Source organism: Sinohyriopsis cumingii, unplaced genomic scaffold, assembly GCF_028554795.1.
Source record: "Sinohyriopsis cumingii isolate HCF-2022 unplaced genomic scaffold, ASM2855479v2 utg000309l, whole genome shotgun sequence".
Classification (NCBI taxonomy): domain Eukaryota; kingdom Metazoa; phylum Mollusca; class Bivalvia; order Unionida; family Unionidae; genus Sinohyriopsis; species Sinohyriopsis cumingii.
The window spans coordinates 522,950-576,931 of record NW_028315887.1 but is presented as its reverse complement, the minus strand read 5'-3'; the positions used below and the strand labels follow the sequence as shown (position 1 = coordinate 576,931).

At 35.9% G+C, this 53,982-nt stretch overlaps 1 protein-coding gene across 2 annotated transcripts; it reads right to left on the bottom strand.

The window, feature by feature from the left end:
• Window positions 1-11,033: 11,033 nt before the first annotated feature.
• Window positions 11,034-49,392, bottom strand: LOC149774361 (uncharacterized). Of its 2 annotated transcripts, XM_089945371.1 has the most exons (11): window positions 49,077-49,214; window positions 48,771-48,876; window positions 39,134-39,229; window positions 37,541-37,771; window positions 33,822-33,844; window positions 33,260-33,401; window positions 32,277-32,335; window positions 26,052-26,117; window positions 22,612-22,683; window positions 21,271-21,402; window positions 11,034-17,723 (listed from the first exon to the last, which is right to left on the bottom strand). In XM_089945371.1, exons 4-11 carry the CDS (start codon window positions 37,700-37,702, stop codon window positions 17,519-17,521), a joined length of 861 nt encoding a protein of 286 aa, XP_089801497.1. In that variant the 5' UTR covers window positions 37,703-37,771; window positions 39,134-39,229; window positions 48,771-48,876; window positions 49,077-49,214; the 3' UTR covers window positions 11,034-17,518. The 2 variants fall into 2 exon arrangements, with proteins under 2 accessions (XP_089801497.1, XP_089801496.1); XM_089945370.1 differs by lacking the exon at window positions 48,771-48,876 and having other exon boundaries at window positions 49,077-49,392.
• Window positions 49,393-53,982: the final 4,590 nt, after the last annotated feature.

Sequence of the window (53,982 nt, the reverse complement as noted above, 5' to 3'; positions counted from 1 at the left end):
TCTCATTATGAAATATGTAATAAAAAAAGGATTATTTGAAAAACTAATTTATTTATCACGCCAATCATCATCAGTAGTATAGAGGAACCATTTTCTGTGCCACTTGGAGTCGACTTTGTCTATTTCATGAAATCAGTCAAAAGAAGGGCGTTTTAGAAAGCCCTTTTCTTAACATCTCTCACTCTACCTTTAAAAAAGATATGGGCTGATAATGTTTTGTTGTTTCAATTTGTTTAGTACAACGACAAGATTTGTACATTTAGTGCAGTGATAGGTACCAAAAATTACTATTGCAGAATCTGGTCAGGCAACAAAACCGCTACTCACTGTATATTTTTTTTATAACCTCAGACAAAGATACTGGAAGAATTAGCTTCATCAGCTCGTCGAAAGTTAGTCTTGTGTGGTGGTCCAAGTTTGAAATCAATAAATTTGAAAAACAACAAACCGTATTACATTAGGAAAATGATGATAAAACATAGGCAGGAGTAGCCTATATACGATTTGTAAGTAAAGAGATATGATTCTAAATTTAAAGAACAGTAGTACAATGTTAATTAGAAAGGAAAGACAGGGACTGGCCCATCGTTGCTGTCAATCAGCTTTAAATTATAACCAAATCATTCTTTTTGGTTGTGTTCGTCCCATGAAATCATTTTATAGCATCGGAGTAATCGCTCTATGTATCAAAGAGATGTATGTTTAATTGATTTGAAAAAAATGAATGTGTGTAAATTGCTCTTGATATCGTCCCTTATGTCAATGAAATGCATATTTTCCTCGACGTCATCACAAAATTTGTGTCTACATGTGTACAAGGAATTCGCATCAGTTGACCTCAGCTTTATCTTTTGACCATATCTTTTTTTTTCCTCAGCTTCTTCTAATGGAACTTGTACAATAACTATTTGCTTATCTCTAGTACTCGAAATCTGTCTATTAGTTTGGTGAATATTTTATTGTTTAATTTTGTTGTTTACAAGTACTGATTTATCCTCTATGATCGTTCTGTTTGCAAATGAAAGATCATTATAAATTCAACATATTTCTTTTCATTTGTACTTATATTTTACTAATGTTCTCCTCCTGAAGCTTGACATCTGTTTTCTGAATGATACATTACACGTCAATATATTGTTAATTTTTGTTGGTTTAAACGGCACTTTTTGCAAACTTTTGCCTACATCATTCTGAGGAAACAGAAGCGAAGTGCCTTTCCCTAGAACACATATAAGCATCCGGTCCAGAGTGGTTTGAGCGGGTATCAAATGCTCGACGCATGGATTACGTGTCCGACGCTCTACCGACTGAGCTATCAAGTCTCCTTCATCAATTTAAATAAATCCTTCACGAAATACTTAGTTTACCTTTTGCCTAACTTTATATAATAGGACTTCACCTTATGTTGTTGTTTAAACAAGAAAACCATATGGACTGTAGATTTGTATAAAGTACCACATATTTTTTTTCCTCAATGTACACAACAACTTTGACAAGCTTATTTAGCTGCTTGTATTCGCTTTAATGAATTTATTTTGCATATCTGGTAACTTTTGTTGGGAACACGTTTCTCATGGGCATGTGAATGTCTTTGAAATAATCATGGAGTTACTTCGGAATCTCCAAGCCTCCTTCTTGTAAGTACCTAGCATCTTGGGTTGAATATTTATAGCAGATTTTTAAAAATTCTCCCGGATCCAATTTCACTTTTATTTCACCATTATAAGTCTGTTAGATGAAAACGTTGGCCCATGACCTAAGTATACAAGGTATTTATATAGAGTTATATTATAATTGATGTTTGGTTTTGCTTCATCATACTTACCAATATATTTAATCTCAGCATATTTAACACAGACGTTAGTAATAAGTTTATGTACATCTGCTAGGGACCATGGCAATGTCTCCACGAATTCCACTCTCAACTATCACGTACGCTTCAGAATCAGTAATTCAATGTCTACGACATACATCATAAAGCTTAACACGTTTTGGATAAGAATATTTGGTGTCTTTTGTTTATTGTCTTAACTCGATACAAGCCTAGGTAAGCCTTTAATTACTTAGGTGAGGATTTATCTACCCTGTTTAAGATCATGAATATATCAGCTTGCTAATCGATTTCCTGTTACTTACTCCAAGTGGTTTATATGAATTTGTCTTCAATAATTTTATAGACCATACAATATATGTTGAATTGTTCGTTGAATGGATCGATGTAATCTATTTTTATTGGACATCAGTCACCACCATATACATTTTTGTTTGTACATGTAGTAAGAAGGCTATTGGGCTATTTTAAACGGAGCGTTTACAACAGATTTAATGGTATTAAACAAAACAAAACAAAAGCGTCGTCTTTTGTCACTGTTTCTAACGTTGATGCAATCGTTATTGCATGTAATCTAGTCAGTTAACTCTATGTATGGGCTACCTTCCAATGGATCAGACTTGTTGAAATTCAATTTTAATCGATGGATTCTATCAACACCCACTTAGTACTATTTACTATCTTCTTTTGATTATAATTGAGTAATGTAATCATCAAATAAAGCATTCAATACCATACCTATTTGCAGGAATCAGAAGTTACGATTATGGAACAAATTATTTCTTACAGTTAATGCCATTAAGAAGAAATAAATTAACACAAGTGAAAAGGTTATTCCACTTTTTTACTTTTCATATCAATTAATATATCTCGGTACTTTTTAGCACTACCTGAATAATAATGCCCAAATCGTATCCATAGTTTCGTAGGATGGGGTTGATAATTGGATGTTAAATTTAGTGCCATGACAAATTGGAGAACGTAATTTATTAAGAGTGGTGAAGCCTCTACCAGTAATATAACCTCAGTTTAGGAGAATCAGCAAGAACAGACCCAGTAGATTGAAATTAGTAATGTAAATGAAGAACGTGTTGCACAATCGAATAAAAAAGATAAATAGCTTAGGCGCATAATTTTATTCGAGTGAGCCAACTGTTTTGAATGGTTAATTTAAAGTCCAGCATCAAATAATTGGCGATACAGAAAAAAACTTGAATAGGCTAGCTGTAGTGGACTAGACGAAGGATGCTAAGTTAAAAGAGGATGTTGAATAGTGCGGGTGGTTAATTGGACAATATAATGCTATAAGAATCCAAGACGGTTTAAACATCTTTATTAACATTTAACAGCACATTCTTCATGTATTTTGTCCCAAGTGAAAAATACATCCCCTGTGTGAAAATGTGAAGAATTTCAGGACAGCGATTTCTTTTGAATGGATAGCCAAAACAATGTGCTTTCAGGTCTCTTTGTTTTTGCAAGGTGTAATTGTTTCTTTTATAAAGCAATGCTGAGCAACACATAAATAGCTGACCTGTTGGTCAGTTTAAAACTAATCATATGGCTGTATCTCCTGAACGGACGGTCGTATGGACATAGCCCTTTTCATTCATACAAGGTAGAAATATGTATGTTGTCATGCATGAAAATGGTGTTCCTCTGACCTCCAAATCTGATGAACGAATAACGGTTTTCCCAGAAACAACTTTTTATTAGATGTAACTGGTTCTTAACGAAAATATAAGGATAGCAACTTTTTCATTTATGAATTTAACACAACTATGTTGTCATTCATTGATCGACTTTTTCTTTACCCCAAGTTTAATTTACTGTTACAGTGTGTATCGTACTATTAAGGCAAATAGGCCTTAGTTCAGAACATAGTTAAAATTCTTTGTTTTTAAAGCGGAATTTTGATGTGCTGAAATTAAGACCTCTTACTGACAGGATAACTTTGCTACAAAACGTATTCAATGTCAATCAGCTTCCCTGACTGTTTGCTTGGGAAATATGTTGACATAAAAGATTTCGATGCCGTGCATTGTACATTTTGGATAGAATCGTGTGGCGCAGAGAGAGAGAGAGAGAGAGAGAGAGAGAGAGAGAGAATCAAGTTGATTGATATATCCAGTCATTTTTAGGGATGACAATGCTTGTTTATCCAGACTATTAGCGAAATTGAACTTTGACAATTCTATAAAGGACAACCTAGCATCATTTTCACTAAATATCTTTAGGTTTTACATCAAACTTCGATCTGACATCATCTTCCTGATAACAATTATTAGAATGTCGGGTGTTTTTGAGAGGTACTATATATACGTTTATAATGCAAGGGTTGAAAAGAATTTTGTCTTAAATTGTACACCAATTGTTATTGTAGGCTTTACAGAAGGATTGTATTGTGACGGTTATCGCACGTACAATTTCTTCTGGAATCTGATTGTAAGACCAAAAATGTCACACGCTGATGAAAAAATGGCCCTTACACTGTTGCATATTAAACTCAGATTTTTGACTTAGGGAAAAGTGATCAACAAACAGTAGATCCTGAATAGTTCCTTCCCGTAATTTCGTCTTCGCTCGTAGTCTCCTCAGATTGAAGAGTTTGCCATCAGTTTGGTAACTAATGTTGATTCTAATATCACAGTGACGGAATGCACACGTAAGCATGGCGGAGACCATCATACTGAAAAAGCTTGTTGCCAACATCCTTGCTCGACTCAATTGATGATTGGGAATGGTTCAGATGACACTGTCGTACACGACGAGAGCGAGTATGATATTATGATATTGACGAACTATTGATAAGAATTTCCCAGGCAACCAAGTTTTGAGATCTTCTAGAGGACCCCACGACTGACTGTACCAAAGGATTCTGTTAGGTCAATGAAAGTCGAACACAAGCTGGAGTTCTGTCCCTGGCATTTCTCCCTGAGTAGACAAGCTGCAAACACCATGTATATGTTCTCTAGTCCTTTTTGAAGCCAAACAAGCCCTCAAGCGGGAGCTCATAATTGATAAGATGCCTAATGCGATTATAAAACAGAATTCTGGATAGGAATTTACCTGCAATTGACATCAAACAGATGAACTGAGGGCTGTCGCAGAATTGTATGTTGCTTTCCGCTTGTACAAGTTGACAATAGATACATCCTCGTACTCCTGTGTATAGTTCCTTTAGTCCACATTGAAGTTCCTCATGTCGTTCATGTTTGCGTAGGACCGATTCTCATCTGCCTTGTTGTTTACTCACGGGGCTTGCAACCATCTGCATTTGTATTCGACAGTCCTCTTGATGTTATTGAAGTCTGCCGTCTTAGATAATGAAGGACTCTTCGAGGCAGGCCTTTTGAAGCCCATGTTCATTAGAGCTAGTGTGTCAGCTTCGCTTTCATCAAACCAATCATGTCGTTTGCGTGTGGTGAGTTGAGGGTTTTGGATGCAGTCAAATACATATAATCTACGCAGGATGCTTAGTTTTCCTCAACGTTCTTAGAATTCGAATCAGTTGATACTAGTTTGTTGCACAGTTCTTCAGCAAACTCCCAATTCACATTCTCCTGTTTCAGTTTGGAATTTTTAAGATTGGTGTGAAGGTATTATACATTACGTAACTTTCTATGGAAGCGAATGGTGGCGAGTCAAATATATTCGGCACAAATAAGTTCCATGATTGAAAAGTAATGCAGCTGCCATTTATTGCTCTGAATCACAAAATACTCGTTTTTATTGCTGCAAGTATAACATCTGTACGCACAGGCAACCATGAGTCCCATTTGACGAAGGGAAATCTTATAGCTTCACACGTGAAAACAAAGGAGGAAAAATATATAAAATATCTTCAGCCAATACTTTTCTTCGATTCAGACTTAAGTAAGTATAAATTAATATTATCGCAGTAGAGTGACTACTCGTCTCTGGTCATTGTGGAAGAACTGTTGTGATTGGTTTAACTGACTGAAGTGTTACCGGACTCTGGTGAACACGATAGTTACTGTTCATGTGTAAGTTTGTACACTGTTCATGACTATGTTTGTACACAGTTCAAGACTAAGTTTTGTACATAGTTCATGTATAAGTTTGTACACAGTTCATGCCTAATTTTTGTACACAGTTCATGACTAAGTTTGTACACAGTTCATGACTATGTTTGTACACAGTTCATGACTAAGTTTGTACACAGTTCATGACTAAGTTTGTACACAGTTCATGACTATGTTTGTACACAGTTCATGACTAAGTTTGTACACAGTTCATGACTAAGTTTGTACACAGTTCATGACTATGTTTGTACACAGTTCATGTCTACGTTATGTACACAGTTCATGTCTAAGTTTGTACACAGTTCATGACTAAGTTTGTACACAGTTCATGACTAAGTTTGTACACAGTTCATGACTAAGTTTGTACACAGTTCATGACTAAGTTTATACACAGTTCATGTCTACGTTATGTACACAGTTCATGACTAAGTTTGTACACAGTTGATGACTAAGTTTATACACTGTTCTTGTGTAAGTTTGTACACAGCTCATGACTAAGTTTGTACACAGTTCATGACTAAGTTTGTACACAGTTCATGACTATGTTTGTACACAGTTCATGTCTACGTTATGTACACAGTTCATGTCTAAGTTTGTACACAGTTGATGACTAAGTTTATACACTGTTCTTGTGTAAGTTTGTACACAGCTCATGACTAAGTTTGTACACAGTTCATGTCTAAGTTTGTACACAGTTGATGACTAAGTTTATACACTGTTCTTGTGTAAGTTTGTACACAGTTCATGACTAAGTTTGTACACAGTTCTTGTCTAATTTTGTACACAGTTCCTGTCTAAGTTTAGTACACTGTTTATGTTAATATAGGAAAAGTCAGTCCATAAAAGAGAAAATAGAACCCATCGCTATAAGTATTAAAAGCCATGCCCACGACATAACGTTTGACAGCTATTGACACTTGCACAACTTGAATATCATATCCTGAATAATGTAGACTCTGTGATAAACAAGATATGTTTATCTTCATTTAAAATTAAGGAACTAAAATGAATTAAATTTACGATGAGGATATATTCCTAAGTTTATGTAGTTGGATTTCAAGTCATTTGTGTAGAAGTAGTTCCCGCGTTGACACAATTTTGCGAATTATTACATCCTTTGTTTGAAGATCAATGAAAACATTTAGTCAGATGTTTAAGTTGAGACTTCCTTATATTCAATTTAGATGATAACAATTATCTCTGACTTTTCTTAAAAATGTTGTAGTTTTAACGCTAAGAAAGTAGCTTTAAAATGCATCTCTAATAAGCCTAGGTTACTATGAGATTTATTTTCTGTATTATCCGCCCCTCAAGATCATTCATAATTTGTTTTCAACTATTGTTCTTTCTGTTAATCCCATTGATAATGACTTCGTGCTATTCTCGACACACACACACAAACACACACACACACACACAGAGTCGCCCATACCATTTTAATAATAAAGCAAAGTTGAAATAAAGCAGAGCTGTTCTCACTAGTATTATATTCCTAATCATGTCATAAGTTTAACACTTCCTTTCTATAAAGATAAAAGAGAATCTGTTTCATAAGTATATACAAAGATGAGCAATGCATCCGGTACGTGTTTAAAACGTCGAAAGTGTATATGAGAGATAAATCGGTAACTTTATAATGGTACAAAGTCGACGCGTAATCTAAATGAAGGTTCTTTTTACCCCCTTTACCCTTTATTTATAATAGATAACGTAGACATATATAATGGATGTTAAGTTTATGCTAGAATCGTGACTCACTCCAGTACATTTAAACTTCATTTCCTCTACGAAACAGTAATCTCTTAGGTTTTGTAAGTAATATTATTCTAGAACGGAAGGGTCAAATTGAATATTTGATTTTGATTGATACTTTATATTAGACATAAAGGAACACTAAAATCTTACTAACTTAAACTCCTCAAAAGGTGTTTAATTTTTTATCGTCCAGAAAACAGTTTCATGAATCTCATTTGAAAAAATAGACTTCCTTTCGATAATCATTTATTATATAAAATATATGTTGGATGTATAAATTAATCTGACATAGGAAAAGCACAATAAAAATATATACTTATGTACCTTTTACCTTCAGATAATACTTTACAAACACATTGTGAGGAAATCCCAATTTAACCTTTTCACCTATTTGGTGCACGTTCTGCTGTATTTTTTTTAAATGAAATGCCTAGATGTAATATACTGAATGACATAATTTCTCTCACACCATAAACACCTATTCATGACATCCCGTAATTTAGCAAACAACATAAATAATTTGGAATTAAACATGGCTTTAATCTCAACGGCACTGCAACCCAACCTACCTCATAGCATCCATGACAAAAGAGGTAGTTACAAAAAAGTCATTACAACCCTTCTGCTTATTTTATAATCAGTTTCTGCAATGTTTGGAAATACTAGTCAATAGGTGTCACACCCATGCGATGTTTAGAAATACCAGTCAATAGGTGTCACACTCATGCAATGTTTGGAAATACCAGTCAGTAGGCGTCACACCCATGCAATGTTTGGAAATACCAGTCAGTAGGCGTCACACCCATGCAATGTTTGGAAATACCAGTCAATAGGTGTCACACCCATGTAATGTTTAGAAATACCAGTCAATAGGTGCCACACTCATGCAATGTTTGGAAATACCAGTCAGTAGGCGTCACACCCATGCAATGTTTGGAAATACCAGTCAATAGGTGTCACACCCATGCGATGTTTAGAAATACCAGTCAATAGGTGTCACACCAATGCACTGTTTGGAAATATCAGTCAATAGACATCACACGCAAGCCGTTTTTGGAAATATAAGTCAATAGGTGTCATACCCATGCAATGTTTGGAAATACCAGTAAATAGACATCATATGCAAGCCGTTTTTGGAAATACCAATCAATAGGCGTCACACGCAAGCCGTTTTTGGAAATACCAATCAATAGGCGTCACACGCAAGCCGTTTTTGGAAATACCAGTCAATAGGCGTCACACGCAAGCCGTTTTTGGAAATACAGTCATTAAGTGTCACACGTATGCAATGTTTGGAAATACCAGTCAATAGGCGTCACACACATACGTTTTACTACACTTCGTTTTATTCGACCAACTAAATTTTAATGTATATGTTACTGCACTTGGATCTATCTAGCAGCAAATATTTTCCCTTCGTGATAGGACTTTGCCCTTAATTCAGACATCCTGTATTGCTAACTTCACGTGAAACTTATTGAAGGCTCTTCATAGGATCAGGAACTGGCTGACCTGGCTGCTTCAGTGGTATGCACAGTGGCTCATTAAACTTGATTAATTTAATTATTTCCCATTGTTTCCTAATGCTTACAATTAAAACAAAATCACCTCATACCCTAGCGTGATGATGAAAACAAGGTTGCTTTAAAGGGTTTAAGTAACTACTTGTATTTTATATATTTTGCTTCGAAATTAAAGCAGTCACGAAGTGTTTATGATTTATGGCAAGCTTTATATACGTGATTGAGCTCCGATCTTCAAGGATTCCAACCGTCATGCAAACTGTATTTGTCCTGAAGACACAGGCATTCCAATAAGATTATTTATATATTGGTTAAAAAAGCATACCACCTGTTGTCCGTCCTACCTCTTTCTCTAATAATAATCACTTCCAGTATAGTGAGGTTATTGTTACGTTCCTCGATAGCACACTGGATCAGACTACACAATTATCAGTAAATAACTTCAAAAGAGTATTCCATTTTTTCTTCAGGAAACTGCGCCATTGTTAAAGTCTGGTTTCGTAAGGAGCGGTTGACTATCATAGTAAATGTTAGTCTTTTGGTTAGATATATGTTTTGGAATCTCTCCATCCGGTTGAAATTCCCATAAAGGACTACACCAACCCATAATTTTACATTCATACAGAACGCATTCGTAATGTTAAATTCATATATAGGGTTATAGTGGCCCATAATGTTAAATTCTCATTGCGCTTTATACCAGACCCAATGTTAAATGTTTAAATTTGTATATACTACTTTCGCCATACAGACTCCCAGATACTAGTATATTAAAGGAACCCAAATTTTTCCTCAAACCCACTGTCATCTGGCTGAACACAATTTTTACATGCCTGTTAAACAACGCAAGTGTCATTGTTGCAAATTTTTCCTGGGACATGTTTGCCGAGGTTTTTTAAGGGATAGTGGTTTGAATATTCCAAATTGACTGTCACTAATAGGACACTCCCATCATAGCTTACCAAATATCATCCGTTCCATATGGTTCTGAAAATTAGGTTCATCGTACACTGTAGGATCATCAGGTGGATTTGTTGCAGAGTCCAGAATATTTTGTTCATGTTGTAATTATATCTTGTAAACCACACTGGTCAGTAAAAATAAAATCAATGTATCCTTTTATTTGCAAAACATGAGAGGTAGATAAACAGGGCACCAAGGAGAAACAAAAGAGTCAAAGGTCCAGATCATAAATTGAAACTTAAAGCCAGGGAAATAAAAGACAGGGAATAATGGAAGGAAATGAAAGACTGGTAATCACATCACAAGATAACTGTGTAACTGAATCATAACAACACATAACTGCTGTTGGATTTGTGGAGAATGATAACACCAAAACAGCTTGGTATTTAACAGGAGAATATATGGAAGAATAAATATTGATAATCTGGTGTTTTTTGGCTAGGTGAAAAATTTATTAATAATAACAATCAAGAACTACTTATACAAATATATTAACAACAAACACCCCCGATCCCCCTCAAACTCTCCAAAAACTTATGCACAGGTCAAATTGTTCTATTTTAATACTGCAGCATGCAGAAAATTCTAATCCTGCAGGTCTCCATTTATTTACCTGTTTTGAAAAAGCTCTTGTTAGTCTTGACTATTTCTTTTTGTGAGGTAGTTAAACAGGGCACCAAGAAGAAACAAAAGAGTCAAAGGTCCAGATCATAGTTTGAAAGTTAAAGCCAGTGAAATATAAGACAACAAATAATGGAAGGAAATGAAAGACTGGTAATCATATCACAAGATAACTGTGTAACTGAATCATAACAACACATAACTGCTGTTGGATTTGTAGAGAATGATAACACCAAAAACAGCTTGGTATTTAACAGGAGAATATATGGAAGAATAAATATTGATAATCTGGTGTTTTGTGTTGAAAAATTTATTAATAATAACAATCAAGAACTACTTATACAAATATATAAACAACAAACACACCTGAAACCCCCTCAAACACTCCAAAATCTAACTTACATACAGGTCAAAATGTTCTATTGGATATTACTGAACATGCAGAAAATTCCAATCCTGCAGGTCTCCATCTTTTTTTACCGGTTTTCAAAAAGCTCTTGCTAGTTATGATTATTTCTTTTTGTGCTACACTTTGGATTTTCTTATATTTGACACTTTGGATTTCCTTTTATTTGACACTTTGGATTTTCTTTTATTTGACACAAGTTTCGTTAACTGATACGCCTGTTTTACACCAGTGTGAAAATTTATATATCCATTAATGGTCAATGCAAATAGTTTCCAGTATCAGCAACAAGCTGAAGTACACTAGTTGAAACATAATAAAAGTAAAAGGTTGAATTCCTGTAGAAACAGCCATGTAAAGTTTCGCAAACATAACCGCTCATAATCAAACTCATCAGAACTCCTAATGATATAAGCTTACATACCAAATCTGATAAAAATCTGAGCAAAATTATGGCATAAGCTCAAACAATCATATTCAGGATCACCTCAATACCCACGGATGTCGCTCATACTCACACTCATACTCACACGCCTCTAAGAGCTTGATTATACATGGCTAAATAACATATATTATCAGAAATGTGGTCTTAGAGTGTACATAGGCTCTGGTTATCGGTTGTACGGTTATCTCATACTCCAGATCACTACCATATACACTTCTTTTGCCAGAATGTGGCCTCTAGAGTGATGACTTGCTTGGTCAGTCAGATGAAAGATCACCTTAAAATATGTGTGGAAGTCGCTCATGATCAAACTCGTATGAGGTCTTCATAATATAAGCTTACAAGCCTAATCTAATCAGAAATAGTGCCTGTACATTGTTTACAAAGCAGCCAATCAGATAAAATATCACCTTCTTAATATTCATGGCAGTTGCTCTGAAATTGTCATAAGAACTTCATGATATAAGCTTACATTCCAAATCTTATAAGAAATATGGCTTCTCGAGTGTTTTCACGCCATGTTGCAGGATCACCTTGCATGATCACCTTGTTAATATCCATGGGTGCTGCTTTGAAATGTTGATATGCAGATACGGCTCATAATCATACGCATTCGTGATCTTTATCATATAAGATGAAATACCAAATCAATCAAAATCTGATCAGAAATACGGATTCTTCGTTGTCCACAAACTCAGCCAATCAGACCGAAGATCAGATCATTAATATGCAGCTATGTTGCTCATTATTGTACTCATCTGAAATGTTGATATAAACTTACAGACCAAATCTGATCAATATTTGGTCTCTAGAGTATTCATAAATTGAGTCCTTTAGAGTGTGTGATTTGGATTTTTAACGTAGCTGCTTTAACAATTTTTCAGTCATATCGCTACAATGTTTGCAGTGTGACAGTTTATAGTGATGTCTAGCACTGGGGCATCATGCCGCAGACATGTATCATGATGTCCCACCCAGTCACATTATCCTGACACCAGGCTGACCAGTCCTAACACTAACCTCTTAATGCTGAGCGCCAATCGAGGCAACTGTTAGTACCATTTTTGTAAGCTCAAATCATCATCGAGGTTTTTATCTGTAAGCTTACAAACCAAATGTGATTAGAAATATGGCCACCAGAGTGCTCGTAAGCTCAATCAATCAGATGCACAAATACATGATTAGTATATGGATGTACTCATAATCAGATGTATGTGAGATCTTGAAAATATGAACTAAGTCTGTTTGAAAATCTAGTTAAGCATGAAGACCCTAGGGTGTTCACAAACAAGCGTTGACAGATGGACAGACAATGAACAAAGGAGGTATACCTATACTATAAGTTCACTTGGCCTTGGGTCATGTGAAATGAATAGATGATTGCAGAAATAAAGAAAACCGTTCTAAATGTTAATATATACACCTGTCCAATTAACTTTTGATGGGTGGTGGAACCTTTGAAAAGTTCATTCCGTCCCCATGAGTTATTTTCATTGTCATTAAAAGTTCTTTATTGAGAATTTCTGCTCTTGTCCTAAACTGCCTCTGAATAATACTTTCAATAATAATGTTTTTTTAAAATAAAAATATATCTAAGAGTGAAATAATGACATTATCTGAAGAATACCTTTCATATTTTTTGTTTCGTTACTGTATTTTCACGTATGACAGTACGAATTCAGATTATGCTATGTGACATTTGCTTGTGTATGCCAACATAAGTTATTCTTGCATCAATATAAATGGGCTCTTCGTGAGACAGAACAAATAAATGAAACTACACTGCCTTTCAGGCAGGGAAAGTATGTTTTGCCAAAAAAGTTTGACTCAACACAATACGTTAAAAACCTGGTGTGTTTCATTTGCAGACTCGCCTTTTAGTCAGATTGGGTAAAATAGTTGACAAAATTTCCCAAATGTAATTTATTGCAATAAATTAGGTCAACCCATTTAAACGCTCTATTACATCACATCGCTGATATCTTTAGAATCAGCGTATTAATACGGCTTAAAATTAGGTTAAGTTACGAAATTGCGATGTTGTGATGTAGAGTTTAATTTTCTAATCTTCAAATTCAATAGCAAGTTTGGTATATAATAAAGTGACAATTTTATTTACATCTCTCTACATAAAAAACCCCATAAAAAACAGCGATGAACATTTTTATTCTCATATTTTGCTACAGAATGGCAACTAATATAAGGTCTAATGCAAATCCGTAAGCAAATAGTTCCCATGTTGAACAAAATGTCTTCTTCAAGACACTCTTCCTATACCTTCTTTCTCCAAGAAATAAAACAGTGGAACTAGCATTACAGAGGATATGGAGGCCAACCTAATTAATCCAAATAACTTAAAAAGTCCTAGTACCTTATGTTTCACAGTACAATAATATTTTTCAGTATTTTATTTAACAATCATTTGGATCGAACCACTTCCATTTTAAGTGTACGCATCAAAGTACACACAGCATATTAAACTGATAATTAGAACTATTTTCTATCTTAAATTAATGGGAAGTTGGTTGTTTTCATGGAATTTAATTATAAAGGGATATAAATATGAGATTTTTGCAGGTAGAAAATCCTATTATTTTTACAGAATAATAATTATCTGCTGTAGTGTTACATTCGTGGTTTACTACAATACCATAATCCCGTAAAATTCTGATAGCTACTTCACAATTACTCAGAAAATCATATTATGTATTCTACGCCCATTCCATTCTAAGACGACAAGAAATAAAACTGAAATATTCAGAATTTTAAGAGAAAATACTGAGTAAGTATAGTTTAATTTTCAAATATCTTCTTTCATTAAATAAAAATTTTCAGAAGCTTTTAAAAATAATTATGGTGTTGGTGCTATGTCTTTGCATTCCGCACTTTTGGCAAGGAATTTTCCTTAGAAGGATTGTTTTCCTGATCTCGCATAGTTCAGAAGCGGGATTCTTACATGATCATTTCTTGTATTGCATATTTTGGGTGGTGGATTAACGAAAAATGACAAAGTGAATTAATTTGCTGTGATGTAAGAGTGTAGAAACTATGTAACATTCATACTGCTCTTGAGTGTAGCTAAATTATAGTTCATTTTATGGTAAAATACATTACACTAACGGGGGTGCTTATCAATATGACTTGCACAAAGACAGCAATTTACGTATTCTGTTACATCAGGTAGCAGATCAATGCAATAAAGTTGTGATATACACGGTGTATTGTGGTGTAGTTCAGTGGTGGTTATGGAAGAACATATTAAATATAGGCAATGCATTTAATGTGAATTTTAATTTGTTTGAGTGCCATGATATATTCCCATGTCTCACATCCAACACTTTAACCTCATGCGAAAATTGTCGACAACCTATGAAAACTATGAAAACATGAAAAAAGTATGAAAACATGAAAAAAAACTATGAAAACATGAAAAAATATGAAACATGAAAAAGGTATTAAAAGGTAACTCATTCAAATACTACTAGTATGCAATATTTTTACAACCAGTATAAATCACAACCAAATAACGACTCATGTCATTGGTTAGAAGAAAACAAAAACATCGAATACCAGGGTCTGTTCTGATAAGCGCGAGTGTGGTATCCAAGCTAACTTAAAAGATTTGTCACGCTAAAAAAGATCAACAAAATGTGTGAATATTGTGCGTTAAATTTTCAGGGCCCACTTTATGTTTTCATGAAGGTGTGAGTTTGCCACCTTAACCTTTTAGTTCTAGAATAGACTTAGGAATTAGATCACGATCCAATATAATAGTGGTGTGAGTTTTTAAAATTCTAGAATAGACCCAGGGCTTTGACTACAGATCAGTAAAATGGCGGTGAGAGTGTTCCGCCATAAGTTAAACTCTTGGATAGACCCAGGACTTTGACTACAAGTCAATATAAGAATAAGGTAGAGAGCATACAATAAAAATTAATCTGCTAGAAATACTTGGGTAAAAAAGTAAGTTATACTAAAGGTGGTTTCCTTGAAAAATAACCATACTTCTTCATTAATGATATAAAAAAAACTTTGGTGACGCTAAACAATAGGTCAAAACAGGTTCGAATTCACTCTTATGGCCGAGTCAGCCTAATATTCAATCAAATATGGATCAGTAGGACGATTTTTGAAAAAATTCTTTCAATGCTGTTTACCAAACATTTTAAGAAACAAAATGTTCGGAGGTTTGTCTGTTTTTATCTATTTGATCGTAAATCAACATAATTTCTCCAGAATTATGGGCTTTCTTTCAAAACTGGTCAAAAACCTGTTGAGCTATTTTTTTGTTGCTGATAAATGTGTTTTATTTTCAATTGTATTTTAGCAATGATGGCCACATTTGTGGAGGAACTGTATCACCGGTAAAATGCTACAATGCTTTCTATCACGGTAGATTAAATTTTGTTGATTATATTGTACGAAGAGGTGTTTCAATTTTAGTAACATTGACCATTTTCTTGTTAGATTGACGTCTATTGTATTAAACTGAACACTTTTAGTTTCAGAATATATTTTGCCAAATTGGATGAAAGTGATTCCATGGCAGTATTCCTTTATTTGTACAAACTCTAAAATCGTAAAAGCCAGGATACTTTCTGCCAAATTTAGTCAAATTTTGCGGAAAAGTTTTTGAAAAGTTCTACTCGAGCGTTTTTCTAGTTTTATCAATCTTGTCCATGTTTGATTGCAAATCTGCATCATTTGTACAAACTTAAAAGTCCTTTATGCAAGGATGCTTTCTGTTAAAATTAGTCAATCTCCACTCAATGATTTTGGAGAAGATGTTGCTTGAGGAGTTTCTATGTTTGGTAAATGCAATCGAATCTGGTGGTTGCGTGACATCATTTATGTTAAAGCCCTATATGCCAGAATGCCAAATACTGTAAAGCATTTATTGACAAAAAATCGTTAGAAGAATTTATAAATTTTAGAAATGGCGGCCATATTTGACAATGGATTAGCACCATTTGTACAGATTTAAATATGCTAGTAGGCTCATTGTTAAATTTGGACAAGCCGGTTTTGAAAGTCCATTGAAAAGCCTTGCTATATTTATCAGTTGTAGACATATTATACAGTGTATTAACATCATTTGCACAAACTTGAAATGTATCCATACCAAAATGCTTTTTGTCAAATTTGATAAACTCATTGGCATTTGAGAAGTAAGTTAAAGGTTCTTTTTAGTTTTACTAATGGTTGCCATATATGATGGCAGATTGTAATCATTCCGACAGATTTTAAAGACCTTTATGCTAGAAATGGGTATTCCAAATTAGATGATAGTCGTTTGAGCAGTTTGTAAGAAAATGTCGTCTAAACGTTCTTTACACGTTTGAAATATTTTAATGTTGAGATGTATTCTGTGGAAATTTGTTAAACTCTGTTCAGATACGTCTGAAAAATGTTGTTTAAAGGTTGGTATCTTTATAACAATGGCAGCCATGTTGAATGATAGGTCAGCATCAAATTAAAAAATATTAAAGGTGTAGATGCCAGAGTGTTTCAGGTGGTCAAACGGGTTTTGAGAAGCAATTGTTAATATAAATCGTGAATAGATGATGCACAGTGGACAAAGAAATTTATGATACAGTCAAAGACCTTTTCAAATATACAAGAAAAGCCTGCATTTTTTTTGAAACAACCAAAGCATGAAAAACTTATGGAGTTAAAATTGAAGGTTATGAACATTTATTTCTATACTACGACTACCATGAATACCATAATTAGTTTTTATTCCTGAAAACTAATAACTGTTATGATTTCTATTAATGATTGCCTTATGTTTCAAAACAATGCGAACATAAGATTTTAACGAAAGCTTTCAGAGTTTGAATCTGTCGGCTGTAAAAGTCATATTTGATATTGCAATTTAGACATTTGCTTTCATTAGGAGTTCTTTTTGTTCCCGCTTTTGTCAGTTTACTAATTTTCCTCGTAATGTTTGTTTACGTGACGCGTGAAATCATCGTCACTCATGTTCTCGCCTTTAGTCATACGGCAGATGGGGCAGATGCCTTCGACATGATCCATTACATGATTTTCAAAAAATTCATCTGCAACATCAATCGGAAAACTCTTACTGCAGACTGGGCATAGCTTCACAGGCTCTTCGTGGATGTCCAGCAATCTGAGAATAAATAGAACATTAGTTGTCAAGCATAGCCTTGACACGTTTTAGTTTAATGGAGTACTGAAACATTTTGTGATATTCTTCAGCAATAAAAATACTCTTAAATTAGCAATTGTGGATTTCAGAATGGCCCCATTATTATTTATGGCCAACGGCATCACTTTGGGCCCACAAGACATCATTCAAAGTGGCTGCTTTATGTTGATCTGACTTTCCGTTTTGGAGAAGTAACAATATCAAGATTTTTTGACGATGACTATCTAGGTAGCCATATTCAGTATCAGATGCGCACCAGTTTCATTCATAATAAACACGACATTTTGAGAAGTTTTTTTGGTGAAAGCACAATATCAGTGTTAGAAGAAGCTATTAGAAAATGCTTAAGATCGCCGTTATGGTGGCCATATTGGAACTCAGATTTGCATTACTTTCCTTGCGACCAACTAGACATCATAAGACGTCTTTCATTGAAAACCCCATCTGGATATGACCACTGAAAACTCCATCTGGATATGACCATTGAAAACTCCATCTGGATATGACCATTGAAAACCAGATCTTGATACAATTGAAAACCCGATCTTGATATGACCATTGAAAACCCGATATTGATATGACCATTGAAAACCCAATATTGATATGATCAATGAAAACCCGATATTGATATGGCCATTGAAAACCCCATCTTGATATGACTATTGAAAACCTCATCTTGATATGACCATTGAAAACCCAATTTTGATATGACCATTGGAAACCAGATCTTGACATGACCATTGAAAACCCGATATTGATATGACCACTGAAAACCCGATATTGATATGGCCATTGAAAACCCCATTTTGATATGACTATTGAAAACCTCATCTTGATATGACCATTGAAAACCCCATCTTGATATGACCATTCAAAACCTCATCTTGATATGACTATTGAAAACCCGATATTGATATGACCATTGAAAACCCGATATTGATATGGCCATTGAAAACCTCATCTTGATATGACTATTGAAAACCTCATCTTGATATGACCATTGAAAACCCCATCTTGATATGACTATTGAAAACCCCATCTTGATATGACCATTGAAATCCCCATCTTGATATGACCATTGAAAACCTCATCTTGATATGACCAATGAAAACCCCATTTTGATATGACCATTGAAAACCCCATCTTGACATGACCATTGAAAACCCCGTCTTGATATGACCATTGAAAACCTCATCTTGATATGACCAATGAAAACCCCATCTTGATATGACCATTGAAAACCTCATCTTGATATGACCAATGAAAACCCCATCTTGATATGACCATTGAAAACCCCATCTTGATATGACCATTCGTTCAGAACCCCATCTTGATATGACCATTCGTTCAGAACCCCATCTTGATATGACAATTCTTTCAGAAGCAGTGATAACAATATTCTTAAGATGGTAAATATGGCGCCCGAGCAGCACCCTTTTCTTTTAGCATCAACTAGGCATCGTACATTTTGTGTAGTAAGAATCCCGTGTTCATTTGACCAACCCTCGAGGGGGAGTTGCAATAACAACATTTTTAATATGGCCACCATGTTCAGATTAGAACCGATTTCATAGAGGCACCTCCTCGCAGCCATATTGGATTTCCATGTGGCACAGTTCCCATTTAGGATCAACTAGATAAATGTATGTGTGTGTAATGTTTCATGGAAATCCTCCACAATAATCGAGGAGTATCGATAACAATTGTGTGCTAACGGATGAGGGGACGATGGACAAGGTTCTCTTCCATAAACTATTCTGGTCTCTCACCAGTAGAGCTAACAAAGCTTTCCAAGGAAGACCCTAGGCCCTTTTCAGCCTCACTCTCCCATAACAAAGAGAAGAGATACTAATCATACAATTCCATTTTATCTTTTTGTGTTTGACTGTATTTGTACACGAACACACAAGTACACATAAAAACTCTATCTCTTAAATACAACTACCATTCTCCCCTTTTCATCATCTTTTAGTTTGTAAGTATTGTGTTCGATTTAAGAGAAATTGTTAAGGGTTCTATCATTAATACGTTTATAAAAGTGTTTGTGGTTGTATTTAAGGGCGCTTGTCTTTAATTATCATTTTATATCTCTTTCTTCATCACAGTGATCACAACATAATCTTTCCTTGCTTGTCCTCGTGTACTACAGGTCTGTAAGAATAGACGTTTATAATCTTGTTATAGACTATCATACCGTTTCCAGCACCTAATGAACTGAAAACGTGGGGAAATGTGTATTGGATTGAAAGGTAAGTAATTGGACTGCAAAGATGAATGTATACCCGTCTTTCTTTGTGTTTGTCTTCAAGAACAAGAGTTTGTCTTTAAGGATGAGTCAACTCTCAATAATAAGATGCACATCTTTCCGTGTCTTTCCCATCCGTTTATTCCTACCATTATTTTTCTCCACCATAACGACCCATTCTTGCTCGATTTTCACAGGGCACTGTGCCATATTATCATTTTCAAAGTTCCTTTCTCCCCATTTGAGATCCATAATGTTATTCCCATCATCCTTATAGTGACCGATAATGTTACTTTCCCTACATCATTTTACCAGCCCAGATGATAAGTTTTCCTAAGCCCCACTAGACACCAGCAATGTTCAAGCTCCATAGATCACAGCAGTGAATCATGATGTTGAATTCCCACAAGCACTCGTCCCCCTGCTGGATCATTAAAGTATAATGAGTTTGATGGGCCGATTATTAAGTGTCACACTTAACAGGTTTACAGCAGTTTTTCTGGTCCATATTTCTCTTGAAGCTCTTGGTATTTCATGAAAAAAGAAGATTGTACTCTCTGTATCTGCATTTGCAGTTGCAATTTCACCACAACTTACCCAGTCCACCAAGAGGTCCCTTTGTCTTAACATGTGATTAATGGTCACAGGCAAATTGCCTCTATACTAAATAGCCTACACGTGTTGCTGTGCCGATAAACACCACACACCAACCATCGTCCAAAAACTGTATTATGTGACCCATAATATTCTGCTCCCCCTTGACATTAATTTCCATTATCCCCGTACCGTTCCATAATGTTAAATTCATGTTTATCTTATCCAGAGTTACCCACAATGTTAAAAGTTTCATTCCCCTCATGCCGATAAAAATGCCCGTGTTAATTTCCCCTGAAATAAGTCACACCACAATGACTCCTATAACAACATGTACTTGACGAGGAGGAGATTTGTCCAATATGCTCAAACATATTGTATGTGTGATTATTTAAAAAATAAAACGTGTTTCCTGTATAAATGAAAGTACTGAAGTGGATCACAGGCACACAAAACAATTATGGTTTTGTCGAGCCAGTTTTACAGAAATGCTTTGGTGAGTTATGTTCGGTAACACAAGTAAAGAGTGTTACATATGGACAAAACAAGGCAACCATGTCCAGCACGTTGGCCATTAAGCTACAACGTCTCTCCTTGCATAAACGAAAGGCTGGCTATTCAAACACACGCTGGGATGTATTATCCACACATACATGTATATGGTATTACCTGGATAAGGACTTTTCTTTGTTCTCAAAATGCCTCATGACACTTTCCACCTGATCTGCAGATGTCTGTACGATTTTCGCTTTTAAATCATCCAGCTGTGTTTTCCACTCTTCCTTCATCTGCTCTTTGATTCTGAAAATGTAGTACTAGTAGTAGCAGTAGTAGTAGTAGTAAATAATTGTATTATTATGACAATGATGTTAATACTACTACTACTAATAATAATAAATACTAATCCCAACCTTTTGCATGACAATCTGCCATGTCCATAGTTGTTATTGCAGATAATATTGTGATTCACACACACACACACACACACACACAACAATTGTAAAGGTCTATAATGTTTGGCAAGTACGGCTAGCTGGGTTTTAAATTTGTGAGCCTTAGTTGCGAATGATAACGCGTTTTCTAGTACTCTATTCTTTAGTTTCTATGTCTTAATAATCCATGATTGTTTTGAAGTTTTGGCCATAATGTAAATGCTTGTTATTCCGCTGAGTCACGCTTTGTGTACGAGTCTATTAAGCATGTTATTTTTTTGTCTTCTGATGCAGATCTTGGTCTAGCTGGAAATATATTTAATATATGAATGGGAAACTGAGTTACTTTCCCCTCGCAGTTTTACAACTTGTTCTCATTATAAATGGTCCTATTTAGTCATAAAAGGTAAACGTAACAGTAATTGCAACAATAATTAAATGGTCCTATATAGTCATAAAGGGTAAATATAACAGTACTTGCAACACGAATCCTATTTAGTCATAAAATGCAAATATAACAATACTTGCAACACGAATTAAATAGTCCTATTTAGTCATAAAATGTAAATATAACAGTACTTGCAACACTAATTAAATAGTCCTATTTAGTCATAAAATGTAAATATAACGGTACTTGCAACACTAATTAAATGGTCATATTTAGTCCTAAAATGTAAATATAACGGTACTTGCAACACTAATTAAAGGCTTGCTAGACCTAGAGAAGGTTTAATACTAATCTGTGAACCTATAAATAGATGGATGCCGACATATTTTAAGCTGCTTTGAGCAACAATTTGTAAATTCTATGTCACCTGTGACATTTATCCGCATTTATGAACATCTGCAATCTCAAATCTGAAAATGCGTTTTCCTGTGTCAATGACATTCATCGGTGGTAAAATCGCCAATAAACGTCACGTTAAGACATTTATCAGTGACGGTGTTTGCAAATGCACGTGTTAAATATGTTGGTACTTCGTTTAATTGTGACGACGATGATGATGATGATGACGATGATGATGATGACGACGACGATGATATAATGTTGGAAGTGATAGTGCTGATGGTGACCTACCTCTCAATTTCGTTTGTTAACTCTTCATTCTTTCTCCTTTCATCTTCAAGTTGATATGATATTTCTTCCTTCCTGAAATATTACCAGAAGATTAACATTTTTACACGACAGATAATTTATCATTTAATAGATAAAAATCTATCTTTTATATCCGCAAGAAAATCACAGAGCGAATCGTCTCACTCTAAATGTTTAATTTACGGAATAGGATGAGACTAAGGGTCAATTTCTGTAAAGAATAATCATTGTATGATATCTTGCATATTCATGCGTCCTTTAAGATGAAGGGAGGACAATAGAGTCACGAATGATTATATTTCTTTCATTTACATTAACGGTATATAGCATAGATTTTGGAATGATAGGAAAGAATAATAAGCATTTAAACTTAAAAAAAGCATTTAATTTAAGCATTTTGTAAGCATTTGTTTTGCAATTTGTCTTTGAGCAGTTATCAGTGAAACAAAACAACAATACACTTGGCCATTGTAGTTATTTTTTAACAACAATGTATAATTACTATAACATATATTATATGAGATTTATGTGGGTAGGAGAAATCAGGATAATAACAATAATTTTTGTCTAAATGTAAGTACCCATTCTAAATGTAAGTACACAGTTTAAATGTAAGTACCCAGTCTTGCCAATGATAGTTACAGTCATCCGATCTAATTTCCAGTTGTAATTGATCACCCACCTATACCTTGCATGGGGAATTCTAGGATGTGGAACTCCAGGATTCGAGTAATTCACAATATGATGCACCAAAACATCAGAATGCTAAAAAACATGGCCATTGTTTTCCAGCCATATCTTAATTCCTGCATTGAATTATTCAAAATATTTTTAAGTGGTAGGACAGTAAATGTTCAATACTGTAACAGGATTTATCCATTAATGTGCCTAAAATATTAACCACTTTGTGCATTTAGTTCTAATTCTACCGTTGATTATCCTTACAGGAACATGAAATTAATGAGATACTGTTAATTAATGCATTTACGTGGATATCAAGTGTTTGTGGGTTTTTTGGGGGGTGGTGGTGCAAAAATATATATTTCTATCTGTATTTACATTTGTATATATGGAAATTAGTCATAATTGTTTCTACAGAAGAATAAGTTCACTGAGTATTTGAATTCATTGTTATAGCAACCGAAAAATCCTTGAAAATTGGTATCCCACAAACAATAGCGAGTTCATTTTATACATGCTTTTATTCTAAACTTACCTGTGAAATATAGAGACTTAGTGGCTGAATAATTCTCATATAAATTTGTTCATTCGTATATCTTCACATGTGAATATATGAAAAATAGATTCTTAAATATTTTCGCATGCAAAAATATAAGATTTCCCATTATGCCATGCGACACTTGATTGTGTGTGCCAACAAAAGTTGTACCTGCAGAAACAAAAGCTACATAGATATCATTTTGTTGAAAATAAAGTTATTTTTCAAAATAGGAATATGAGACAAAAAAGTATCAAATCGGTGTGAAATATGAAAATCTCAATCCCGGACTAAACACTAGTAATCACTGGACAGTAACTTGACAAATCCTCAAATTATGAGCCATTGAGTGTAATTTCACTTTTGATACCAATACAAATGCCAGATCTTTCCCAAAATGCTAAATTTATTTATATAGTTATGGATATACTGACCAGGTGGTTATTGCTACTACATGAAGTTAACAGTCTATGAATTATGCTGACCCTAAAGTGTCAATTCTTATGTAAGCATGTCATTATCAAGTCATAAAATTGCCCAGGAATTTGAAGTAGTCATATCTCTATTTAGAGGTAATATAAATATGATTCAGGGAGAACTAATGTTAACACACTCTCCAGTTAGAGAGGGTCATATCTTTAGTTTCCCTCTGAATCAAGTGGAGAACAGTTCCATCCTTCAAAGTTACTTTTGTTCTAAAATTTCACTACTCCTCCTTGTTAAGGCTATCATAATAGACGCTTGCGTACTTTCTTTTGAGACGCATTTTTTTTTCTCACTCATCAATTATATAGACAAACATTTATAATATATATGTAAGCTCGTTATCGTCAGGTAAACAAGCTTCAAAAAACCAGTATGCGCGCGCATCGTGTTTACTTTGCAAACAGAAAGTGTGGTGACGCAATGTAAATCGGCCTGTTGATTATAGTACGACTTTCTCGTCTCGACAGGTTATTGCAAAGTTATATTATTGATATGGGTAATACCGTAAACCTATTCCCCAAATATGGTGTACTCATACATTTATAACAGTTCGAGTTTCTTCAGGTTACTTCGTATAAATTCAAGTTCAAGTCTTTCGTCATGCTTAGATTCTCTTTTCTTCCATACTTCACATATTTCCATGCAATTGTGTCCCTTATCCATGAGGGAGGGGTGGAGTAGGTGGGAGTTCTATAAAATGGTGTACCCTGTTTAATAAATTGATATTTGTTCACTTTATTTCTTTGCTTTTAATGATGATTAATCAGTTGGAATTTATCACAGACGTAGACATATTTATGTATGCAGGTGGTATTCAACCTATAAGTTAAAAAAGAACAACATTTTCTGAGCTAAATCTGAAGAGAAAAAGAATTGAAATTATCAATCGGTTATTTTAATGACCTGGTACGACTTTGGAAAGTAGTGAAGGATTATATCACTTTATTAATAAGTAGGCTTTCCTAGTTGGTTTATTAGAAGCGATTTTAAAGCTATAAAAGTGGGTTGTGTAAAAATGTATTTACTTCCTGAAATACTCAAATAGCATTAGCTAACTTTAGGTCAGTTAAATTAATGTAAAAGAATGTCACTGTCTTGTTTTTATGGTTCCACTTGTACAAGTTTCAATGGCAAAGTTACGTGATGATGTTACTTTTGTGGTTACACTTGTACAACTTTCAATGGCAACGTTACGAGATGAAGTCGTTTTTGTGGTTAAACTTGAACAACTTTCAATGGCAACGTTACGAGATGATGTTGTTTTTGTGGTTACACTTGTACAACTTTCAATGGCAAAGTTACGAGATGATGTTGTTTTTAAGGAACTTAATCATTTAATTGTTTCATAGTTTTGTATTTCTTTGCAAGAAAATGAAGATGATGGGAAGTGAGGTTTATTTAAAATAAAATATAAAATCTAAACTATATTTTATGGCTAATAATACTCTCTGATTTTTAATCACAAATTTGAAGCAGATCTGCACGTTAAATGGGTATATTGATATCTCAGAAAAACAATGTTCGAACCTGCATGAAACAAATACAGAACCAAGAATATATTTTTTTTTATCTTGTTGGGACACATGAAAAGTATAAATAAATGTAAATATTTTTGCGCGTTCAGTTTTATTTTTGATAAACAAATGTAAGTATTAGATTGTCTGATGTTTACATTTGGATCCAATACAGCAATTCCTACGGAAATGAAAGTACATACCGCCTCTCTGTATCTTCCATTCTTGACTGGTACTCCTCTACGTTTTGCCGTAGATCATCAATAGCTCTATACAATTTTCGGAAAAAGGCTTCAAATTGAGAAGTGAGACATTTTCGAGCATGCAAATTTTATTTGCAACATAATCATATTCTCAAATTGTAATATCTTATAGAAAATACATCAAGATTGTTGCCAGACCAAAACTGAAGTCATCTATAACCCGAACACTCATTGGCATATCATAATTAAATAATGGCTAAAGATACAAATCTAACCATGATAAAATCTTGTACATTTCCACGCATTTTTATGGGCGAAAAGCTGAATATTTATAGCTCTAATAAGGCGGAAAATGTGATGTATGTCATCACGTGCAGGCTACAGGATGTGGGAGAGACGGAGAATTATAAATAATAAATAAACCTCCATTATCCAACTGCATAGAGAAAAGCTAATTGGAAAAACATTTCTTATTCCCTAGTCATAGTTTGATTAGTATTACTTCAACTGGAAATGATCGCAACATAAAATGGAGCGTAGAAGCTAGGATGGAAAATGAACCTAATATATAACTAAGAACGCTCCAACTCAACGGTTTGTATTTGGAGGAATCAAAACGGACATCTTCACCGGCATGATTTTATTATTATTATTATTATTATTACATAAACGCTGAACAACTAAGATTTAAATAAACGTGTTATAAAAAATATCACATCCACGATAATTCTTTTAAAAATTACTCTTCGCTCACCATAATGTGAAAATGTGCAAGGAATGTTTGCTGTATGTCATTTGGTACAGGTCGATCAATCGTTCAAGTTATTTGAAGTGTTACACATGAAGTAGAGGATTTTGTCTTTCGACGTTCATTTTCTTTCTTTTTATTGTGTTTTATGTATTTGTCGTGGGTGAATCTTTACTTTTTGAATGAGCTAATGCTACTGTACACTATTATTGCATTGTGTTACCACACACACACACTCTCTCTCTCTCTCTCTCTCTCTCTCTCTCTCTCACACACACACACACACACTCACACACAAACACACACACACACACACGAAATAACTATTTCAAAACATAAACTTAAACAAAATATATATTGACATGCTGATTTGTTACGGAAACCAAAATCAAAAGACCAATACAAATATATCATTCAAAAGGGAAGAGATTTCATTTTATAACTTTACATTTTGGCGAATTAAGTATTTCAATTTGGCAAGAAAAATTTTTTGTGGTTTTTTGTGCCCGTGGTTGATCTATTTAACTGACTGAAACAAAGAAAATATAACAGGTTACAGCAATGATGCCGATATATTTATTTTACCTGTGTAGTGCTTTATACATTTTAATATAGACCGTGTTTCAGTTTGGTGATGTAGTGCTGTTTACATTTTAATATAAACCGTGTTTCAGTTTGGTGCTCTAATGGTGGTGTAAGGGGTGCTCATAGAGGGGTAGTACCTCTGGTGGAGGTAGCAGTCGTTCTCCCTAGCTAGTGCACATCTGGTCCCCACTTGACGCTCAGCTCTCACCTGTGGCTCCAAGAAGCTGTAGCATGCTCAGCGGCCACACCACGGGCAACGGCTTCGACTTGTCGGCTAAACCAGGTTGACAATAACCGACGGGTCTCAAACCCTTGGTGAGTTAGGATTGTCACTCATTGCATGTGAAGACTGGACCCGGCGGACTGCGCGGATGAACCACCAGAAGATCAATAGGCAGGAAGGCGGACACAGCAAAGCGATGTGGAGCGCTAAAAGCACAGCAAGACACGTAGGACGCCTTGGTCATCCACTGCATCCAGTCTCCATTCTAGCCGTCTTGTCTACGTCTTGCCAGTGGAAAAAGTGAGGCTCGGACGAGAGAGTGAGGCTGACGCACCTCAACTCTACCTCACTTTAATCCAACTCACGCGCGAGTCATTTATATGATCACTCATCACCCGTGTCCAAGTCCTGCGGCGATGGGCGAGCTGCGACGTGGCAGGTGTGGACGAAATGGCAGCCGTAGTGGCGGACCTAAACGCAGGCGGCTCAGGCCATAGGTTTGTCTTTCACTGATCTGAAGCAGAAATTGATGTCGGCAGCCGTCTGAGGACTAAGCAGACCTCTTCAGGATAGCGCTGCTTACCTCTGTAGTCTGAGGAAGGGGCTAGAAAAGGTGCCCTAAAAATAGACTGCTTCAACTACCCCGCGAAGCTTACCGCGGCTGGAGGGAATCCTATTTTTGCGCTTAAAACAATAGAAAACCCGAAAGGTTCCACTCACTCTTGGTGAGTGGAACATACGCACTCTGTTGGATCGTGCAGATGCTGACAGACCGTATACAAGAACTGTCCTGATTGTATGAGAACTTGCTCGCTACACGATAGATATAGCAGCCCTGAGTGAAACTCGTTTGGCTGACGAGGGCCAGCTGACCGAAATTGTAGCTGGTTACACCCTTTTTTTGGAGTGGACGTGGCACTGATGAACGTTGTGAGTCTGGAGTTTGTTTCGTTGTCAAGTAGAGTTTGGTAAATAAGCTCTCCATCTTACCAAAGGGAATTAATGAATGGCTAATAACGCTGAAGCTACCCTTTACATGAAAAAAGTAAGCCACACTCAATAGTGATTATGCATAAACTATAACCAACTCGGAGGAAGCCAAAGGCAAGTTCTACCAGGATCTGGAAGCTCTGATTGCTTCAGTACCAAAGTCAGACAAGCTGAGCATTCCTGGTGATTTTAACGCCAAAGTTTGCGCGGACCACATCTGATGGGAGTGAGTTATTGGTTGACATGGCATTGGCAACAACAATGGACACCTGCTCTTGAAGATGTGGGCAACATATGATCTCCTGATCACAAACACCGTATTCCGTCTGCCTAACCGTAATAAAACAACTTGAATGCACTCACGGTCTAAGCATTGGCATCTGATCGACTACATCCTAGTCCGTAGGAATGACAGGCAGTATGTTCGTGTGACCAAGGCCATGTGTGGTGCTGACTGCTGGACAGACCACAGGCTACCGATTTCCAAGAGGAATCTTAGAATTCAACCTCTTAGACGTCCACATGGAATTAAAATGCCAAAGCGACTCAACGTCTCCAGGCTGAGAGTCTGAAACACTGAGCAAGCTCTGCCTGAAGCGCTGAGAAGCCAGCTCGAAACCACAGACTCTGATACCAACGACGTAGATAAATGCTGAGCGGCCTTTAAACATCTGGTGTACTCTGCTGCATCTAAAACCCTTGGCGTCACTGGGAAGAAATACATTCCCTGCTAGAGGAGAAGCATCGTCTCCATCGTGCGTACAACATCGACCCACCAAGTCCGCCGCAAAGAAAGACGCCTTCAGCAGAGTATGCCAAGCTGTGCAGAAGAAACTGCGCAAGATGCAGGATACATGGTTGTGCAGAAAGGCTGATGATATTCAGTCATTTGCCGACAGACACGACATGAAGAATTTCTATAGTGCTCTTCGTGATGTTTATGGCCCAGTAACATCTGTCACAGCCCCACACTTGAGTTCCAATTTCAGCACTTTCATAACCGAGAAGGAGAAGATCCTGGATCGCTGGGCAGAACACTTTGACGGTGTCCTCAACAGACCCTCTTCCATCAACGATGAAACGATAAACTGTCTACCCCAGGTGGATCTCAACGAGAGATTGGCTGACCCTCCAACAGTGCTGGAAACTCATAAGGACATCGAGTTCCTGTCCAGTGGGAAAGCTCCAGGAGGAGACCCCATCCCAACTGAGATATAGAAGTTTGGTGGGCCTAAGCTACTGCAAAGACTAACAGAGATGTTATGTGGGATGTGGAAGCAGAAACGCATACCCTAGGAATTTAAAGATGCATCCATCATCCACATTTACAAGCGCAAAGGCATTCGCCAATCCTGCGACAAGGTCCTAACCAGGCTACTGCTGAACAGACTCACAGAGCACATTGATCATGGCCTACTTTCAGAAAGTCAGTGTGGCTTGAGAAAGGAGAGAGGCACCATCGACATGATCTTTGCTGCCAGGCAGATGCAAGAAAAGTGTCTTGAACAAGATGTTCAGCTATACACCACCTTCGTGGACCTAATACATTCGACACTGTCAGCCAGGAAGGTCTTTGGAAGATCATGGCCATATTTGGATGTCCAGAAGTCTTCGTTGAAATGGTGAGGCATTTTCATGATGGCATGCTTGCCTTAGTCCAGGACCAAGGCAACTATTCCGATCCATCTGCAGTTACGAATGCTTCTTTTCTCCCACTCTCTTCAGCCTTATGTTATCCACATTATTATTGGATGCTTTTAAGGACAGTGACGTGGGGGTAAGTCTCCGATACCATCTGGATGGGAAGTTGTTCAACCTGAGGAGGCTTCAAACCAAAACCAAAATCCAAGTCGAAACCTCCTGTTTGCAGATGACTGTGCCCTCAACTCCAGCACGGAAGCAGGCATGCAACAGAGCATGGACCTTTTTCGACAGCGTGCACCAATTTCTAACTCACCATCTCTACCAGCAGGACCTAGCTTCTGCATCAGCTAGCTCCTTGAGAAGTTTACCTGGCACCATCCATCACTGTCAACGGCCAAAAGCTCAAAAACGTAGACAGGTTCACATACCTCCGCAGAACCCTCTCACATGCAGTCCACATAGACGATGAGGTCAACACCAGGATTGCCAAAGTCAGCGTATTGTTTTGCAGACTCGGCTCAAACGTCTGGGATAGGAGAAGCATTAAGCTTGCCACCAGACTCAAAGTCTACGCAGAGGTTGTTCTCCCCACCCTCCTCAACTCTTGCGAGACATGGACTGTGTATAGCGGCCATGTTAAAAAAACCCTGCACCACTTTCATACGAGCTCGCTGAGAAAACTACTGAAAATCAGATGGTAGGAGAAGGTACCGAACAAAGAGGTGCTCATTCAGGCCTGTATGACAAGCATTCACACCATGCCGTGCAAGGCACAATTTCGATGGGCTGGCCATGTTGTCCGCATCCTGGTATAACGCCTACCTATAAAGGTCTTCTATGGAGAGCTACATCAAGGCAAGATATCTCACGGTGGTCAAGAAAAAGGTGCAAGGACACTCTCAAGGACTCACTGAAGAACTTAGGCATTGACCCTGAAAGTTGGGAGAGTGTCGCTGCTGATCGATCTGCCTGTCGCAGTCAAGTCTATGCCGGTGCGACAGCCTTTAAGCAGAAAAGACTGGTGGACGCAGCTGAGAAACGTGATCTGCGCAAACCCAGGAACAGCATCATCATCATCATCATCATCATCATCATCATCATCATCATCATCATCATCATCATCATCGTGTTGTATACATTTTAAATATACTGTATTTAAGTTTACTGATATAGTGCTGTACACATTTTTAATATAGATTGTATTTCACTGTAGTGCTAAAGTTCTGTTTACATTTACCTATAGACTATATTTCAGCTATAGGCATGTGGGGCCCAAGGCAGCAAGCGATGAGCACGGGGCCCCAAACAAAAATCAATTGCATTGCCTGAAAGCGCCGGGCCCAAGGCGGTTGCCTCATTCACCTTGCCCTAGGGCCGGACCATGTTATAGTGCTATATACATTTAAGTATAGAATGTGTATAGACTGTATTTCAATATAGTGCTATATTGTTGTATACATGTGAATAAAGACTGTGTATAGACTCTATTTAAATTAATATAAATACTAGAGTGCTATAGGCATACAAAACATAGACTGTGTATAGACTCTATTTAAATTAATATAAATACTAGAGTGCTATAGGCATAAAAAACATAGACTGTGTATAGATTGTATTTAAATTAATCTAAATGCTATAGTGCTGTATGCATACAAAACATAGACTGTGTATAGATTGTATTTAAATTAATCTAAATGCTATAGTGCTGTATGCATACAAAACATAGACTGTGTATAGATTGTATTTAAATTAATCTAAATGCTATAGTGCTGTATGCATACAAAACATAGACTGTGTATAGATTGTATTTAAATTAATCTAAATGCTATAGTGCTGTATGCATACAAAACATAGACTGTGTATAGATTGTATTTAAATTAATCTAAATGCTATAGTGCTGTATGCATACAAAACATAGACTGTGTATAGATTGTATTTAAATTAATCTAAATGCTATAGTGCTGTATGCAAACAAAAGAGACTTGAGCATATTACGATACATATTATTGGTGACTGTTTTCTTTTCTGATATTACCTTTGGAGGGACTCGTTTTCTTCCACAATCATGGATACTCCCCGTGCGAATGCGGTTTTCTGTTGTATAAAATAATAATATTGGAGGCACGATGTATGTGTACAGTATGCAGAAAAGTAAACATGGGAGTTAAAGCATTTCAATAGGCGTTATAACATTTCAATAGGCGTTATAACATTTCAATGACAGTTATAGCATTTCTATGGAAAATAAAGCATTTTAATGGGAATCCAAGCGTTTTAATGAGAGTTCAAGCATTTTAATGGGAATCCAAGCGTTTTAATGAGAGTTCAAGCATTTTAATGGGAATCCAAGCATTTTAATGGGAGTTTAAGCATTTTAATGGGCATCATATTATTACAACCAACAGATGAAGGTTTTCAGGTAACTTTTTCTTGCATATATAGTTTGATTCATTTGATTCATTTACATGACGAGAAAAATCTAAAAATCAACTTTGTCTTTCAGGATCTACAAATCAACATAAATCATTAAGAAACCTATTATCAGTTGGAGACCATATCTGTTCTTTATATTTAAATACGCAGTTGTAAAGAAAATGAAGAAATTAAAAATGATCGCTTAAGAGGAGAGCAAAGCAAGATCAGCTAACGACAATAAAAATATCATAATAAAGAAAATGATAGCATTAACTTGAAAGGTATCTATTACAGAAATGGAAGGAATGAAATATGGTGTATGTAACAACGTATACTTCAGTTTAAATTAATTAATTGCGAGCAAACGTGAGTTGAAGACTAAAATGCTAAAATATAACTAAAAGGTCCACGAAATTGTATGTATGTATGTATATATGTGCGTGTGTGTGTGTGTACTATAATAGTAAATTTAGTATGCTACACGGCTTTGTCTCCTTTGCACTGCGTGTGTGCATGTTTGTGGTCTTAAGATTTAATTTTGAAATGAATTCCATCAAACTTTCTCGTGTTTCAATCCTTAAGGAATAAAGCATGCAAAATTACCTTCTCCTGGCCATGATCAACCAGTTTGATATTTTGGATTGCCTCTTCCATCCAGGGGGCGCTTATATTCATCATCAACGCTTTAGGTGCGACGAAAGAAATTGCAATGGTTTCTTTTGCTTTCTTCCCAACTTTCTCATGACTAAAGCCATTAAAAAAATAATAAGAAATCAGATTACTTTAATTATCACACCTTGTGAAGTTACAACTGTACATCCATTGTTAAACACTTTTTCATTTCTTCATACATTTGGAGGAAACAAATGGAAGTTTTGTGTGATTTATCGTCTAGATGCATTATGAAAGAAATGAATATATATTTTATATTCATTTAGTACTATCCCATTATTTGAATTTTTATTTCAAGATAACTGCGTCTGTTTTATAAATAGAAGCTCCCCGTCTGTCTATGTCGATATATCTTCCTGTCTCTCTCTGTGTACACATGCTAATGTATAAAACCGTTATGTTCAGACACATTATGGGAACTATAAATGTTATGATATTTAAACGTGGCGGTAGCTGAAAACTGATTTGTTAAAAGTAGGTTAAACTTTAATACCTTTTTTCCATTGATCCGCACATCTGAAATGAATAAATTAATAATGTCACCTGTCTTTTACTACAAATGACTTGTAATGTTGCTGGGCGTGCAAGAGAATAAAGTGTTTTAGTTTTTAAAACTCATGTAATCACAATTTCGATTGTGAAGAATAATTTATATTTAATATGACATTACGTTTCCAATCCATAAGTCTATAACTATACAGTGATATATTTTCTTTTCAAGACAATTACACAATCCTCTACAAAAATGCTTTACCTTACGTACAGAAATTACAGGATCTTCCTACGAATTTGTTCAGTCAACAAATATCATTCCATGTCAGAACCATAACATTATCTCATTTACATTTGTAATAAAACTCATCAAACTAAAGTCTAATTTAAACTAAACGTAAGCGTCACAATTTACACATTTTGATTGCAGTTGCAAAAGTCAGTAATCACGACAGTATTGCGCTGGGTAGAGAATTGCATACATAATTTTGATACAAAATGTGGAAAAACATTTTGCTTCATTTATTTGTTCTTGAAACTATACAATTCGTAAATCCATATTGAATTTACTTCTAGATAGAACTGCATTAGTGTAATAATTGATATTTACTTAATTTAAATGTTATGTTCTTGATTTCGATGAATATTTACGCAAAAGTCCTTTATTTACAAAGCAGAACATCATTCTTTGTTTAAAAATGGATCACGGAAAAATAGACGGTAGGAGAAAATACGTCTGGTTTGACATGTAAAATCGCCTTCCAGTTTAAGCAATGCTTTGAAGATACATGTATACATAAATCATTAAGTAAAATACAAATTGACTTTATCTAGCCAAACGTAAAAGTAGAAAGTCATAAACAAATATATTATTTGTAAATTTGTATCATTTATTTGAAAGAAATTGTGTGAGTCAAATATGCTGTTGTAATCTTTAGCAAATCAGTATTAATTTCGAAATTATATTGTCTATTAACTTCATACTGCGATTTTGGTGAGAGAATTTGATTTATATAAGGCGGTCAAAAGGTTACATCCTTAGCTGTTGAGATTTGCACGAAAGGGGCGAACAGAATCGACTGCAACTGCAGATCAGATTCAGAAGATCAGTATATGTGTATTCCAAAATGAAGGCATTCATAATGTTGCACCAGACTCATGAAGCATGTATTTGGCTTTCATGATACAGCCTTACTGTGGTTCAAGTCCTACTTGGTCAACAGGACACAAATTGTGTCCGCAGATGGAATACACCCCAGTTAATCTGTGTTGTTGTGTTCCGCAGGGGTCTGTTCTTGGACCTGTTCTCTTCATTCTATACACTCAGCCGCTCTCAAGTGTCATAGATTATCATCCAGTGTCTCACCAACTGTACGTTGACAACACACAAACATACAAATCTAGCCATCCAAATGAAGTTGATGCTACTATCCAAGGTGTAGAGAGGTGCCTTTCTGATGTGAAATCATGGATGACATGTAACAAGCTACATATGAATGATGATAAAACTGAGGCCATTCTGATCAAAACACAAATACTTTCTTATTCACATCCTTTACCTAAAGCAATAAATATCAGCCACAACAACATTAAATGCACACAATCAGTACAATACCTAGGTGTCACACTGGACAATGCTCTCACATTGCACCAACATGTCATAAAAAATGCAAGGCTGCATATCTTGAGCTGAGATGCATCGGCTCCAGTCGCAAATATCTTTCAGTTGATGCCAATAAAACACTTGTATGTTCATTAGTACTTTCAAGACTGGACTATTATAACTCAATTCTGTCTGGTTCGTCTCAATATCTACTTCTGAAACTTCAAAAAGTTCAAAACACAGCTGCTCGGATCATACTTAAAGTACCACGATCAGAGCAAAACTCCCAGCTGCTCTGTACCATACACTGGCTATCCATTCGGTCCAGAATCAAACACAAAATTTGTTCTCTGTGCTACGTTTTACTGGCAGACTCCAGTCCAACATACCTATCTGACCTCACCATGTGTACACATCAGCAAGATACTTACGCTCCTCTTCTGACAATCGTATACTCATTATTCTCACTACGAAAGCGAAGTCATATGGACAGCGTTCTTTTGCATACCAGGGCCCAGCAACGTGGAATGAATTGCCCACTGAACTTAGACACAAAGACACAGTAATCCTATTCAAGAGTGCTCTTTAAACTCTTATTTCGACTGCAAGAACAAACTTATCGACCTAATAATGTTCCCTACCTTAAATATTTACAGCATGTTTTCATGTTTTCTAATTTCATGGTGTTTGTTTTATGTAATATTATCATTATATATGTTTTTTATGTTATATGTGTTGTCTAATGTTGTAAAACGCTAATAACTTCTAAACATTAGGTGCTATACAAAGTCCTCCTCCTCCTCCTTATTATTATTATTATTATTATTATTATTCATTGTCTCTAGTGGCGATCAGAATGGTAAAGTAACCGTACTAGTTCGTAAATAGCATTTTCTATGTAAGTAGAGGGCGTAGTATTAAATACGATGCGTCATATAAAGATACTGTTACGGAACAAAATATATAACAAATTATCTAATTTTATCAAGCATCAAAGCCAGATTTTGCGTTTTATTTGATACATTAGCACTCACATTTGTCCTGGGTTTACCCTGGCTGCCAAACAAGAGGTCGCGAGTTAAAAACTAACAGTAGCATTCCAATTTTATATTTAAAAAAAAATAGTTTTGCTGGTACTTTTAGATTCAAACTTTCTTCTAAAGTCGCTAATCCCAACTTTCAAAACTTCTTTTTACCCTTTTTTACATTCAAACTTTCTTTTTTTAAAAAATTATTTATTTCATTCCTCACTACTAAATAATAATGCATACAGAATAGTTCTGATACCAAAACAAAATTGAGAAATTTTAACGAAAATTTAAAATTCGTACGCAAAATATCCAGATTCTGTTATGTAAAAAAACCTAAAATGTCTTTATATCGACATGCGAAAATACAAACAATTTACGTAATTCCATTGTGTGTACTTCCACTTCGATCATATTTCTCGCAAATTAAATCATGATTCAACAAGGAGACGCAGTAGATAGACGTGGTCTGTTGGAACGTGAACGAAAATACGAAAATACGAAACGTTTAGCCCCAAGAAAGGTTTTTGCAATGGTACAAGAATGATCATTCGAGATTTGCACCAGCGGTTTATCACAGATGAAATCGTGTCTGAATCGCCCAATGGGGAAGTTGTTTTTTTGTGCTGCGCTTCGTCCTCGCACCAAGTAATGTCTATTTACTCTTTGTACTGAAGAGCAACATTTACGATCATACCTGCATTCGCAATCACGATTAAGAAGTCGCACGGACAGACATTTGAACACGATGATGTTTATTTGACGGAGCCCGTGTTCTCTCATGAGAAGATTTAGTTGGCATTATCGCCATCAAAAAATCCCAAACAATATAAAAGTGTACATCAAAGAAAACTCTCCACAAGGTCGACTGCGTAAAAAATGATGTATTCTAATGTTGCATTCAATTAAATTTTCCAACAGCAATAAACAAGAAATTAAGTTGTTTTAAAAAAAAGGAGTTCCCGTTTCGTCTTAATGAAAAGATATTTTTAGACTTATTATAATTCCCTTAATAGGACGGGAAATTATGCCAATCTGCATGTAAAAGACATGTTTAACATAGTTCATTCCCAAAGCACGGATACATACCTGCACAACAGTCATTGTGTCCTTGGATAGAGTTGTATTCATTTCAGTTTTGAGATTATTTATTTCTGTCATTGCACTATTAAGAATTGCAAGATGATCATCGAAGACTTTCATCAGCTGTTCTATCTCTTCATCTGCTCGTCGTTGAAACATCTCCCTCATCGTTTCCAGATCATCAGACCATTCCTTAAACGTTTCATCTATTTTTGCTTTAGTCGCTTCGGCAGTTTCCTACAAGATACGAATAAGAAAATACTATATTTATATAACTAACTTCAAAGCGTGATCTCGAAATATTTGTCAGACATGGTGGCAATTCGTTTGATCTACATTTCTGAGTTGCTTTATCACCACTGATAAGCGACTCACTGCAAAAGAATGGAATGATGTTGAATCTATAAAAAGGTAAGTCTGCCACATATTCGTCATCATCATGTCAACATATCATAAAAGTATATTTGGTTTTTAATTTCTTGATCTCTGTTACAATTTTATACAATTAAGCTAGTCTGTTTCTTATTGTGCAGAAAATGAAATAAATTCTTTTGCGTGCGTGTGTCTATTTTTTTACATAATGTTTTGCCGTATTAACTTTCTTACAATGAAGTCAAGAAACCGGATAACCCAGAAATGTATTGTGATTCAATGGAACTACGCTTTAGAATCTACCGCCTGGAAAGAAAGCGGATTATATTTTCCGTTTAGTTGCAGAGTACAATATCCCGCTAATCGGTTACAAAAGGAACTTTGGCCTCAGGAATTCCAATCTAATACTAAATCTTATCGATGAGAGGCCTCTTGTCTAGTTTGATAAAATAACTTTCATATATATGACCTCTAATAATTCTAGCTTAATAAACCGATCAGAGTTTAGATCGTATAATTATCGTGAATTTAGTTTTAGAATTTCACTTATCTTCTGTGAAATAAGAGATAAATTGTTTTAAAATTTCTTTGCAAAACGATCACCATAGAAGTTTCACAAAACAGCTACGCAGTAGCCGGCTGTGATTATTATGCGTGTATTTCCATCATCATCTAGCCTTACTGGTATGTCGATTGCAGTATAGCAAATTTTGAACTAATACAAATTTTCGCTTACATTCATTCACAACATAAAAGCGCAAGAGTGCGGAAATTGAGTAGATGCACGTACAAGAAAGTAGTTCGCATCCAACGGTGAATTTGACCTCCTTGAAGATAGAAAAACTGTTAATTTTACATAACAGCTCACTATGTGTTATGCTTTCAACTTTGATGACTTTATCATTAGAATGTGCGCAATTATTGGTTAAAGGACCGAATGACAGATAGATGGTCTCCAGTGCTAAGTTTACTTAAGCATGCCTGTGTGATCCGCCCTAATACAATTTCTGAAGAAGAAAGGAAGCTATTAACATGTTGAAAGTTAATGTACACTATATCATGTGGTACTGGATTGCGTCCTAGGCATGGCTCACGTATACTTGATGAAAGCATACACGCCTGCTGAGCAAGGGAAATCACTCCGTGAATAACACGTACTGTACGTACAATACATACCAGTCTCTTGTTCAAATAGAATATCAGAAGATGAAAAAAGCAAAACATTACCTTCACTGACTGCCGTGACGATCTAACTTCATCTGTGTTTTCTTTAATTGCAATCTGCCACGGTTTTGTAGATTCTATAAGTTCTTGTATTCTTCCCTGTTAAGTGTTAAATAGTTCGATAAGTAGAAAAGCATGACAAGTGCTTATCCTAAAACCGAAATCGTTTTATTAGGTCTCAAATAAATATACTTTTCATATGTATAGTGTGGATTTACAACAGAACATCTGATAGTTGGACCAGTGATAAGAATTTGTTTAATATGTAATCATTTGTCTTCTTTCCACTTCACATGAACATTTGTCCTTTTATTCCAAGGTTCTGGATAAACGAGGTAACATTGTGTACTGGACATATGCGAAATATGTTCTATTTATTTGTCTTTTTCTCTTTATTGTTGATTTTACAGCGTTTCGGCTGCGTGCTGGAGTGCAAATTTGCTGATCACAGGCAATCAGTCCGTAAACAGCACATATTGTCGACAAATCTTTCTCGTTTAAAATAGAATATCAACAGATCGACAAATAAATTAGCACGTGCACTGATTGCTGTTTGACCTAATGTCATCTGATTGTTTAAATTTATTTTGAGCTGCCACGGATTTAAAATTCAAGAAGTTCTGTTACTCTTTCCTGTTATGTGCTAATATAATTCAGTAAGCTATGAACCCCGCTCGGTACTTATAACAATATCCAAATCTTTATGTCAAGTCTCATATAAACATACTTTTCATAGGCAACTTACAAGACAACATCTGCTATCTGGAACTCTTTTTAGGGATTTATAGATTATTCGAACAACAACACAGACAAACACAAATTATATATATATATATATATATATATATATATATATATATATATATATATATATATATATATATATATATGCGTGTGTGTGCGTGCGTGTGTGTGTGTGCGTGTGTTACCCACATGTTAAGAATTTATTCTACATTCTTTAGTCTAATTGACCGTTTATTGAACATTTATCGCGTCTCCAAATTGATTTTACAAACGAAGCCATACTGTAAGTCGCATGAAAAATATGCTTTTTGTGCTTGTCCATTTTAGTTTCGGTTTTACATGTATTCTAGTATTGACTGTGCTGCTGTGCCAGTAGTCTCCGATTTGCCGATGTACCACAACTCACTGAGTTTCTCAATGATATAATAAAGAATAGCTTTTAATGAATTAACAATAATCTCAAAACAGTGTTTATATCAAAAGGTCAATAATCACTTTGTAATTCCAATGAATAATTTAAATAAATTAATCCTCTCAAATTATAACCAAACATTAATAAACGACTGATTCCATTAGACAGATGTTAAGAAAGGAACGAATAGTTCTGATGGAAACAACCTCATATACGTTTCCACTTTGTCGCAATAAACTTTACTGAAAAAAAAACTCCATAAAATTAATGGAAAATTACCCCAAACTCTAAACAAGGTCAGATCTGTGTACGTAAATTTTAGCGAATCAACCTGACAAATATCAGGTAGACCATACAGTTTCAAAGGGGAAAACAAATGTTCTGAATTCAGATCAAAGTAATCATATTTACAGATATTATTTCAAGGTTTAGTGTACAATCATGGAATAAAAGCTAGGTATGTACTATACTGTTTACAAAATGTTTATTACAATCCACAGCCATAGACAAAAGTTAAACCCACAATATAGATCTACATAACATTATAATTAAAGGGAGAAACAAAGGGACTGTTGATGTCTGTTTTTATCCAGGCGCTCAGAGTCAGAGTCAAAGAGGTAAAGGTCAGTACATAAAATCAAGATTTCTACTTAGTGTACAGTATGGGCACGGATGCGGCCAGTCACATTATGTGTGGTTACATCAAGCTAACCCTATGTGAACAAAACAAGCCAACACTTGCAGTCTACTGGTAAGAGTCCCTAAATCATGGGATGAAGTGCAGAAAATTGGTACTTTCATAAAGCAGAGAAAGAGGTTAAAAAGAGCACAGATGAAATGCTTTGGAACTTCATACTAGAGATCGATCACAGGGTACGGCATAGTACTGCTCCGGGTACGGCATAGTACTGCTCAGCAAAGGGCATATTACTGCTCAGCAAAGGGCATAGTACTGCTCAGCAAAGGGCAGAACCTGACTGATGTTATCAGCACAGCAGTACAAGAAGACTCCCACGTATAGTGCAGGGTACAAGAGAAAATAACAAAATGCAGTTAATTTAAGAAGGCATGGAAAGAGACACGTGGATTGTATCCATCCTATTGAACCTTTTGGCGTTATCCACAATAACCAGAGAGACAGCCTGCGAGAAAATGAAATGGCACTAAAATCAGACCTATCGCAGAAAGTGGCATCGCTCCGGAGCATTAGAATTCTAAAAATGTCCTTGCGATCGAAGGTCACAGACAACGGCTGGACCTCAAATAAAGAAGTGTTGCAAAGGCCGCAACGCAAATAAGATACTGCATATGGATCCATAGTTTAACCACCTGTTTGCCAAGATGATTAGAGTATGTTTGAGTTGAAAGTTAGAAACAGGCACAACGTTTATTAACAGCAATGATTATGCTGGATAAACGAGCACGAAACAAAATTGGTAGCATTATGAAATGTTTATAGGTTGCTACATTTGTATGGGAAAATATGAATGAGTTTTTCTGAGTAATACTGCACGCCGTGGGAGTTCAGTTTTGGTTTGAAAAAACGACTTCATATTTTCCAATACAAATGCAGTAAACTTGTTATTATGTATCAATTTCGTTTTCCTACTTAAGGCTTAATAACACAATAATTAAACTTCAAGAAACAAAGTAATTCAATTTATGCTGAAATAAATACACATCCCTAGATTCATCAATGCACGGCAAAAATATTAATGCGCACATAGCACTATCCAACGACCTTTAAACATCGTCGCTCTTTCGACATAAGTTGTAAAAAATCTCCCTATGGTCCAGTTTAAGTTGAGACTTACAGTCATATTTTAAATGAATTTATACTGAAACAACTTTTCCAGTTGGTCGGATTTGATTTATTTTGTTTTTCTGTTGATTCAACTCAATTTTGCATTTCTGATGGACTGAATTTATTTGCAGAGTCAATTCTGTACGATGCACATGTAATTTGAGCAGTGGACTGGCATTTAATAAATCGCACCTATGTTGCGTCATAGATTGGTTGGAATTATAATGTGGTAAAAATATTAATTCTGTTTATTTAAATTAGAAAAGAAGATATGGAATATCACATTCATTTCGTTTGAGTGCATAACGGAGATGTGATTTCCGTTGGAAATGTGTCAAAATTACAGTTCAATTTTACGGTGCATGTTAAGTTTTGGAACCCTTGACATGGGTCATGTAATTCAGAAATGTGGAGCAAAAAAAGTACATTTTGAGGAACTTCAGATTGCAAAATTGTAAATATATTTTTTTTCCATTATAAATGCCAGCTAAAGAAGACACGTGTTTATGCCCTGTTAATAGCTCGCCCTCTGCCGGAGGGACCCATCTATGTACTCGACTTGTGTGGTTTCTATCGCTACTCTAAATTCAAACAATAATTAAAAAACTCAAACTTGGAAATTTCGAAGCGGCTTCTTTGTGACAGCTAGCTGAAATAAGACTTCAGTACCCATTTTTTGGGGAATTAAGTATTTAGACTGACTTGTAAAATGGTACTATCTGATAGATATGCGATAGCCCTTGGCCTCAATATGGTTTTCTATGCTATTGTTATAGACCCTAGAGAGAAGTGTTTATAGACTCATTAGTTTCTTTGAAAGCTTCACTCAGTGAACTCGCCCACGTCGATAACTTTATCATCTCTACTTTCAAGTGGACGAAACAACTTGTTTAATTCACCACAAACAAATTTAATAATCCAAAAGCTAAAGCCTCTACTACATTGTTTGTTTAGAAAGTAGTTCCTGACACAAGATGCTATTTGTAGACATACGTGTAGTGCAATACGAAGCCCCGCAGTATGGAAATATATTGTACAATACCAACCAATGTAAAAGTTATGGGAGAAAGAAATTAGCATATAATTAGTGACTATTTTACATCTATAGGTTTTTAACGCAGCATAGTCATAGTACAAACCACACGTGTTTAAGACAGCATGAACAAATAACAATGTTGACAATAATTAAAGAAGCATTAGTATAATAAAGTGAAGTAATCACATATTAATCATTTTGTAACAACCATGGTTAATGCTAGGATTTATTAATCATTACTAAACTTTGGTCTCAGTTCTATTTTTAACGACACTGAACTGTATTTCACAGCTACAATTCAGCTTGCAAATGCACGAGACTGCATGAGTGCTGAGACAAATGACTTTGAACGAAGATACAAACTTTTCTGAGTATGTTAGTTATTATAATCGAAACTGTATATCTAAATACATAGTATTAGTTGTATTATCCCCAAACACTTTAAATAGTGCTGTGTGAGTGGTTATGGTTTGGCACCAGTTTCTGTCCATCTAAGCGTATGTCCATTAAAATATATATTTGACTGATTAATGGAAATCGTTAAAGTTAGTAGACAACCGACACATTTGTAGTAATGTGTACTAATGACATAATTCCTGCCATTCTTCGCTTGGGTGTGAAGATCATTGATGTGTAATAGGGTAGAAGAAAAGGAACAAAAGTTAAATATTTGTTTTCGTGCGGGAGTGCCTTCAAGTTTGTATTAGTTATACGGTATTTAAATGGATTTATATATTGATTTATTTCAGGTGCAAATTGTATAGAAACTATGAAGAATAATACCATCTCTAGTTTGATAGATAGCGAAAAATGGCACGAGCAATCTGCAAATTCTTAAACAACAAGACAGTAAGGATGATACAACAAAAGCGGACATTTTCTCCAATTAAAGGGTGGAACAGTTTTCAACGATCTTGTAAAATCAGTACGATTTGTTGGTAGCAACCAGATAGGGGATGACAATAATGATAATGATTTTTAGGGTTTGCATGTGTTCTAGCCAATGAAAAGGGGAAATATTTATTTCAAAGTGTCCACTTCCAAAATATGACGGACACAGAAGAATGGGAATTATTTCTTAAAGTCTTGAATCATGGCATCCTACAATTTTAGTGTTTTCTTTGACACTTCAATGCAGATTTCATTTGAAATAGGTTATTATCAAAGATTCAACTTGCGCCTGTGTACGTGCAGCAATAGTAAGATGCAGCAATATTTGTGACCTGCTTTATTCCTCCTGAGATTACATAGATAAGAATGTAATAAAGGCAGAAAGAGGAAAAAGTATCCCAGATGTAATAGAATCCTCTTATGCCAGTGTAAAAAGGGAAATGTTGACAAAGTCGTTCACTTAAACCCGTATTGATGTGACCTTGTTGTTTGGTCAACTCTAATGCGGTTTGATTCAGTCTTTTGACAAGAACGTTCACATAAGCTCATAAGTTTCCGTCTTAAGTGGCTTGTGCTGAATGCTGCCAAAAAATACACAAATGTTGATTAAAGGAATGAAAGATACCTGTGTATATGTTGAATGAAAGATACCCGTGTGTATGTTGATTGAAAGATACCTGTATGTATGTTGAATGAAAGATACCTGTATATATGTTGAACGAAAATTACCCGTGTGTATGTTGAATGAAAGATACCCGTATATATGTATGCTGAATGAAAGATACCCGTGTGTATGTTGAATGAAAGATACCCGTGTATATGTTGAATGAAAAATACCCGTGTGTATGTTGAATGAAAGATACCCATGTGTATGTTGAATGAAAGATATCCGTATGTATGTTGAATGAAATATACCCATGTGTATGTTGAATGAAAGATACCCGTATGTATGTATGTTGCATGAAAGATACCCTTGTGTATGTAATACTCATAGATGATAAAAACTTTTTTTTCGTTTTTTATTTTACCTCAAAAAACGCGTTTTTTTTACGTTTTTTTATTTATTTGCGTTTTTTATATTTGGTACTTCCATATTCTTTTTTTAACATCGGCCATACAGGCGGGCCTCTGTCATACTCTAGATCACTGCTCTAAATAACAAATATCGATCAATGATGAATCTATAATGCTAGCCTACGATACTTTACGTAAACATGCTACAACATAGTGCTGCTATCTGGTAGAGTAGGCCAGGCGTGGTCACATCAGTCAGATGGTGATAACGACATTGAGTGAAAAACATTTCAATGTTATCTGGACTACGGTTTAAAACTTTTGACATTTTTTCATATTTTTATCACTGAAACTTTAAAACTGGTATGTAGCGTGTAAATAAGTAAAATATTGATTTTTGTGTTGCCTAAAAACTACTGGAACGTTTATTTTGTTTTTTATTTATTGAGAAAAAATGCGTTTTTTTACGTTTTTTATTTTAATTTTAACGTTTTTAACATCTATGTGTATGTTGAATGAAAGATACCCGTGTGTATGTTGAATGAAAGATACCCATGTGTATGTTGAATGAAAGATACCCGTGTGTATGTTGAATGAAAGATACCCGTATGTATGTTGAATGAAAGATATCCATGTGTATATTGAATGAAAGATACCCGTATGTATGTTGAATGAAAGATACACGTGTGTATGTTGAATGAAAGATACCCGTATGTATGTTGAATGATAGATACCCGTGTGTATGTTGAATGAAAGATATCCATGTGTATGTTGAATGAAAGATACCCGTATGTATGTTGAATGAAAGATACCCGTATGTATGTTGAATGAAAGATACCCGTATGTATGTTGAATGAAAGATACCCGTGTGTATGTTGAATGAAAGATATCCATGTGTATGTTGAATGAAAGATACCCGTATGTATGTTGAATGAAAGCTACCCGTGTGTATGTTGAATGAAAGATACCCGTATGTATGTTGAACCCATGACGTCCTCATTGAATGTGCACATTGGGTCGTCGTATAAAATCAAAACGCGATACATCATCTCTCTGATGAGAACAAGTACTCTATTTTCTAATGGAAAACTTTGTATATATATATATATATATATATATATATATATATATATATATATATATATATATATATATATGCTACCTTTGCAGTACTTCATATTCTGAGAAATTAACAAACAGTAAGTACCTACATGTACAGGGCATGCCAATAGAAAGACAATCTGTCTCACTACTGGCTGAAGGCTAGGTACTATGGCTTTCTGTAGGAGTGTGAATTTATTCACTCTTTCAATGACATATGACTGCGATGTGTAACGACATCCATGGTCAAAGCCCCTTTTAAGGAGTAAATGACGACAAACCGCAAAGAAATGGAGGAATGCTAAAGTTGACTTAACTTTCATTAGCTCGTCATTTCCCATAATTACATCACCTTAGTGCAGAGGTGGGCAAACTTTCCAGTGCAAGTGCCGCATACACAAATTTACACCTTGTCGCGGGCCGCATAGTTCATTAAGTAAAATAATTAATATTTGAAATAGCAAAACAAAAGGTTTTTCTAAATAACATCATAATTAATTTTCAGTTGTTAATATGTTGTTAATATTTGAAAACTTAAACTTTAACTTCAAAAGAAGCACATTTATTTGATAAACAGAGTAACATAAACAGAGTCAGTGCGAATGATGACTTGTTCCTAGGTCGCATGAAAACCTTGGCGGGCCGCATGAAACCCTTGGCGGTCCGCATGCTGTCCGCGGGCCGTAGTTTGCCACCCCTGCCTTAGGGGAGGTATTCCCAAAACCCATATTTCAGCACCATGTCCTTGAATGAGAAGTAACCTTCGAGAATATCACTATCAAACAATATTGACCCTTGTGTTGCAACAGGAATTAACATCTTGAAAGCAGTGGGAGTCTTATAAATTAAATACAAGTTTCCCTGTCTTTCAAAGGTACTAGGTCGTTGTACAAAAATCTCAAAGTCAATAATACTTTATATATATATGTTTGTATTTCTTGAAACATTTTGACAGCTTTTCATTAATTCTACATCTTTCTGTAAACTTACGTTTTTTTTAGTAGAAGAAACTAGTTATACATAAGCTGAATTTATGTCATACCAAAAACAAAACCCTAAGTCGTTTTTGAAGCATATCAAGTCTCGTCATCATCGTATCTTATTTCCTTACTACTGATCATTACAGTGACAATCGATGCCTTCAAGATCTTGTCTTCATTTTCCAAGATGCCTTCAGTATGTTGTCTTCATTTTGCGAGATGCCTTCAAGATCTTGTCTTCATTTTCCAAGATGCCTTCAAGATCTTTTCTTCATTTCCCAAGATGCATTCAAGATCTTGTCTTCATTTTCCAAGATGCCTTCAAAATCTTGTCTTTATTTCCCAAGATGCTTTCAATATCCTGTCTTCATTTCCCAAGATGCTTTCAATATCTTGTCTTCATTTTCCAAGATTTTGTTCTCCAGGCTCATATTTACTTCCTGGGCCTTCTTATAGCTCACAGTTTATGTTGCAACACACAGGGGATAATTTGAATATTGATATCTTCTGCTGCAGCACGTTGATCCACTTGTATAACACTGCCCATGTCAGCTTCATAATTATTGATCCACTGGTATAACACTGCCCATGCCAGATTCAGAAATGTTGATCCACCACTTGTATAACACTGCCCCTGTCAGCTTCATAATTGTTGATCCACTTGTATTACACTGCCCATGTCAGCTTCATAATTGTTGATCCACTTGTATAACACTGCCCATGTCAGCTTCCTAATTGTCTACCATTTATAAGTCACTAGGGATAGAGTTCATCAGTTAGAATGGTACTGGCTGCCAACTTCATCAACCAGACTGCGCTCTCTGACAACCTTATTAATCCAGATGCTGCACCAATCATATCAAGCTTGTGGACTGATACCGGTCTATCAAGCTTCAGCTGTTTGTGGATTGATACCACAGTCAAGTCTCCTGCCTTTGGGGGATTTCTCTTGCAAGAGAGGCATTGGACCTGAATACATGAATCAGAATGTATTATATTCTATACGTTTCACTTCAATATGTTTGAAAGGTCATGTCCAACTTCTATACACGCTATGTTCAACTGGCCGTATCTGTTTTTCTACACAATTGTTAGCTTTTACATACACTCATATTTCTCACTCTACAGCAAATAATACACAAAATATAAGTGATGTGATACCAAAATTGATATCAAAACAATAAAACGGTCATTTGAGCACACTCCTATGAGTATTTTGTTTTCTTGTACTTTTATATATAAATAAAAATCACGTTTTTGGAGGTAATTGAATTTTAATCAATTATATTTGAAAGGTCTTGTGCCACATAGTTCCATCTCTTGGAAGTAAAAACGGAGAATGGACTTCGAAAAATTGTTTAATATTTGCAAACTGGTAAGAGAGAGAGAGAGAGAGAGAGGGAGAGAGATGGGTTTAGTGGAATGGAGAGAAAGCATGTCTTGAAATATGTATGCAGCATCCACGTGAGCGTAATGTGTTGATTTACCGTCATGATAATATGAAAACTGGTACTGTGCACGAGTGTGTGTGCGCATTATATTTTGGTCTTATGTATTCGTATTTAGTCCCCTTCATTATATATTGCCTACCTGTATTTAGTCCCCTTAATTATATATTGCCTACCTGTATTTAGTCCCCTTATTTATATATTGCCTACCTGTGCGTATGCTGCTGGGCCATGATGATCACGTTTTGATCCATTTTCATCAACAAATAATGCAGCAGAGGGATATAGATGTCCTTGGTCATCGCAATTCTCACGCCTGTATAATACATTTCATTTGTTCGTAAACAATATGGCGGTGCACTCAATCTCTTATGGGTAAATGAAATCGATTCTATTTATAACAGCGATACTAATAATAATGTCATATGTCATATGATGTTAACAGCGATTGGGATGATCATGTTTTATTCAAGTAGCAAAGATTTAAAATAAAATAATTAGTATATTACTGCTTACCTTCCGTTTTCTAAATACCTCTTCCGTTTCCAAAATGCGATGCTTAGAATGCGAACTCAAGAAGCATTTAGAACAAATCATCAAGTCACAATGATCACAAAACATATCGAGTGCCTTTTTATGCTCGGTGCACTCTGCGGACGACATCTTCTTTGAATTTCTGTGATGAAACTTAGATCGTAGTTCTTAGGTGATCCTTTAACTCTTTGATCATTTACTTTAACATCTGCTAGGCAGGATATACAAGGAAATTCTCCTGCGTCGTCCAACTTGTGGCACAGCTGTCTTTCTAAAGGGTTTTATACAGGTATCGATATGGTCGTACACATGACCTAGACTGCTTTATCTACAAGTACTTCCTTGTTAAGAGGCATAGGCCCCATACAGAGCAAAGCGAAACCTGTTTTCCATGATAGCTATGTGTGCAGATTTATAGAACATTTTTTTGATGATGTGTTTATTACTCCTTGGATGCTATGCAAACACCCCCTGGTTGATGATGTGTTTATTACTCCTTGGATGCTATGCAAACACCCCCTGGTTGATGATGTGTTTATTACTCCTTGGATGCTATGCAAACACCCCCTGGCTCTGTTCAAATTTAATCGGAAGTGTTTAGTACAGATGCTTTACATTAACTGTTATTTTAACAAAGTTTCAGTGTAAACAAATAGAATTTATGTTATATTAATAGTTTTATCTGTATGTTACTATGTTACCAGTAGAAAGCTAAATTTGGTGTTGATCTGGATCATTGGTGTTCGTACATTTCCAGGACAACTATTAAAAGGTCTCCATTTGCTCAAGTTTTCCGTCGTTCTTCTTACAGAGATATTGATTGTAAAAAGAGACTCGTTGTTCTCCATCTCACAATCTTCCTCTTCCTGCATTACTTCTGTCGCCTGCTCTCTTACACCCTCATTCAAGTTAGATAAACTTCTGCTTGAGCTACTGAAAATGTCTCTCCTTCTTACGCTTTCACTCTCCCTCTTCGAGTGTCTCGTGTTGGGGTAACACCCTATCTCTTCTACGCTACCGCAGAGGTGCTCCATTTTCTCCATCAAACTTATGAGTTCTCACAATTTTCCCATTTGGCAATGCTACTCCAATTTTCTTCTATGCAGGATTGACAGTGAATGGCACGACTAACCGAACTTAAATTATAGTCGCTTTTTACTAATTGACCATATGCGAATGGTTAGTGTACCCACTACGTAATTCCTAATAAATCTCTGTTGTGGTGCCAAGCACCTGCGCTACCCTTTAATGTGTGCACAGCACACTCCTTAATTCTCATATATGGAAGCCGAAAGGGAAGAGAGGGGTAAGAAATTTCGCGCCTCGAATCCACGAAATGGCTCCTCTTGGCCATAGGTTTTCGATCTGTTGCCAAAATGAAACAGAATCGTCCTGAACGGAAATTTAAAGACGAGTTGTGTATACTTTCTGACCATTGTGAGTGGATAACTAAATTGGGAGGCAATTGTATTTTAGCGGGTTCTGCCTTGGGTTTCCTTACTAGTGGCGCGTTTAACCTAGGTTGTATTGAACCTTGTTGCTGTGTTTTGGTTTTAGTTTAATTCAATCTATGCCACCTTATGTGGCTGGGGCCTGTTGGATATGGGATTTAACCACTTTATACGGTGTAATTTACATGTAGTATTTTCTTTTGTTGGGGAGGGAGTGATATTTATCTCATTGTGCGGTTGGTAAGCATGGTCTTGTATTTTGGACCAACTTATGTTTTTATATTGTTTAGCAGGTCAGGCTAGAAGGTATTATGTTCACGTTCTATTTTTGTACCAACCATTGCATCTTTGTGCAAAGGGGGTAGTGGGGATTGATGGATGGTCTTTGGGGTAAGTGCGGGATCATATATATATATATATATATATATATATATATATATATATATATATATATATATATATATATATATATATATATATATATATATATCGATATTAATTAAACCACGGGTGGTGCATACTGTATATAGTTTGTTGGATCGTAGATACAAATTTTAATATTTCCATTCCGTTTGAACTCATAAACACTTTGTCCTTATAATACCACCCCTTGTTAAACATGCTAACCATTTTAATATTATTTTTATTTCGTTCATTTTATTTCACTAATCAATTATATGAACAAATATTTATAACATCCATGTAAGTTGAGTTTTTCATTGGCCTTTCTTGAGGTTTTATGTCAGAGAATATGTTGAAACTATGCAATAAATCTTGACGGAATGAGAATAATTCGTGATATGGGGAGAGGAATTCTGGATATCGGATATAAATAAATACGTTTAATATCTATCATTTCTATCAATATTTTGTACCAACAGATACTATACTTCGAGAAGTTTGATTTCAGCGCCTCTTGGAGAATTTCTGTCTATGGATCCGTTCCATCACTGGCTAGATTTATTGAAAATTTGTGGAGCCGATTTGTAGAGATTTCGAGTTTAATATATGATATGTTTACAAAGAAGATAAGGATATCACATCTTCAATCCATCCCTTGTCGTGGAGAACTCTGACGGTTTTCCAAGCTCCCGCCGCAAAAAGGATTTAATATCTACCCATAGCACATACATGGATGTGATGTCCTACAAAAAGACATTTTGAAGTCCCACCCTCTAACAAATTGAAAAAACTCGCAGCCTTGAAGATTGGCCCGGGTGAAAGATGCTGTCCAGCTCTAGTGTCCAATAATGCTGAGGGACACTCAGGACATGAGCATATGGTTGGCCCTCAAAGCAATTTTCCGTGCCATCTTCGATCACAAAGTCGGTATCATTTTCGATTTCCCTATTTGCTCGTCTCACGTCCTTGGTTATTGCTGCCAGGGCGGCGGTGACAGCGGAGCATTTAGCTACCTTCAAGGCTGCCACCTGGCACCAGGGGCGACGGCGAGCACCATCTTCAACTTTAACCGGATCCGGCTCGCTTAACCCGAAAACACTTATCCGGCGTCTGCATGCGCGACGAACTGATCAGTCTGCAATGGCGAGGTGTTCAAACGTTGGCATTGTCAGCCTCGGCAACTCGCAAAAATGCGTGACCCATTGGAATTTTTTTGGCTCATGGGGATGGTCGCATGCCTCCGCCTTGCCCGCGGAGTCGGCTACTACTCTCTGCTATAGACGGCGTTGTTTTTACGCAGCTGATCATTGAAACAGGTCTGATCACGGCAATTAGGCCATGCCGGTGGACAGCTTCAGACACTCGCAGAGATACAGACGACGTCCTCCTAAGCACTATGGCGAAGCTAGCCCAGTAAGTGAGAAATGATGAGCTACTGAATTGCACAAATCGTTTCGACGTCATAGACATGAATGACCTTATTGTGTTCACCGAGACCGAAAACACTGGACAACAAATTTTTACAAAAGTCATGTTACTGAAATAAAATTAGTCAATTCTTATCAATTTTTATGTGCTGAACACGAATATGACAGTCAAATTGCAAAATTGGCTCTAGTTTTTTTGTAATCTGCAAGAAATTAATGTTTACATAACGAAATGCATTCCAATAGTAAAAGGTCAACTGTAATAGCCTACCTATAAAAAATCAAGTCATTGACTACATCTTAGATTTCTTCGCCTGTCTCTTGTACAGCTGTTCGGGAGCATCTCTGAGGAGTGTCCAGCAGTAGTCAGCCAGCATTGTAGTGGACCATTTTCCCTGGTATCTTTGTTCCATTGTTGCGATATCTTGATGAAAACGTTCGCCGTGTTCATCACTAACAATACCACAGTTGCTAGGAAAGAAATCCAAATGGGAATGAAGGAAGTGAATCTTTAGAGACATATTGCAGCCAAGTTTCTTATACTTCATCAACATGTCTTCTACTAGTTCCTTATAGTTTTCTGCCCTAACATTTCCGAGGAAGTTTGTAGAAACTAGGCGAAAAGCATTCCATGCTTGTTTCGCGTCACCTTCCAGCAAGTTGTTGAACCGGTCATCTTTGAAAAGCTCTCGAATCTGAGGACCCACAAAAACTCCCTCTTTAATCTTTGCTTCGCTGAGTCGAGGGAATTTTTCATGCAGGTATCGGAATGCTGGCAAAGTCCGGTCAATGGCTTTCACGAAGTTCTTCATCAAACCTAGTTTGATGTGAAGGGGTGGTAGCAAGATTTTCTGAGCCTCAACCAGAGCTGGGTGTTGGATATTCTTCTCTCCAATGGCTACATTCTGCCTGTGAGTCCATTCCTTCCTCATGTAGTGCATTTCCCTTGCTCGGCTATCCCACTCGCATAAGAAACACATGTATTTTGTATATCCTTGCTGCAGTCCCATTAAAAGGGCAACTACCTTCAAATCACCACAGAGGTGCCAGCTGTACTTGTTATACTCAATGGAATTCAGTAGCTGCCTTAAGTTATCGTATGTCTCTTTCATGTGGACAGCATACGCTACTGGAATAGATGGAAGAATGTTTCCATTGTGCAAAAGCACAGCCTTGAGACTCAGTTTCGAAGAGTCCACAAATAGTCTCCATTCTTGTGGGTCATGAGTGATTTTTAAAGCATTCATGAGGCCCTCAATATCGGAACAGAATATCAGATTACTTTCCTTTCTGAAGAAAGGCTCCAATTGCTGGTGGCGCTTTCGATATGCAGTAATTGTGACATCTTCTTCTAGAAGATTCCATTGTTGGAGTCTTGATCCTAGCAATTCTGCCTTGTTCTTTGATAAGTCCAAATCACGAATCAGGTCATTTAGTTCTTCCTGTGTTATTCTGTGTGGGGTTGATGATGCACCACAGTGAAAATCTGGATCACTGCATGCTGATGGACCAGGAGAAGAACAGGTCGACTCACCTTTGTCTTCGTCAGATGAATCAAGAGAATATTCTGCTGGAGGTTCTGGAATAGGAAGTCCCTCACCATGTGGA

Excerpts from the sequence above, each read along its gene's own strand:
- LOC149774361 (XM_089945370.1), bottom strand. The coding sequence starts at position 49,223 with ATGTCGTCCGCAGAGTGCACCGAGCATAAAAAGGCACTCGATATGTTT. Across the intron at positions 39,230-49,076 it reads AGGTATTTAGAAAACGGAAG|GGAAGAATACAAGAACTTAT; the intron begins GTAAGCAGTAAT and ends AACACTTAACAG. Across the intron at positions 33,845-37,540 it reads ACACAATGACTGTTGTGCAG|ATGTGCGGATCAATGGAAAA; the intron begins GTATGTATCCGT and ends TATTCATTTCAG.